Consider the following 72089-nt stretch of genomic DNA (forward strand, 5'->3'; position numbering starts at 1 on the left):
ATATACAGGGAACTATTTTCTGATGTAGTTGAATTCCTGAAAACTTGCATGTGTGTCTGTATCTGTCAAATCAAGTAATATTTTAAGTGTTTTAAAAATCTAAATATAATGCATACTTATTATAGAAAATTTATAAAATGTAGACTTACACTTTGTAAATACACTAAAATCTTAATCAGTAGTTATTTCTGGGAGGTGATATATTGATTTCTTTGTACTTTTTGTATAGAAATGAGACTACTTTGCTGGTGGCTCATGCCTGTAATCTAGCTACTCAGGAGGCAAGATTAAGAAGATCGAGGTTCAAGGCCAGCTGGGGCAAATAGTTCCTGAGACCCTATCTCAAAAGCAGGGATGGTGGAGTGGCTTAAGTGGTAGAGTGCCTGCCTAGCAAGACCCAGTCAGTACCTACCAGTACCACCAAAGAAAAAGGGAAATGAGACCACTTAAGTCAAATCTTATTTTTTGTGTTTCTCTATGTATGTGTATATATGTATTAGTATATATGTATGTCATTGTATATTTCAGTATGTATATTCATAAACATAAATAAATATATAATAGTTCAGTGAACATGTGGACAGATATCTTGGGAGGTTTTTTTTAACATGTTAGCAATGGTTATTTCTGGATGATGGGATTTTTAAAAATTGATTTTATCTTTTATTTTGTGCTAAATTTTCTATATTGAGAATATAATTTTTACAAGAATAAAGCCAGTTTTCATTTTAAGAAAGAAAACTTAAATTACATGATGCATGCAACTTTTTTTGCTGTACTGGGTTTAAACACAGGGCATCATGCTTGCAAAGCAGGTGCTCTACTTGCCTGGGCTGGCCTTGAACTGCAGTGCTCCTGATCTCAGCTTCCCAAGTAGCTAGGATTACAGGCATGAGCCACTGGCTGCAATTCTGTATCTTTTAAAAGGTGCGGTGTATTCTGAGCATTTTCCTATGAAATTGCTTGTTCCTTGGTATATGTGTGTGTGTGTGGAATGAATTGGTACGGAGATTTGAACTCAGAGCCTTGTGCTTACTAAGCAAGCTCTCTACCACTTGAGCCATATTCCCAACCCTGTTTTTGCTATATTTTTTTTGCAATTTTGTTTATGTTGTTGTTTTTGCCAATATTGGCCTCAGATTCCAATCCTTCTCCCATGCCTCCCATGTAGCTGGGATCACAGGCTCATACTATCACTGACTGAGCTTATTTGTTGACTTAGGGTTTCACTAACTTTTGCAAGGCTGGCCTCAAACTGCAGTCCATCTGAACTCTGCCTGCTGAGTAGCTAGTGAACCACCATTCCAGGCTTCAAATTACTGTTTGAAACAGCATTTTTAGGCCTTATATTTTGTCATATGAATATGCCAGAAGTGATTTAATCTTTTCCCCTATTATTTGAACATCTAGATTGGACATAGAGATCCTTTTTAGAAGGAAAATGTACACTTTTAAGGTACTTGAAGCTGTCATTTCTTTTGCAGTATAAATGATCACTTTCATTTTTAAAAGACAATTCACTGTACACATTTTATTTACAGCTTTGTCCACTGTCTTAATATGAATGGGACTTCTTTTCTACTTGCCTTTTTTATTGTTGGTACTGGGGTTTAAACTCAGGGACTGGTACTTGCTAGACAGATGCCCTACAACTTGAGTCACACCTGCAGCCCCTACTTGACAGTTTTAACCAAAACAAAATAACCTAAATCACAAAATGTTAAAATACAGTATGAAGATAAAAAAAACAGACATACTAATTCTAGTTAGGAATGTAATTGTGATGTTATACTTTTAAATCACAATTGTGTTTAGAAATCACACATAGATAATTGATTTAAATGAAATGCATAAATTAGTAGCAAAGCTTTGTAGTTACAAAAATCCAGTACCAAAAATGCACAGTTAATGTTTATTCCACCTTTGTTTCATATTTCTAGATCCTTCACCGGTGTTATATGAGGAAAAAACAAATGAAAAACTGAAATGAGAATCACTGATGTTATCAAGTAGGGAAACAAATTAAAATCTAGCAGCCATCAGCAATAGTACAGAAAAGATAATATAAAAACAAACAAAGAAAATTACTTGAAAACTGTATGCACCATATTCTTTCAAACCAGCAGAATAATGTTCCTGGGTACAATGAAACATAAACAGGATTTTTTTCCCTGTTGAGGTGTAGAAATGCAAGTTATTTTTTTGCATCGTGTGGGTGAGTAAGATGTGTTTGTAATAGTAATTCTAAGCTATTACAGGGTGGTCCAAGAACACTTCTGTGCATTCTTTTTTTGGTTTTTTTTTTGTGGTACTTGGGTTTGAACTCAGTGCCTCCTGCTTGCTAGGCAGGCACACTACCACTTGAGCCATGCTCCCAATCATTTTTTGCTTAGTTATTTTTCCTGATAGAGTCTCATGTGTCTCTGTCTAGAACCAGCCTCAGACCACAATCCTCCCACACATCCCTCCCCACAACTGAGACTTCAAGGTGCATACCACTATGCCTGAGATGGGGTTTTGCTAACTTTTTGTTCAGGCTGTTCTCACATGACCATCCTCTAGATTTCAGCCTCCCAAGTAGCTGGAATTACAGATGTGAGCCACTGCACCTGGCCACATTGATGCATTCTGGGGATAATGTGTACTGTTATTCCTTGATTGGAATAGTGGACACTTGGGCAAAAATTTCTTTTGGTGATACTAGAGTTTGAACTCACAGCTTCATACTTGCTAGGCAGGTGCTCTACCTCTTGAGCCACACTCCCAAGCCCTCTGGAAAATTTTTAAATGAATGCAAAAGTATCAGACAAAGGTGAATGAGACTTCTCTTATATCTTAGCAATATTTAGATGGCATCAAATTTATATACAGTCCACTCTGGTTTAGCTCCCAAATCTCAATTGCTTGATACAGTCTCCTATGAGAATACTAAGAAGGTGTCTTTTTAAATAAACCTATTTTACTCTGAGTAGCTTTGTCTGCATGAGACTGATAAACCAATCATTATCTTTGAAGGTTGTCCTAACCACTAGTATGCCTTCCCTATATGTGGAACAGCATTTGTTTTCATGTTCAGTAGACTACCTTTAGCTCTAATATTAACAAAAGCTCTACATACATCATCACTGTAATTATCAAAAGATTCTCCAATAAAGCAGCAACAGTGTAGTCAAAAGCAATCAAGGTTATTTCATCTCTGCTGTTTCTTCAATGTAAATAGCCATTGTCCTCCCTGTTTATTTTTCTCATCTTCACTTAATGCTATCCTTAAAATGTGAGTAATTACAGCCAACTGGATATGGTTATATAGAGCCCAAAAGTATTCAAACATTATCAAATTTGGAGATCAGTCAAAAGTTTGCATGCAGGTTTTGCTGTTGTCATCTAAAAAAACAACACCAATATAGTGTTCTGGGTTAGAAACTTCCTGATTAGATTCTGTTTCCTCCTCTTCTGCAGGTGGACAACTAGAAAAGTTGGCTTGGTTTCTAGTTCTACATATTAGATGAATCTGATCCCACAATCCAATCACTCTGTAATTCATCATTTTGTGTGTGTGTGTGTGTGTGTGTGTGTGTGTGTGTGTGTGTGTGTGTTGATTGGTAATCAATTTATCATTTTTGGTGTTAGTTGGTTGTTTCTTTGTGACAGGGTCTTGCTATGTAGCCTAGGCTGGCCTTGAACTCTCTCAATCTTCCTTCCTCAGCCTTCTGAATGCTGGGATTATAGACTTGTACCACCATGTCCAGATAGTTAATCCATTGTTTGGTATATTTCTTTTTTTCAGTATTCATTGTTTAATTTTCATAAAGTGAAGGATGGACAGTGTAACTCAATTGGAACATACATTGTCATATTTTGTTCTCACTTTTATTATGCATTATTATCAAGTCTCTAATCATTCAAATGCCACTTATCCAGTTCATAGATAATATTCTGTTGGGTCTTTTGCACTTCCTAACTACTTTTTGAGTCTTTATTTGTTTGTATCTCCACAAAGGGTTGACCAAGGGAGAAATAGGCTAATGTGACATTATGCAGATTTTCCCTGGTATTCTCTTATTTCTGAAGTCTAGTCAATCCTGGGAAAAGCCTAACATAAGGTGGAATTATATTATGAGAGTAATTTAGTTTGGTTTAAAAATAGTCCCAAGAGCTCTTGAGCAGCAAAGTCAATTAAAGACAGCTCCTTCCTAAAACATACCTACCTTCAGTAAGAGTGACTCAGGGAGTCCGAGAACAAACTATAATGGAATGAATTAAAATTCTTGAATTTTCTTTCATAATGCCTTTGGGATTATAATGATCCCTTTTACCTCTAAAGAACTGACTAAAGAACATATTACCTGTTTAAACTGATTAACCTGTTTTAACTGATTAATGAACATATTACCTCTTAAGTAATAAGGGGAAATGGCAGATAATTTTTTTTGGGTAAATCTTAATCCAAGTGGGGAGTAAAATTTAAGCAATATATATTGAAGATAATCTATTTTGTTATAATTTCATTAAGCATATTAAATTTATAGTAATTTAAGAGGATGAATTCCATATAGTTATGTTACCATCTTTGTATACTTTTAAAATAACTTTTTTACTAAAATACATTTTAGAAAATTTAGAAAATAAAAATAAGCAAAGGAAATGGTTATATTATTATCCAGCAATAATCACTGTTAATAGTTTGCAGAATATATGTATATATATGTATATATATATATTTCTTTCTGAGGATTGAACCTAGGTACCACTGAGCTACATCCCCAGCCTAATATCTTTATTACTTATAAATGATATATTTTATTTCAAACATTTTGGAAATTTGCTTTTTTCCCTTAAAAATATATCATGAATATTTCCATTTTATTTAATATTCTTCTACAACTTCATTTTTATGGATGTATAAATTTAGTCATTCTGTTAGTATTTAGATTGTTTCCAATTTTTAAATATTGTATACAACTATTTTTGTACATTTATAGCCAAATCTTTACACATATCAATCATTCCATATACCTTCTAGAATTGGAATTTATACTTCAAGGATTGAATGTTTTAGGACTTTAAATGCATATTAGGTGGTTAGATGTATATTGTTAGATAAGAGATTTTAAATGCATATTTTTAGGTAGGTAGGGAGTGTTAGAGACAATTTAAATTCCAACAGTATGTTTATCTGAACTCCTATCAACTTGTCAACACTGGAGATTAACCTTTTTTTTGTCTTTGCCAATTTGGTAGGCAAAGGATTTTATCTTATTACTGTTTTATTTGACATTACGAACTTTGTTTTTCTTTCCTTAATTGACTAATTCTTTGAATTACTTCTTCATGTCTTTTTCCTCCTTTTCTAGAACAGGATCTCCTTGTATAACACAGGTTGACCTTGCACTCTTGATCTTCCTGCCTCCACCTTTTAAGTACTGGGGTTATAGGCATGTGCCACCATGCACAGCTTTTTTTTCTCGTGGAGATTTTGTATATTAATAATTCCTAAAAGTTCATTGCATGCTTATAGTAGTACTTTTTCTTTTTTAAATTTCTTTTTACTTTTAAATTAGCATACATTAATAATAGGGGATTTCATTGTTATAATGCCACACGTACAGTGTACTTTGAACAAATTCACCCTGTCCATTACATTCCCAGTGTCTTCTTCCTCCTACCCCCTTTTAGTGGGTTTCATTATGCTATTTTCTTATGTATATATGTTCTGTATTTTGATCATCTTCATCCCTCAGTGAATCCCCCAATTACATTCATGAAGATTTTACTTTGATGAAAGCCAATTTTCTGATATTTTTGTGTTTCAGAAAACCATTTATTTGTAAATCTAATGCTGAAAGATAAGAAAAATTTAAATTGCCTTCTGCTATTCTTCTTTAGAAATATTCCTGCATAAACGCTGCTATAATACTGTCATGCAAAGTGTATCCTTTCTTGTCCCATCCTCTTTGTTTTTTACATTTCTATTAGTACATATTTTTGTTATATTTACTGAGCATATTTTTCCTTTTTGTATTTTGCCTTTCAATTATTGTCTTCTTTATTCGTTTTTGGTTTTGCTATGTTGCCTAGGTTAGTCTTGAATTCAACATCCTCTTGCTTCAGTCTCCCAAGTGCTGGGATTGCAGGTATGCACCATCATGCCCAGCTGCTTGTTTATTTTGTTGTTTTTTGTTTTGGGTTTTTTTTTTTTTGAGACAGGATATTTTGCTGTGTAGCTTGCTTACACTTCCCAAGTTCTGAGATTATAGGTTTCCACCACCATATCTGGCCCTGGCTATTTTATTTTGAATTTGTGGCTCTTCTGTGCATGTTTTAATTTTTGTGGTTAATCCATTACATTTTTCTTCATGTTTTTTTTTTCTGTCATGTTGTCACTCTGTAGGATATTTTTAACCAGGGCCTCCCCAGTGCACACTAAGTACTCCACCACTGAGCTATACCCCCAGCCTGAATATTTTTATAATAATAGATTTACATTTTCATAGGTCTTTACAGGTTTGGTTCCTCATACATTATTGTAGATAATTCTTTGTTGAAACTTCATTTTTTTTCTGCAGATGACTACTTTTTGTTCTTTCCTTATTTCTAGGACGGTAACAGCTTTCACATTGTAGATGAACAAGCCTTTGCTAAAGAAGTACTTCCGAAATACTTCAAACATAACAATATATCCAGCTTCATACGACAACTCCACATATGTAAGTACGACTTACTTCTGCAAACATTATTAGAATTTAGTGGTATTTCATTGAAAAAAATCCTTTCATTTATGTAAATATCACTCTGAGTTGAGTGAGAAAACTTACTACAGTCTATTATTAAAACTATTTACTTTGGTTTATTGATTGGGATTCCAAACATAAAATGTTCCTTTCTGGCAAGACCTACTTTCACTCTTTTGAGTTACAGAAACTTAGAACTGAATCATACCTAAGAATATATCAAGCTTAATCCCATTGTATTAGAGCTAAGGAATGGGTCCAAAAGAGATTATGTATATTTGATCCAGGTCATACAGCTAGGCAACTCAAGTCTGGACTCCATTGCTTTGATTAAAAATAGATTAGTTTTTCTCTCTCTCAAGGTCTGACATAGCACAGATGGGAATTGTACTGCTGTCATAAGACCTCTGTTTTTCAACATTATTTTTTGTGTTACCAGCCTAGGAAAATTGAGAGATACATAAAAGTGCACACAAATATGTATATATACATACATATGCATGTATACCCATATATTTATATACATATATATGTAAATTTAGGAATTTACTAAAATTTGTAAATTTTATTTTTACTAAATTTGACTTACATGTTTTCAATTTAGCACTTTGTCATAAATATTTTCCCATATTTAAAATATTTTATCATCTCATAATACCATGAGATCATTTGCACACACTGTTTTAAAGGTGCTTCTGATTTTCTGTTTCTCCCCAACATTTAATAATGGACATCTATTATTCTTATAATGAAAAAAGAAATTTATATGAAATACCTTTGAAATCTTACTTTCAGAACTTCATAATGGTGATAGGAGGTATTATACAATGTATTGCTTCAAATCATCCAGATTTAGAAGTACAGAAACTTTATTGTTACTCATTTTCATTTTAGCCTAACAGAAGCCTTCCTTTCAACCAAGACATAGTGTTACTTTCCTTAACATCCCTTGTCTATTTTCAATCTTGGTTCTCAAATATGGCTTTTATGTACACACAGTTTTTTGAATATCCTACAAGCACAGAAACTTTGTACATTTGTTAATAATGCATATTTTATTTTAAACATCTAATGTATACCAACCAATACTATAGGCATAGCAAATAGTTAAATTTAAAGATAGCTTCATTACCTATCAAACTAATATACTTACCCCATTCTTTCTCTTTCATCTTTCAGTCTAATGTCATTACTATTGAACCGATTTTAGCCTAATTAGAGACATTATCTATTTACCAGTTGATAAGAATAGAAAACCATTTGTCCGCTTATTCATGCCTTCTCAGTGTTTTTAAAACCATTTTTGACTTTTTTAGGTTTAATCAAATTTTATACAATGTGATTAGCGTAAATATACAGTTAATGGGAATTTCAAATAGAAAAAGTACTTTAAATTCTTGCTCTTTCATATTTCATGTTCCTAATTTGTTTTGCCTTTGTATATATATTTTTGTATATGTTGTATATATATTGCCTTTGTAAGAATTTTTGAATTCAGTGTTTTTTATGGCTAATAGCTAGGAAAAAAATACTCTATTGTAAAGATGATAAATAACAGCAAATTACTCCAGGTCAGGGGTAAGAAAATGCATGTGTTCTTGGCACCTTTGTTGAAAAATCATTTATCTGTAGATTCGTGGATTTATGTCTGTATTCTCTATTCCATTCCATTGGTCCATGTGTCTATTTTATGCCAGCTTCATGTTGTTTTAGTTATTAAAGGCCTCTGCCTTTGTTATTTTTGCTCAAGATTGCTTCGGCTATTTGTTATTTATCCTTATTTTCTTAGTGATTATGTAGGAAGTATTAGCAATCTCCTGGGTTTTTTTCCAGTACCCCTCCTTTCTGCTCTCTCATGTGGTATTATAGCCTTTACCCATTCTAATAAATCTTACACATTGCTTATTCTAGTAAGTCATACATTATTGTCTGTTTGGCCTTTTCAAAATACAATCCTGGTTTTGTTACTTTTAAAAAAATCTTAGCTGGTTCCTCCCACAGTACACAAAGTCCCAACTCTTCAATCTGGCCGTCAGATCCTTCTGCAGTTCAACCTTATCTTTTGTTTTCTTTAACTTCTTATCCCACCTAATCTCTCATTCATGGTGTGTGTGCACACATCTTTTTACTACACAGGATAGTTACTGTCTTTACTTGCTTCTCAAATCAACTATAGTGAGGTACACATTTTAAAAAATTTGAATCTTCTACAAACCAATACTTTATAAAATGTAATAAGAATGGATTTTTAATATTTGGATGGCACAATAACGTTGAATTATAAAAGTTTGTAAAGGACTACTCTCAATTTTAATGCTTGTACCATCACCAACTAATAACAAATGGTTTGCAGAACAGCACCAGTCCACTTTGTGTAGCAATGCCATAGACTTTACTATATCAGTTCCTTTCTTCATGCTGTTTCCTTTGTGTGAAATGCCCTTACTCCCCAACTTCATTCCTAGTGTCCACTTATCAGAGTTGTTTATCTTTCAACTCCCAGCTCAAATTTAGCTTCTTCGAGAAGTCTCATATGCTCATATGTCAGAATGAATCTCTACTTTCCACATGTGCCCACAGTATTTCACTTATAAGACAACTACGGGGCTTATCATAGTCCAAATTTTTACTGAGATATAACTAATATACTATAAATTTTCCACTTAAAGTGGACAATTCCTTGGCTTTTAGTATATTCACAGAATTGTGCAACCATAATCATAATCTAATTTTAGAATATTTCTGTCACCCCCAAAAAGAAACCTCATGCTGATTAAGTCATTTCCCATTCTCCCTACCCTAGACAGCTTGACTTTTACTATTTTGTGTGTGTGTGTACTTAAAAAGTTGTGACTTAGATAAATCAGTGGGAGAAGGTTCTTTCTCATCTCTAAAGCAGAACTATGAAGAAGTCTAGAAAGTACAGTGGTTTTATAATAATTATCACACATTTTCTAGTGGTTGAATTATTTGTTGTATAGACAGGTTATAGACAAATTATTTATTTGATATAGATACGTTTCAGAAACCTCTGCCTTAAAAATGCTTTTGGTAAACAGTGGCATTCATTTCTCACAATTTGGTTTCCCTGAGAATTTACAGATGTTAAGAAAACTACGTCTGCTGATGATCATCCATTCTCAAATGTCTTAGCCTTTTCTTCAGTTTTTTTTTCATTTTCTATGTTAAACATGTTAGCAAGAGTTTTAAAATAAAGCAACATATATTAGATTCATCAGATGTCCTGATGCTGGTTTTCTTCCAATGTATTCTGTGGGAGCGTTTTTATTCTTGTGACAAATTAGTTTTCTAGGAAGACAAGTCTGAATTTTCATATTTTGTACGTTTTAATCTAAAAGACACTTGACATATCCCCATCCATTCCAGGCAGAATTTATCGTTCCCTGCTATATGTTTCCAAGGACTAGTTTTAATTATGTTGTGTTATAGTAGTTGTGAATGTGTTTTTGTCCCCTGATAGACTATTACCTTCTTGCAAATAGGAATTTCATATTAATGACTTGTAATATCATCTGGAGCCTAGCCAACTACTTACCCAAGATGAAGTGTTTAGTAAATGATTGTTAAATGGATAATTGATAAGAAAACTTAAAGTTGTAGAGCAGAGTGTTAGCTTATTTGCTTATGAATATATTCCAAATGGAAAGGAAATATATCTTTATTTTAAAGACTTTGGGTTTCAGTAAGAAAAATAAGAACCCTCAAGTGATTAGTTTTATGCTATCTGATAGAGGGTATAGGAAATGGAAAATGAAAGTTAAACTTGTCACCACATGAGGGAGAAATACTTCAGAAATTCCTGAAAGAAGTATGTCCTCTTTAAAAATATGTTCTGGTAACTATCTTTTATTAATTAGCTGTGGACTTGCAGCTGCCTATGTTTAATGTCATTCCTTCAAAAGGAGCCAAGTTTGTGCTCTATTTACCTAAATTGTCTTTTTTTGCCTTTGACATATATGCCAAGAAAACATCATGAATAGTTCTCATTTCAAAGCAAGTAGTAATTTTCCTATACTAGAAAATTCTTGGTACATTTATTCATTATTTGATCATACATATATTCACTTTTAATTGACACACAATTGTATATATTTATGGAGTACAAGATGCTACTTCAATACATGTATATATTGTGCTATGACCACATCAGGGTAATTAGTATATCCATGACATCATTCATGACATTCATCATTTTTTGTAATAATACCATTCAAAATCTTCCCTTCTAGATATTTTGAAATATGCATTATTTTGTTTTAACTAAGACTGAAAGAAAATAGAAAAAAAGAAATATACATTATTATTAAATATGGTTACCATACTGTGTAATAGAACATCAGAATTCATTCCTTCTGTTTAATTAACTTTGTACCCATTTACTAATCTCTCTTTGTCTTTCTAGCCTCTCTACCCTCCCCAGTCTTTGGTAACCACTCTTTTGTTCATTACTTTATGAATCTACTTTCTTAGATTCTACATGATTGGAGTCAGGTGAGTAGGGCTTCCCCTAGGGGGACAAAGGAGACTAGGAGCTGCTTACCTCAGGGCAGGGGGTCATGGAGCTCCACCTCTTGGTTGTGATGGTTTCAAGTTTGCCTCCATTCAGGATTCATTCCCAGTTCCCACCTGCCCTCCACATCCACAGAAGTTTCTAGTTTCACCTTAAGTTGACATCAGTTTCTCCCCCTCCCTTCTGCTTTCACCAGTGGCTCCTGTTCTTGGCTGTTGGGCTCCCAGGAGCTAGGCTAGGGGCCCAGCATGAAGATGGGGAGGAAGCTTTGATAACATTGTGCCTTCAAGACTCAGTTTTCGTGGGCCCTATGCCTGAGATGCTCAGAAAGACTCTGGGGTGCTTCCACCTCCTGTACTATTCCTCCCAAGATACAGCTGGCTCTGGGAGGGAGGTGACCAAGAGAGACCAGGCCATACCCAGGGTCCCTGACTTTGCCCCTTTCCTACTAGAAAGCCCAAGACACCACTAGTCTTGTCCACATGGTCCATTCAGTACCAGGGCCAAGACCCTTACCCTTCACCTGTCCCCACAACATGCAAGCATTCTACTATGTACACTACACCCTAGTCCTCAACAAGCTGCAGTCACCCTTTCTACACTGACCACTTCCCCAAAGACTGGCCTCTGAGCCCCAAGAGCTGCTCCCCAGCACTCTTCTGGGGGTTATGAGACCTGCATCAGTCGGAACCTGTTTTATAAGGGGTTTGTCTCTATAACTTAGTTTCTGTTACCATCTTAGATGGGGAATCGGCTTAGACGGACCACCCCAATCCCCGGCTTTGTCAACATTTGTCAAGAGATTCACAGGAAGGCTTCTTAGTGGCAGGCTCCTACCTGGCACTTGGGTGAGTGGGGCTTTACACAGATGTTAGCAAGGCTCCCCACTCCCCACAATCATATAAGGTCTGCTTTTCCCTCTCTACAGCAGGTCTGGGGGAATGGTTCTCTCACAGTGTTCTCAGATTTTGATCCTTTTAAATTTGAGAGTCATCCCTTTACAGTAGGATAGATGAAGGGTGAAGGGTTTTCACCTTTTGAACCTTTAGGTAATGGAATTAGAGATCTCTTCCACAGCTTTGCAGGAATCCCGGTCACCCTTCTCTGAGTACCTGACTCCTCAAAGGGCGCCTCACCTGACATGTTAGTCCTATTACTTACTCCAGGACAGGATATCAGGGAGCACTTTCTTTCTGACACATCTTTAAGGGCCTCCAGGGTTAGGGAGAACCTTATCACAGATGTTTCTCTCAAAAAGGTTTCTCTTCAACCATTTCATAGGGCAACCATTTCTCCCCTGTCACACAGCCACTTGGCTGGATTTATGAAAAGTGTGTAGTACTATGTGGTATGAAAGGAGATGGGCCTGGCAGGAGAGTATATCTTTTTGTTGTTGTTTGGGTTTTTTGGTGGTACTGGGATTTGAACTCAGGGCCTACAACTTGAGCCACTCCACCAGCCCCTTTTTGTGATGGGTGTTTTCGAGATAGGGTCTTGGGAACTATTTGCCTGGGCTGGCTTTGAACTGTGATCCTTCTGATCTGTGCCACCTGAGTAGCAAGGATTATAGGCATGAGCCACCAGTGCCCAGCTAGGAAAGTGTTTCTTATCTATTTCCCTTCGAAGGTTTCTGGCTATGGAAGAGAGAGGAGCCAAGGAGGTGCATTCTGTCCCTTCTCAAGGCCAAGACCTGGCTGGGTCATCCTCATTTCAGGGAAGCTACAGCTACCAGGTACAACTCTGGTCCAGTCTGTGCAGTTTTGGGACATCCACCACTGTGTGCTGCTGGCTTATCCTGCGGGCAGCCTTGCCACCAGCTGACATGAAAGGCTGAGGTTTAAAATCAGGTTGTGGTTAATCAAAGCTTTCTAGTCTGTTGTCTTGCCATCCCTTGTTGCCCCAGAGAACCCACAAATAGCTCTCACAGACTCAGAGAAATCTAGGGAGGACAACCGCATACAAGCCTTGAGGCTCTGAAGAAATTGATTCTTTGGAGGTCAAGTAGCAACAGTTCTCCCTCCACTGAGGACAGAATTCAAGGAAATGGGCTGCCACTACAGCAAGACTGTGACAGATTTCAGGAAAAAACCTGACCATAAGACTTGAGAATGTGGCAGAGGCCCCTGCTCCATCTCAGAGGCCCCTGGGAGTAGACATCTCCAGCTAGTCTGGGGAAAGGGTGTTTCTGCCTGGCTCAGGATATTAGCCCTGGTGGCTTGGGCTGGAACCTGCTTGGACTTGAAGTTTAATAAACTCCAGGGAGAAACAGGTCTGGACTTTCCCAGGTTCATCTGAACAGTTTCTCCACCTCTGATTCCCTCCAACCAATCTAACAGAAATTTTTGTAGTGGTTTCTCATTTAGTTTTTTTATGCACCCCAAGCTTCAGCCATTAAAAGGGCTTGATATAACCTTTTTATTCCCCATTTAGGGGTTCTTGAAGATATGGGATTCTATGGGTCTCTTCCTCTGACACACACAATTCACCAAAGAAACTCCAGTGCAACAAGCCAGATTTTCCCTTCCTGGTCTCTGTGTCTTATCTCCTCTGTAAAATTAAAAGCTCCTTATCAGTTATTTTTCTCCTCTCTTTGTTTTCTTCCTTTTCCAGTTCTACCCTCCCTTCCTAGTTGAGCTCTGTCTTCAGTATAACTGTTCAGGTTGCTGGGAGAGGGGTGCGCTCTCATATTCTGTGGGAGAGGACACTGGAGCCAGTGTACAGAGGGGATTCCTACACCTACTGGAGGTCACTCTCCCAAGTCAGTGCCACACTGTATTCCTGTCACTTCCCTGACCCTACAGGATTTTGATACAGTTTTTTGGGGTTGTCAAGGGACATATTAGGTCTTTTCCTACAATAAATATGACTTTTATCTATGATTTATAGGCTTTTTCTGCTACAGACTTAAAAGGCCTTTTTTCCCTACATATTTATAGGTACCTATTTATAGGTAAATACATATTTATAGGTACAAATAAATATGTATAAATGCCTATAAATATGTATATATTTATTGGTACCTATAAATATGTATTTACCTATAAATAGGTACCTATAAATATGTAGGGAAAAAAGGCCTTTTAAGTCTAACCCAACAGCTTTCCTCTACTGCCCTATAAGTGATTCCCACCAACAATTTTATAGGGTTTCTCATCACTGATATAAAAGCACTATTTTTCCCAGGGCTCCTTTCTCTCCACTTCTCTACAGTCTGATAGGTTTGCCCTCCTTTTCCCACATGAGTTTTTGGGGATCCAGTGTTCCTCTCAGGAGAGAGGCCCATTCACATGGAGACTGTGACAGCTTCTATGGAGGAGGAGGGATGGGTGGCATCTCCTGTGGAGGAGGAGGGCTATGGCTTTGTCTCCACACTCAGAACACAAGTAGGGCTTTTCTTCCAAAAGGGCTTTGGAGCTCTCTCCCTCCTTGTGACTGCTGTTCTCAGTGGTAGTGGAGGCCTGTCCTTCACCTGCCTGATTTGTGAACAGGGTGCCTGGCTTTGGCAGGGAGTCCTTCGACCTGGGGGACTTTTCTCAGGTATGGGTTTCCTGGTGCCAGAGGAGGGCCAGGTGATCAAGGAAAGAGGTCTCATAGTTGGAGCAGCTGTAGGGTCTCTGGCTCTGAGAGGGCTCCTGAGATGCTCCAGGAGCTTGGAAGAGCTCTTCCCTACCTCTGAACCCCTCTAGGACTTCCCGCCTGCATGGATTTTGTGGTGTTGCAGCAACTCAGAGCTGAGGCCAAAGCTGTTTTTGCACTTGGGGCATTTAAAGAGCTTTCCTCTGAGGAATGACTGGGCCCCACCCCTCCCCCTCTCCCCACCATTCCTGCCCTTGGGAAAAAGAAAGACTTTTTGCTGCTGTGACTGAGCTGATGTTGCAGAAGCACTGTAGGATCCAGGAAGCTTTCTCCACAGTGGGAACAAATGTAGGACTTGGAAGAGGACAGCAGCCCCAGCCTCTGACCAAGACCCTTCTGACCCGAGGGCACTTTAAAGGGCTGCCCCAGGAGAGTTGACTCTGCCTCTAGGGCCCCTGGGTAGGAATTTCCTCCAAAATGGAGCCTCAGGGGGTAGGACTGAGGAAGTTTGGGCGCTGGGTATGTGGTAAGACCACCTGGGTTTTGTAGGGGGTTTTGCCACTGTGGATCCCCTGATGCTGCATGAAGATGCCCTAGTTTTTGAAGCCCTTGCCGCAGACAAGACACTTGTGGGGTTCAGCCCCAGGTGGCAAGGTCAGCAGGGCAGGATTCCCCAGCCCCAGCAGGGTGTCACCCTGTGCTTTTCAGGCTGGGATCTTTCGCCTTTCATGGATTACCCAGTGCTACTCCAGTTCATGGGCCTTCAGGAAGGCCTTGCCGCAGTCTACCTGAAGCTCTTGCTATACTCAGCGCTTGTGGGGCTTCTTGCTCACCCATGTGGATGCGCTAGTGGTGAATGAAGTAGGAGATCACACTGAAGCTCTTACCACACTTGGAGCATTTGTTGAGCCCCTCACTAGTGTGCATATGCTAGTGCCGCAGCCGTGTGGCACTCAGAATGAAGGTCTTGTCACACACCAGACACTTGAAGAGATCCTGGAGCAGGTGATTTCCTTGATGTTTGATGGACATGAAACTGTGGCTGAAGCTCTTGCTGCACTCAAGGCACTCGTAGGACTTTTTACCCACGAGCTGCGCCAGCTCTGAGCTCTGAATGCATCTTGCTGCACTTAGTGCAGCATGGATCTTCTGGTACTTGAGGAGGTTGTGGTTTTAGCCGAAACACTTCCTGCACTCAGGGCACTTGTAGGGCTTCTTGCCTGTGTGAGTGTGCTGGTGCTGCACCAGGTGTGAGCTATGCATGAAGCTCTTGCTGCACTCTGAGCATGTGTTGGGCTGCTCCACCGTGTGGATGCACTGGTGCCATAGCAGCTTTGATCACTGGCTGAAGCTCTTGCCACATTTGTTGCAGAAATAGGGCTTCTCAGCTCCAGGGGGGCTACCCTGCACCAGCTCCCACAGGCTGGGCTCACTAGCGGGGACCACTGTGGAGCTATTCCATGTGGTGAGGGTCCCCCACTGCCCACTGGCTTTACAGGCCTTAGTCCACTCAGATAGGGTACAGATTACCTCTGCATCTGGTGGGGAAGTCAACAGGGATCCAGTGATCCAAGGGGTTGGAGGACCCAGTCAGGTTGGGGAGTCCTGGGGGCTGAGGGTTCCTAACAGGGGCTCTCCATGGGACTCTCTGGTGGGTCCTTGGATTCTGGACTCCTGAGCTGGATCTCAGACCAAGATAATCTCCTCCCCAGAACTTTCCTTCCAAGTGCTCTCTCTTCATTCCTTCTCTCAGCACCTCTGTGAGCCTCATTTGGGCTCTCTTTAGGACCCTTCAGATCCAGGCTCCACAGCACTGTCTAAAGCTCTATCCCAGAGCTCAGAAATATGAAAGTCTGGCTCTGCATCTGGAAACAGCCAGAGGGTGAATCCAGCCTGGAGTTGGGGGAAGATGAGGGGTGTTACTTAGCCCCTGAGTGCTCTGCCTGGGGGTGAGGGCCCAGATGTCCAAGGCTCTGGGGTCCTGGTTACCAGGTGATTCCAGGCTGAGGACCCAGGGACCAGTTCCTCACATTTTCTTTATCCATGGATGGACACTAAGATTAATTCCTTATCTGGGCTATCATGAATAGTGTTGTGATAAGCATAGCAGTTTAGAAATCTCTTCAACATACTGATTTCATTTCCTGTGTATATATTCCCAGTAGTGAGATTGCTGGATCATATGGTAGTTCTATCTTTAATATTTCAAGAAATGTTCATACAGTTTTCCATGATGTACTAATTTACATTCCTACTAACTGTACAAGAGTTCCTTTCCCTATACATCCTTTCTAACACTTGATAATAACCATTCTAATAGGAGTTATATGAAATCTCACTGTGATTTTTATTTGTACTTCCCTGATAATAAGGAATGTTGAACATTTTTTTCATATACCTGTCATTTGTGTCTTCTTTTGAGAAATGTCTGTTTAAGTCTATTGCCCACTTTTCAACTGGATTATTGTTTTCTTTTCTTGTGGTCAAGTTGATTTCCTTACGTATTATGAACTTACTGTTCAGATGTGTAATTTGCAAATATTTTATCCCATTCTCTAGGTTTGTTTTTTCATTCTGTTGATTGTTTTCTTTGCTGTGCTTTTTAGTTTAATAAAATCCCATTTGTCTATTTTTTATTTTGGTGCTTGTGCTTTTGGGTTCATATCCAAAAAGTTCATGTCATAGAGTTTTTCTCCAATTTTTCTTCTAGTAGTTTCATAGTTTGGGGTCTTGTACCTAAGTCTTTAGTCTATTTTGAGTTGACTTTTATATATGCTGATGAAGATTTAGATTCATTCTTTTTTGAGTCGAATTTATTAGGATATATCCATGTACAGGGAAATTAATTGTGACAATTCCAAATAGCCTTATATTGTACATTGATTAGATCACCCCATCATCTCTCCCCCTCGACCCCTGCTTTGCCCTAATTAAAGCAATTGCAAGAGGTTTCTTTGTTCTTGTTCATATAAGTATATGAAATCCATCAACCATATACCCTCACCTTAATCTCCTTCATTCACACTCCACCCTCCCACAAGTACCCCCCCGTACACATACACTGTATCTATTTTACAGTCCTGTCTTTTGTTAATATTTAAGTCGATGTTCAAAGGGATTTCTCAATGTGTCCCTATTGTGCATCTACTTTACTTTGTTCTGTTCAACTCCTTCCATTGCTCTCCCTTACCCTTTTACCTCCCACCCCCCATTTTTAATAGCTTTCAGTACATATCTTCTACCTATAGATGTTATGTTTTACAATACTGTTAATGCTCTATCATTCTCTTTTCCTTTCCCTCCTTTCCTGAGTTCCAGAGTAGTTCCACTATTACAAACATGTTCTACATATGAGTTTGTATATGCTCATGTTCATTTTTGTATATATATTTATCTTTTGGATCTATCTTCTATGTATGAGAGAAAACACGTGGCCTTTGTCTTTCTGAGCCTGGCTTACTTCACTTAACATGATGTCCTCCAGTTGCATCCATTTACTTTCCAATCACATGTCATTGTTCCTTATGGCTGAGCGAAACATTGTGTATATATACCACATTTTCTTGATCAGTTCATCAGTTGTAGGGTATCCGGGTTGTTTCCATAGCTTGGCTATTGTGAATGGTGCTGCGATGAACACTCTTTTGCATGTGGATATCCAATTTACCCACCACCACTTACTGAAGAGACTTTCCCCAATGTGGGTTTTTGCCACCTTTATTAAAGATCATATGGCTGTAGATGTGTGAGTTTATTTCTGAGCTCTCTCTCTCTCTCTTTCATTGGTCAAGATTACTTTGGCAATTTAGGGTCTTTCCGGTCCCATGATTTTTGGATTTTTTTGAATTCCTAAGTATGATGTCATTGGTGTTTTAATAAGAATTGCACTGAATCTGTAGATTCCTTTGGATGCTATTCTTTTGAATGGTAGAGTGCAAAAACAGGGATACTGCCTCTTTTCCCATGGGAAAATATAATTTGGGTGATATTCAAAAATTCAGAATTTGAAAAGGCTTTCTCACTCCTTTAGGCAGTAGAGTAGTGCTTAAAATTATATGCAAGGTAGCTCAAGTGAATGCAGAGAAGATAGAATGGCTTAGGATAAACAGTTGAAACTACTAATAAAAAATGAAAAAGAAAGTAATTCAACTCCTAAAAACTAGAAAAAAATCAAGGAGCTTGGAGTTACAGCTTTCATATATGCCACGCCTCCCCAAAAATCTTTCTTCTTGGCATACTCAATTTGATTGAGTGGAGGGATTTGAAGATTGGATAATGTAGTTTGATTCCTAACTTTTTCCATGGCAAGAACATTTATTTATTGCCCCAACTTAACCAGGAAATAGAAGTTGATTAGGCCTCAAAAAGAAGTAGTCACAGTTTAGCTGGGTATGGTGGTGGATGCCTACAATTCAAGCGTTCAGAAGGTGGAGGCAGGAAGATAGTTTGAAGCCAACCTGGGCTACATAGCGAGACCCTATCTCACTACCCCCCTAAGAAAAACCAATAACAGTAACAAAACAGAAAGTCGTCACTACTTAGATGAATTGATGTATGAATGCCACAGCTTAATATCTCAAAGGAAATAATTATGAATTTGAGATTTCCTTCAGTTATAAATCAGCATAAATTTCTTCCTTAGCAAGGTATGTTGAGATTCCTCATGATAAACACTGAAGAATAAGAAAGAGTTACCATCCTATTACTTGAAATATGCTGATTTTTTTAATTATGAAACTTGGAAAGTTAGGACAGATAATTTGGAGACATCATTCTTAGTCATTCTTCAGACTTCTGTTTTTAATATAAGATGACAAATTCCTTTTTGATACCAACAAAGCAGTTATGAGTGTTATTTCAAGCTCAGGAAGGAGACTTATTATACCAGGTATTGCTTCTGGTCTGTGATGTTATAAACAATGTGATTCATATCCTCATTGGGTCATTTAATAGAACACCGCTCACAAACTTGAATACAGCCAGGTGCCAGTGGCTCACACCTGTAATCCTAGCTACTCAGGATGATAATGGCTCAAAGCCAGCCCATGCAATTAGTTCGAGAGACCCTATCTCAGAAAAAACCCTTCACAAAAAGGGCTGGTGGAGTGGCTCACGGTGTAGGCCCTGAGTTCATATCTCAGTACTGCAAAAAAAAAAACTGGAATAGAATAGATGCTTTCTGATGTCTGTAGCAACCAATGCCTTCCTGAGAGGAGGCAGAAACAATATTTTCATATACATATGCACTTTGGCTAACAGCTACTGATGTAGTTTTTTCTTTTTCTTGCTTTCAATTTGAATCTATGTATCATCTTCTTTTTTTTTGGTGGTACTAGAGTTTGAACTAAGGGCCTTGTACTTGCTAGGCAGGTGCTGTACCACTTGAGCCACTCTACCAGCCCTGTGTATCTTCTTAAATCCAGATTTGTGCATGAGCATAAAAGAATTAGAATGGTTAAGATCTAGTTTCAGCAAATAATTCAAAGTACCTAATTATGCTGCCAATGACTGTAAATGTTTTTAAATTGATATTAAAAATACAAATGTGCTGGTGTTCACCTTTAATTCCAGTTCCTTGGGAGGCTGAGGCAGGAAGATTGTGAGTTCAAGGCCAGCCTAGGTAACATAGAAGGACTCTAGCTACCTGTCTGGATGGATGGATGGATAGATAGATAGATAAGTAGACAGAGACATATATACAATATTTCCAATTTCATTTTATTTTGAATTAACCAAGATGAACTTTTTGTTTTATTTTTTATTTTTTGTTAGCATTCATTAATTGCACATAGTAATGGAGTTCAGTGATATATACATGTGTATATATGTATATGTATATGCATGTGTATATATACATATATATTTCTTATTATTGTTTCTTTGTTTTTTAAGACAGGATCTGGCCTGGCTGGCCTTGAACCTCTAGGCTCAAGCAATCCTCTTGCTTAAGACTCCCAATTGTCCCTCAGTGTGATATTTTTAGCACATGCATAGAGCAGGCACTGATCAAATCAAGGTAATTAACATTTCTCACTTACCATTTTTTTATGTTTGGAGCCTTTGATCTCCTCTCTTCCGTAGCTGCAAAAAAATAGTCATTATGAGTTATAGTCATCCCACTATGCTGTGGAACACCAGATATTATTCTTTCTATCTGTCTTTACTATCCATTTGCCAACCTTTGATCCACACTCTCACAACCCACCTTTTCCAACCTCTTAGTAATCACTATTTATACATTTAAGTCTACGTTTTTTAGCTTTTGTGTATGAGAGAACATTGTAGTATTTGTGTCTGGTTTATTTCACTTAACATAATGCCCTCCAGTTCCATCCATTTTGATGCCAGTGACAGGTTTTCATTCTCCTTTATGGCGGAATAACATTCTATTGTGTATATATACCACATTTCCTTTATCATTCATCTGTCAGTGAACATCTAAGTTGATTCTTTATCTTACATGTTGTGAATACTGTCACAGTAAACGTTGTGTGCAAATATCTTTTAGGTAGGCTAATTTTATTTCCTTTAGACATATACCCAGAAGCAGAATTGCTGGATCATATGATAGATCTATTTCTAGGTTTTTGAAGAATCTCCAAATAGTGATTAAGAATTCTCTTGTGAGTCAATGCCCTGTATAGCTATCCTTATCTCAACCAGCAAAACCCCTTGTTCCTTCCTATTATTGCTTATACTCTCTCTACAACAAAATTAGAGATAAGGGCAAAATAGTTTCTGCTGGGTATTGAGGGGGGGGAGCGGGAGGGGGCGGAGTGGGTGGTAAGGGAGGGGGTGGGGGCAGGGGGGAGAAATGAACCAAGCCTTGTATGCACATATGAATAATAAAAGAAAAATGAAAAAAAAAAAAGTCATCAGGTGGAACCCTCAAAAAAAAAAAAAAAAAGAATTCTCTTATCTCCGTATCCTCAACAGCATGTTATTTTTTTTTTATAATCTCCATTCCTAGTGGAGTGAGGTGATATTACACTGTAGTTTTGATTTGCATTTCCCTGACAACCAGTAGTATTGAGCATTTTCTGTATTTTTGTTGGCCATTTGTATTTCTTTCTTTTGAAAAATGAATGTCTATTAAGATCTTTAGCCCATTTTTAAATTGGGTAGTTGTTTTGTTCTTAGTTATTCAGAAAGAAGTAATCTAGTTTGTCATCTCTCTGAGTTCCTTTGCTTTTCCTCCTTTCTCATACTGCCTTCCTTTTTATTTTTTTCCAAAGGATGAGCAGCACACTAAAAGGAGATGAAACTCAAATCACTAAATTTTGCTTCCACTCAGTAATCCTTGAGATAATGACATATCTCAACATTTGTGGGTGATTGCAGAAATTTGAAGCTATTGGTTAAAACAAAGCTTGAGTATTATACATAAATTTTAACTGTCCTCTACTACCCTAGGTTATCCATAAGTGATTTTCATTAAAAGACTTTCTCAATTTTTAGGAAAATAAAAGTGTTTAGGAAAAAAGTTTTGGGAAACAAAGTGTTTCTCAGTCAAAGTTTCCATAAAAAGTATTATACTTAGAACTCCACAGTCCCACTCACAAAAGCTCAGAACCCTCAGTACCACAGAGCAAGTTATATGAATGTATCTCAGCAACTATTGGAATCTATTATTTTTATATATGTATATTGATTTGTAGTACCCTTATTACAGTTAGAGAGTCTTTTTATAAGTTTTATTTTGTTTTTCATTTTTTTGTATTATTCCTATGTGCATACAAGGCTTGGTTCATTTCTCCCCCCTGCCCCCACCCCCTCCCTTACCACCCACTCTGCCCCCCTCCCCCCCAATACCCAGCAGAAACTATTTTGCCCTTATTTCTAATTTTGTTGTAGAGAGAGTATAAGCAATAATAGGAAGGAACAAGGGTTTTTGCTGGTTGAGATAAGGATAGCTATACAGGGCATTGACTCACATTGATTTCCTGTGCGTGGGTGTTACCTTCTAGGTTAATTCTTTTTGATCTAACCTTTTCTCTAGTACCTGTTCCCCTTTTCCTATTGGCCTCAGTTGCTTTAAGGTATCTGCTTTAGTTTCTCTGCGTTAAGGGCAACAAATGCTAGCTAGTATTTTAGGTGTCTTACCTATCCTCACCCCTTATTGTGTGCTCTCGCTTTTATCATGTGCTCATAGTCCAATCCCCTTGTTGTGTTTTCCCTTGATCTAATGTCCACATATGAGGGAGAACATATGATTTTTGGTCTTTTGGGCCAGGCTACCCTCACTCAGAATGATGTTCTCCAATTCCATCCATTTACCAGCGAATGATAACATTTCGTTCTTCTTCATGGCTGCATAGAATTCCATTGTGTATAGATACCACATTTTCTTACTCCATTCGTCAGTGGTGGGGCATCTTGGCTGTTTCCATAACTTGGCTATTCTGAATAGTGCCGCAATAAACATGGGTGTGCAGGTGCCTCTGGAGTAACCTGTGTCACAGTCTTTTGGGTATATCCCCAAGAGTGGTATTTCTGGATCAAATGGTAGATCGATGTCTAGCTTTTTAAGTAGCCGCCAAATTTTTTTCCAGAGTGGTCTTACTAGTCTACATCCCCACCAACAGTGTAAGAGGGTTCCATTTTCCCCGCATCCTCGCCAACACCTGTTGTTGGTGGTGTTGCTGATGACGGCTATTCTAACAGGGGTGAGGTGGAATCTTAGCGTGGTTTTAATTTGCATTTCCTTTATTGCTAGAGATGGTGAGCATTTTTTCATGTGTTTTCTGGCCATTTGAATTTCTTCTTTTGAGAAAGTTCTGTTTAGTTCACGTGCCCATTTCTTTATTGGTTCATTAGTTTTGGGAGAATTTAGTTTTTTAAGTTCCCTATATATTCTGGTTATCAGTCCTTTGTCTGATGTATAGTTGGCAAATATTTTCTCCCACTCTGTGGGTGTTCTTTTCAGTTTAGAGACCATTTCTTTTGATGAACAGAAGCTTTTTAGTTTTATGAGGTCCCATTTATCTATGCTATCTCTTAGTTGCTGTGCTGCTGGGGTTTCATTGAGAAAGTTCTTACCTATACCTACTAACTCCAGAGTATTTCCTGCTCTTTCTTGTATCAACTTAAGAGTCTGGGGTCTGATATTAAGATCCTTGATCAATTTTGAGTTAATCTTGGTATAGGGTGATATACATGGATCTAGTTTCAGTTTTTTGCAGACTGCTAACCAGTTTTCCCAGCAGTTTTTGTTGAAGAGGCTGCTATTTCTCCATCGTATATTTTTAGCTCCTTTGTCAAAGATAAGTTGCTTATAGTTGTGTGGCTTCATATCTGGATCTTCTATTCTGTTCCACTGGTCTTCATGTCTGTTTTTGTGCCAGTACCATGCTGTTTTTATTGTTATTGCTTTGTAATATAGTTTGAAGTCAGGTATTGTGATACCTCCTGCATTGTTCTTTTGACTGAGTATTGCCTTGGCTATTCGTGGCCTCTTGTGTTTCCATATAAATTTAACAGTAGATTTTTCAATCTCTTTAATGAATGTCATTGGAATTTTGATGGGAATTGCATTAAACATGTAGATTACTTTTGGGAGTATCGACATTTTTACTATGTTGATTCTACCAATCCATGAGCATGGGAGATCTCTCCACTTTCTATAGTCTTCCTCAATCTCTTTCTTCAGAAGTGTATAGTTTTCCTTGTAGAGGTCTTTCACATCTTTTCTTAGGTTTACACTTAGGTATTTGATTTTTTTTGAGGCTATTGTAAATGGAATTGTTTCCATACATTCTTTTTCAGTTTGCTCATTGTTAGTGTATAGAAATGCTAATGATTTTTCTATGTTGATTTTATATCCTGCTACCTTGCTATAGCTATTGATGATGTCTAGAAGCTTCTGAGTAGAGTTTTTTGGGTCTTTAAGGTGTAGGATCATGTTGTCTGCAAATAGGGATATTTTGACAGTTTCTTTACCTATTTGTATTCCTTTTATTCCTTCTTCTTGCCTAATTGCTCTGGCTAGGAATTCCAGTACTATGTTGAATAGGAGTGGAGATAGTGGGCATCCTTGTCTGGTTCCTGATTTTAGAGGGAATGGTTTCAGCTTTTCTCCATTAAGTATAATGCTGGCTGTAGGTTTGTCATATATAGCTTTTATAATGTTGAGGAACTTTCCTTCTATTCCTAGTTTTCTTAGAGCTTTTATCATGAAATGATGTTGGATCTTATCAAAGGCTTTTTCTGCGTCTATTGAGATAATCAAGTGGTTTTTGTCTTTGCTTCTGTTAATGTGGTTTATTACGTTTATTGATTTTCGTATGTTGAACCACCCCTGCATCCCTGGGATGAAGCCTACTTGGTCGTGGTGAATAATCTTTTTGATGTGTTGCTGAATTCGGTTTGCCATTATTTTGTTGAGGATTTTTGCATCAATGTTCATTAAGGAGATTGACCTATAGTTCTCCTTTTTGGAGGTGTCTTTGCCTGGTTTTGGGATAAGTGTAATACTGGCTTCATAAAATTTGTTTAGCAGTTTTCCTACCTTTTCTATTTCATGGAACAGTTTAAGGAGGGTTGGTATCAGTTCTTCTTTAAAGGTCTGATAGAATTCAGCAGAGAATCCATCAGGTCCTGGACTTTTCTTTTTGGGGAGACTCTTGATTGCTGCTTCAATTTCATTTTGTGTTATAGATCTATTCAGGTGCTTAATTTCCTCTTGGTTCAGTTTTGGATGATCATATGTATCTAGAAATCTGTCCATTTCTTTTAGATTTTCAAATTTATTTGAATATAGGTTCTCAAAGTAGTCTCTGATGATTTCCTGGACTTCCATGGTGTTTGTTGTTATCTCCCCTTTTGCATTCCTAATTCTACTAATTTGGGTTTTTTCTCTCCTCATTTTAGTCAGGTTTGCCAGGGGTCTATCGATCTTGTTTATTTTTTCAAAGAACCAACTTTTTGTTTCATTAATTCTTTGTATGGTTTTTTTGGTTTCTATTTCATTGATTTCAGCTCTTATTTTTATTATTTTTCTCCTTCTATTTGTTTTGGGATTTGCTTGTTCTTGTTTTTCTAGGAGTTTGAGATGTATCATTAGGTCATTGATTTGGAATCTTTCAGTCTTTTTAATATATGCACTCATGGCTATAAACTTTCCGCTCAAGACTGCCTTAGCTGTGTCCCATAGGTTCCGGTAGGTTGTGTTTTCATTTTCATTGACTTCTAGGAACTTTTTAATTTCCTCTTTTATTGCATCGATGATCCATTCTTCATTAAGTAATGAGTTATTTAGTTTCTAGCTGTTTGCATGTTTTTTGTCTTTACTTTTGTTGTTGAGTTCTACTTTTACTGCATTGTGGTCAGATAGTATGCTCGGTATTATTTCTATTTTGTTATATTTGCTGAGGCTTGCTTTGTGCCCTAGGATATGATCTATTTTGGAGAAGGTTCCATGGGCTGCTGAGAAGAATGTATATTGTGTAGAGGTTGGATGAAATGTTCTGTGGACATCTAGTAGGTCCATTTGATCTATTGCATATTTTAGATCTTGGATTTCTTTATTGAGTTTTTGTTTGGATGACCTATCTGTTGGTGATAATGGGGTGTTAAAGTCTCCCACAACCACTGTGTTGGCATTTATATATGCTTTTAGGTCTTTCAGGGTATGTTTGATGAAATTGGGTGCATTGACATTGGGTGCGTACAGATTGATGATTATTATTTCCTTTTGGTCTATTTCCCCTTTTATTAGTATGGAATGTCCTTCTTTATCTCATTTGATCAATGTAGGTTTGAAGTCTCCTTTGTCAGAGATAAGTATTGCTACTCCTGCCTGTTTTCGGGGGCCATTGGCTTGGTAAATCTTCTTCCAGCCTTTCATCCTAAGCCTATGCTTATTTCTGTCGGTGAGATGAGTCTCCTGTAAGCAACAAATTATTGGATCTTCTTTTTTAATCCATTTTGTCAAACGGTGTCTTTTGATGGGTGAATTAAGTCCATTAACATTAAGTGTTAGTACTGATAGGTACGTGGTGTTTCCTGTCATTTAGTTGTCTTAGTTGTTTGAAGGTTTGATTGTGTGTACCTAACTTGATGTTACTCTCTACTGTCTTGCTTTTTCTTATCCTGTGGTTTGGTGCTGCCTGCCTTTTCATGGTTAAGTTGGGTGTCACTTTCTGTGTGCAGGATCCCTTGCAGAATCTTTTGTAATGGTGGCTTTGTGGTCACATATTGTTTTAGTTTCTGCTTATCATGGAAGACTTTTATTGCTCCATCTATTTTGAATGATAGCTTTGCTGGGTAGAGTATCCTGGGGTTGAAGTTATTTTCATTCGGTGCCCGGAAGATCTCACCCCACGCTCTTCTTGCTTTTAATGTTTCTGTTGAGAAGTCTGCTGTAATTTTGATGGGTTTACCTTTGTATGTTACTTGTTTTTTCTCTCTTACAGCCTTCAATATTCTTTCCTTAGTTTCTGAACTTGTTGTTTTAATGATGATATGTCGTGGAGTAGTTCTATTTTGATCTGGTCTGTTTGGTGTCCTGGAGGCCTCTTGCATCTGTATGGGAATATCTTTCTCTAGATTTGGGAAATTTTCCATTATTATTTTGTTGAATATATTATGCATTCCCTTCGCTTGTACCTCTTCTCTTTCTTCAATGCCCATGATTCTCAGGTTTGGTCTTTTGATGGAGTCAGTGAGTTCTTGCATTTTCTTTTCACATGTCTTGAGTTGTTTAATTAATAGTTCTTCAGTTTTTCCTTTAATTACCATTTCATCTTCAAGTTCTGAGATTCTGTCTTCTGTTTGTTCTATTCTGCTGGATTGGCCTTCCGTTTTGTTTTGCAGTTCTGTTTTGTTCTTTTTTCTGAGGTTTTCCATATCCTGGCAGTTTTCCACTTTAATGTTGTCTATTTTTGTCCTGAGTTCATTTATCCGTTTATTCATTGTGTTCTCTCTTTCACTTTGGTGTTTATACAGTGCTTCTATGGTTTCCTTTATTTCTTCTTTTGCTTTTTCAAATTCTCTATTTTTGTTGTCTTGGAATTTCTTGAGTGTCTCCTGTACATTTTGGTTGACCCTATCCAGTATCATCTCTATAAAATTCTCATTGAGTACTTGTAGTATGTCTTCTTTTAAATTATTCTTGTGGGCTTCATTGGGTACTTTGGCATAGTTTATCTTCATTTTGTTGGAGTCTGGATCTGAGTTTCTGTTCTCTTCATTCCCCTCTGGTTCCTGTACTAATTTTTTGTTGTGGGGAAACTGGTTTCCCTGTTTTTTCTGTCTTCCCATCATTGTCTTTGGTGTTGTTACTGTCCCTGTACTGTGTGCAATTAAGTATTTTCTAGCTTGTAATAATAACAATGGTACTATTTAGAATGGAAGGGTGAGCTGAGATGGAAAGCAAGAAGTTAAAGAAAAGGGGAAAACAAATATACAGACAAGAGGGAGAAAGCAGAACAAGGTATCAGACAAGAGAGTTTCAAAGGTATAAACAGAGAGTGTTAGTGTACTAATCGACAGTAAGCTGAACAGACATTAGAGAGACAGAGAGAGGATTGAATATCAAAGATAAAAAAATAAAAAATAAGTAAATGAAAGAAATATCTATATATAAAAATGAATTAAAATAAAATGGGAAATAGAAAATTAAAAAAAAAAAACCAAAAAACTTCCAAGTTTATATGCAATGCAGTTTCAGTCTTAATAATTTGGGTGTCCGTCTCAATCTCCAGTCCTGGAGTTGGTGCCTCAGATGTTGTTCTGTAGTTGTCTCATCAAAGGGGATGCATAAAGTAGAACAAAACTACACACTGACACACACACACACACACACCAAAAAAAAAAAGCCCCACCAAGTGTCCCCAGTTCAAATGCAATACAGTTTCAGTAAGTTTTTTGGCTTGCAGGTGTAATTCGGTTGTTCTCTCATCAAAGGTAGGGAGAAAAAGAAAAAAAAGCATCTGGAGACAGTTCTGAGAGTGGTATCTGCAACTGTGGCTTGCCTGCCTGCTGCTCTCAGCCTGTAGCTGGCGTCGTTATTTATGCAGATCTCTGGGGTGAGCTAGCACTCACCTGGTCCCACAGGCTTTGTTTGCTCAGAGTTCTCCTGTGCGGGAGCCTCTGCTACAGGCTTTCCCCTTTCCAAGCACTGGGAAAGGTGACACTGCCCCCGTGTTGTCAGGCCTGCGTGTTTATTTACAGTTCTTGTGGGAGGTGGGTCTTCCCCCCTCTCCTCTGAAGTTTTCCTCCCACTGCCACTTTCAGCAGCTTTCCTGCTCCTGCTTACTGGGCGGTGCTGCTGCTCCTGCCGGCCGCCATGTTTATTTACAGTTCACGTGGGAAGTGGGTCTTCCCTCCTCTCCTGTGGAGTTTTCCTCCCTCCTCCACTCTCACAAGCTTCCCAGCTCCTGGTTGCTGGGCGCACGCCCCGCTCCTGCCAGAGGCTCTCCGGCCTGCCTGGCTTGTTTATTTACAGTCCTGGGAAGGGTTCCCTTCCCCCAATCTTCAGCGCTCAGGGTGCCCCACCCTCTTTCCAGCGTGTCTTAATTGTTCTTATTGCTTATTACTCAGTTTCTCTTTTTTTCCCTGGGTGGAGGTCAGTCTGTCCAGGGGGCTATGCTGCTCTGGCCCAGGCTTGTCTGTGGGAGAACCGTGGTACCACGAAGCTCACCTGGTCCGCGTCTGCCCAAGCCGCATGGGCACTGGCCACTGGCGGCCCTGGGGGCCCTCCTCCTTTCTCTGTTTAACGTGAAGTGGAGATTCTCTGCGCTGGCTGGAGGTGTGGAGGGGTCAAAGTTATGCCTTTTCTCAGTGATTATGCCTGCAAAGTGTGTCTCCAGCGTCTCTCCAAGATTTCACTATAGGAGGGTCGCTTTCTGCTTCCTATCTGTAGCCGCCATCTTGGAATCCCCGTTTTTATAAGTTTTATATAAACAAAGTAAAATAAGGTATTGAGGTCTCAGTTGCAAAGTTTGAAATTAGGCCATTTAAATGCACCAATTTAGTATGTTGTGGTCACCAAATATTTTGAATGTCACTTACACATTGTGATGATTTGCAACTCTGCTATCAGAGTTTAGTCTATTAACTTTGTTTTTATACTTTCACTTTGTTTTTGTTCTTTTTGTTAGATGGTTTCCGAAAGGTGATTGCAATGGATAGTGGAAGGTCTAGCCAGGATAAAGTACCTATGGAATTTCAGCATCCACTCTTCAAAAGGGGAGAAGCCTGCCTTCTGGGAGACATCAAGCGCAAGGTAGAGGTCTGGCGGGGTGGCTCAAGTGGCAGAGTGCCTGGCTAGAAAGCATGAGGCCCTAAGTTCAAACCCTGGTACTTCCAAAAAAAAATAATAAAGCAAGGTAGGAGACGGACCATTTTCCATACCATTTTGGGTGGTAGCCAGTCTTACCTTGATCTAATAAGCATTTTATGGTTTTCTAAGTCTTAGAGTCAAATTACTGAAATTTGCTAACTGTATACTCATTTACTATGTACTTTTCCTCATTCTCTAGAAAGATGACCTTTAGATATCAATTTATCCAAAAACTTACTATCACTTTTCCTGAACTATTGTATTGCCTTTGTATCTCTTTACAATGCATATGGGAATATAACATTTTAGGAAGTAGGCAGAAGAGATTAGGATAAATTATTTTAAATTTTCTTAATGAGCAAAATGCTGCTACTTAACACCCAGAGTTGCTTACAAGTCAAAGCAGAATATATAATAGTAACAGTTTTTTGCTTATGAGAAGTCTATGTATGTTGCTGCTTCAACCTTATATATATATAGATAATGACTGTGTACTAGAAGTTCAAGACTAAAAGCAAATCCAGGAAGACTTAGACTATCACTTAAACTAGTGAATCTCAGTGCATGATTTTTGAACCCCTAGAGATATTGAGACATTTTTGGGGACACCTGTGAGGTCAAAACTGTTTTCATAATAATACCAAGCTATTTTTTTGGGTTTTTTTCTCATTCTTTATTCTATCACAAGTACAGTGGAATATCCTAAGGATATGTATGTCTGATTACATCATCATTCTAATGTTAATATTTAGTGCTTATATTATGGCAACTTTTGAAGAAATTAATATTTAAAATTTTATCAGTTTCAAATTCTAATATGATAAATATTGATAGATATAGCCTATATAAACAAACTTTCTTTGGATTTGAAAAATTAAAGAGTATACTGGGGTCCTAAAACTAAGGAACCACTGGAATAGACCAAATTTGGCTCACATGGCACTCTTTTCATAACACCAAAACATGGCCTTCATTTTAGTTGTGACCTTGGAATGACCTTTTCCATTGAGGTAGAAGGATGAAGGACAAAGCTAAACTAAGGTGAATCAGAATCTAATCCCATAGGAAAAAAAGTCCCACAGATATCTCTTGTTTTCTGAGCACTTTATCTTCTTGGTGTCATTCAGAGTAATATTTAATTTGAGTATAAATAATATTCAATTAAGTTTGAGTAATTTTAATTTGAATTTAACCAAGCATCGTAATTTTTATATCCCATTCATTAGTGCAAGTGACAGTCTTGGTATATTAAAAGAGATACCATATTTTTGTTTTAATTTCTTATGGAAGAAAGCAAACTTCAAATGCTTTTTTCTGCTATTGTGCTGGCTTGATAGCTTTTGAGTTCAGTGGTTTTATGCATGTTTGGGAAATGATACATACCATCCACAGAGGAGATGACCAGGTTATGGCTAAACAGATGACAATCCATTTCTTCATTATCACAAAATCAAAAGAGGTATCTGGTTTACTGCAAATGTAATCACACCCTCTTCTGAATCCTGATAAAATTTATTATCTGTTCTGCTCTTTTGCCATTTATTACATACTGATTTTCATAGATAGTTATTATGTTTAAATATCTAATCTTCTCTCCTGATCTATTAATTACACAAGGGATGTTTCACGGTTCAGCTCATTTCTCAGACACCCTTATAGCAGGTAAAAACATGTTCTGTTCAAAATTGTCACTTTTCAACTTGACGCACCTACAGTCTATAGTTCCTTGCTTGCTAAAACCCAGTGTTATTCACAGAAATGGCATGATGTAAAGCTTCAATGTAGAGTAGTTTATAATGTGATGTGTTGCTTTATTCTGTTAAAGTTTTATTATTCTCTTATCTGGGTTAAATGTTTGAATAAAAAACTTATTGTTTATACTGTTAAAGTCTGGATGAATGATACTTCTATTAAACACAGTGGTAATGCATCTTACAGACAATACTCAAACAGTACAGATCCAGATCATTTGAGGGAGGAGAGGGTGGGGGTGGGGGCAGGGGCAGGGGAGAGAAATGACCCAAACAATGTACGCACATGTGAATAAATGAATAATAATAAAAAGCCTATTCAGTCACCACCTGTCAAAATAATAGCAACACTGTTATTGTAGACATTATTCTTCATTAAACTGTACAAGCCAAGCATGGTGCTTCATTTTATAAAACATCTAGTTCAACATGCTCATATCCAGCAGACTTAAAATGAATCTGCAGTCTACTTTCAATTGTTTTTGACAATTAACCACATTGTGTATTATCCACGAGATAAAAGCTCTTCCCCAACTCTGCTTATAGGCACTCCCAAGAGGATAAAGCTGGGTAATGGTCAGAGCTCAAGTCTAAACAAGATGAGATGTGTGTATGAAGATGCATTTCCAAATTAATGTACTTCCTGTGTGTGTCAAAGTCACATATATATATATTTTTTAGGTTTTCTGTCTTATTACAGCTTCTGGTATACATATTTTATTCTCTGTAGGATATTTTCTTTCTTTTTGGATAGAAACTCTGTTATACTCATCTGTGTACAGTCTCTTTTTTGTTATAATATTTTTGAGGTAGGGCCCTACTATATAGCCCAGGTTAGCCTCAAACTTGTGATTCCCCTGCCTCAGTCTCTGGAGTACTAGAATTATAGGAATGTGCTACCATGGCCAGCTGTACCGTTCTTAATGTGCAAATTTTACTCAAAAATAAATGCTGAATTTAGAAAACATTTATTGCATTTCTACTGTGTATAAGATACTGTTCCAGGAATCAGGGAGAAGGATGGCCAGAGATTATATTTCTAATCTTCTAGAACCTTTCAAATTAGCAGAAGAGATGATAATGTATATAATAACTGTAACATGAGGCATACTTTGTTTAGTGCTATCATAGAGATACATTTGTAGAATTTAATCTACTGTTTTAGATTAATCATTCCTTTTTTCCCTTCCATTAGTGCTCATTATAATGTAGAGTTGATGGCACGAGAAATTTCTAACCAGTTCAACTATACTCTGTTTCCACTTTAGGTGCCAACAGTAAAAACTGAGGATGTCAGAATTTACACTGATAAATTGCAGAGAATGCTGACAGAAACACAAGAGTTAAGAAACAAGCAGAGCAACATGGATGCCAAATTTGCAGAACTGAAAAAGTGGGTGCTAATCAAGAGTTCTAGTGCCTGTTGCCAAGGTTTTAAGGTTGATTGCTTCTGAGCTGAGAAACTGACCTCTTTTTTTCCACAGTACTTTAGTGAGGTTTCTTTTAAGTAAAATCACAGCACTGAATCAAATACTTAATGTTGGACAATTGTTAATGTTCCAGTTCCTCAGGTTATATAACTCTGCCTGACTAGCAAACCACTGTAAAAATCAGAAGTAAAATTATTAGTATTCAAAACAACCATGCAGGTATGAGTGACATAGAAGATAGCAGTTTACATTTCACACTAGAAAAAAAAAAAACAAAAAGATGTTAAATACATATATGTATTCTGTTTAAGTACTCTGACCTACATTTCTGTTTTATTTATATATTCTTTCTTTGGCCTTTTTAAAAGTTTTGTCTATGAAATGGATATTTTTATTTTTCAATGCTTTGTAAGGAATCACAGTGTGGAATATAGCATGCAATGTCTCTATCATTAAGGTCTTTACTCAGGTAATAGTGTTGAAAGGCAAAATTTAAATGGTTAAATACTTGTACAATAATGCCTCTGAGAGAAAATGATAAGCCACTTTTTACCTTAGAGGAGATATGTGTGAATATGTTCCAGCAAATGTTCTTCAGTATTCAAATTAAACTTGAATTTCTCTGCAAATCTTTCAGTGAAGTGCAAATGTACCTTTAATTTCATGATTCTACCATTTGCACTTGTCTTAGTAAATTAAACTTTTCACAACCAGAAAATGAACAGAGAAGAGAGGAAGTGAGACAAATGCGTTTTTTCTTACCTCCTTTTCATCAACATTGAAAATAAGCCAAGATTTTCATTGACATTGACTACACATGGCATTAATTTTAGATATCAGCCTGTTGTTGAATGTTAACTGTAACATACGTATGTATCATGTGGTTGATAATGCTCCAGTGAATTCTAGCTGGTTTTATAGATAAACCAGATCTAAAACTACTGGGAAATAGTGAACTAGGTGTGAACTGAGGTTCCTTCTAGCCAAATATTTATGATATTTTCCTATTGTGGAATTTGGATTATATTACATTGCATTTAAAACTATGTATAAGAAACTTATCTTGTCTTAATGTGATGCCACATGTGTCTTGTCATATTGTTTAGTATAAGTATGGATATGTTAGGATGTAAACCCACTAGCACACAGATTTATCTGTTCTTCTAGCCTTCTATGAAGTATTTTTCTACTCTTGTGACTGTCTACTTTTTTGGGGGGGCAGGTGATGATACTGGGGTTTGAACTCAGGGCCTCACACTTGCTAGGCAGCGCTGTACTGCTTGAACCGCTCCACCAGCCCTCTACTGTGATTGGTATTAAGGAATTTAGCTTAGCATTATTTTGGATTGCAGTGATTCTCATATTCTCAATTCTATATTAAGGCATTAATTCTAATTAAGGCATTCTGCTTTTGAAAATATTAATATGTTGTTTGGGGATATAACTCAGTAGTAGAGTACTTGTCAAGCATATGTAAGGCCATAGGTTGAATCCTGAGCATTGAAAAATATTATTATTGTGATATTTGTGTGGGCCAATTAACTAAAAAGGATTGAAATTTTGAATTTTAAGCCTGAAATATTCAGGGAGGATAATAGGAGTCTAATCTTCATGAGGAACAGTGTGAATATTATTAACTCAATTCAATATTTTTGTATATGTATATTCAAAATTCTACAAAACTATTTCTGTCATGTTTCATTTGGGAAATCTGTTTATTTTGCAGGGAACATGCAGCCCTTTGGCTTGAAATGACCAAACTAAGAAAGAAGTATTGTGAGCAACAAAAGCTCTTAACACAGGTATCAGTTGTCCTTTTTTTTTTTTATTGGTGGTACCAGAGGTTGAACTCAGGGCCTTGCACTTGCTAGGCAGGCACCCTACCACTTGACCATGCCATAAGCCTTCAGTTGTCTTTTAAAAGGTTCTCAGGCTTTTTGTAAATTGCTACTGTTCTATGGCAGTTTTGGCTTAGTCATAAAGTGATTGCAATATAAAATCCTACAAAGGCCAAAAGAAAAGTATATTAAGTTTTAGTTGTGCTTACTAGAATCTCTTACAACGTTTCCTGTTTGACTGTTGATTTCCCTAATTAAGCATGATGTCTTAATTAAGATATTCTATATGATTTTTTTTTCAGATCCTTCAGTTTATCTTGGGTTTGATGAGTGGAAAACACAAAAATCGAAAAAGGTGAATTTATTGACTCCAAGTATTTTCTTAGATACAGAAGCCCTCTTTATTCTCATGTCTTAAAATTTTTCTTTTTCCGAGCTCACTCTTACTTTTTAGGTCAGAATAGCTAGCTATCCAGTGTGTATGAATTCTGTGTGTGACATTAGAATAAAAAGGATACCTACTAAAAAAGCCAAGCCATATCATCAGCTTAGTACATACCATTTTTCTTTTTGTTTTCATATTTCCAAAATAATAACAGACTAACTTGCCATGGCATGATCATGATAGTGCTGCCTCTTGGTTTTAGGTTGCTCCTTTCTATATCCTTAAGGTGGTTCCAGGGGTGCCATTGAGAACTAATGTAGGCCTACTAAGTACCAGTCATTCTTAGGCTTCTAGTCAACTCTAAAAGGTCAAATGGAACTGAATTCCTTCTCTTTTTTTGTGGGACTGGAATTTGAACTCAAGGTTTTGTGCTTGTAAAGCAGGTGTTCTTCTGCTTGAGACACACCCCTAGTCCATTTTTCTCAGGTTATTTTGGATATGGGGGTCTTGTGAACTATTTGCCTGGGCTGGCCTCAAATGGCTGTCCTTCCGATCTCAGCCTCCCAAGTAGTTAGGATTACAGGCGTGAGCCACTGGCACCTGTTTTTGTTGTTGTTTTAATAAGAAATTTCATTTTGTTTTTTATTTTGGTTATTTATGTATTTGGTGCTGGGAATTGAACTTAGGATGTTGCACATGCTAGGCACATGTTATACGACAGAGCTATACCTTCAGTCCCTGGATCCCTTCTTATACCTCCCCTGGGATTCTCCTGAAATAAATTGGAAGATACTCCACAATTCCACCTTGTTAAGGAGTCATGCGACTTCCATATAGGTTCTTTCATAAGAAATTAGCCCAGCCGCAGATAACAAAACCATTTTACCTATGATTTTTGATATGATTAAGAGTCCTAAGCTTCATCTTAACTGGCCTTTTGCAACCTAAAATTGTAGGATTTCTGTGTAAGTCTTTAAAAGAAAGAGTATGTAATTGTAAAATATTCCCTAGTTATATGCCATCTAGTTTTACTTCAGACACAAAGTCCTATGTTATCAGCTTCAATCCTCAGACTGGATTAAGCAACTTAGAACCAATGGATAATAAGTAATGGTAATGTTTATTGACTACTTATATTGTGCTTAGTGCCTTACATGGATTGCATCATTTAATTCTCAGAAAAATCCTATTAGACAGGCTCTGATATTATCATCATTCCATAGATGAGGCAACTGATTGATGGCAAGTTTAACTATATTATTGGAAGCTACATAGATAATATATGATAAAGCCCAAATTCAAATCTGGGTAGTGGAAGTCATTGATACTAGAGCTTTGGTTTCCATTTGAGTGGGTCCTTCTTCCCAGTTTTGAATTTTTGAGTAAATTTTGATTTTAACATAATTAAAATTGGTAAAAAAAATTAAGACTACTACAAAGTACTCCCATATAACCTTTACCCAGATTCTCCAGTTTTAATATTTAAAAAATTATTAGGGCATATTAATTACATAAAATTATGGGTTTCATTGTCATAATTTCACATAAGCAAATAATGTCACCTATTATCCTCTTACCCTCCTCCTGTCCTCTTCCCTAATATTCCCCCTTCTACTTTCATATCATCTTTGTTTATTTCACATATGAAAGAATACATTTGGTACTTATTTTTCTGATTCTGGTTTATTTTGTTTTATATGATCATCTCCAGTTCCAATCCATTTTCCTGCAAACGACAGGTTTAATTCTTCTTTATAGCTGGATAATACTCCATTCTGTATAGAATGTTTTTGTTTATCCATTCATCTGTTGATGGGCACCTAGCCTGGTTCCATATGTTGACTATTTTGAATAGTGATTCTATAGACATGGATATACAGGTATTTCTAAAGTACACTGATTTTTATTTCTTTGGGTGTATATGCAGGAGTAGAATAACTGGATCCTATAGTAGTTCTATTTTTGGTTTCTGCAGGAAGTTCCATACTCGTTTTCGTATGATATGACTGCACTAAGTTACATTCCCACCAAGAATACTTAAGTGATCCTTCTTCCCTGCCCCCATATCCTTGCCAGCATTCATTGTTTTTTGTTTGTTTGTTTGTTGATTATTGCCATTCTGACTGGGGTGAAATGGAATCTCAATGTAGTTTTTACATGCATTTTCCTAATCACTAAACATGTTGGGTATTTCTTTCGTTTTTTCTTCTTCTTTTTTTTTTTTTCTTTGGTACTGGGGGTTAAACTCAGGGTCTCATATTTGATAGGCAAATGCTGTACCACTTGAACACTGTCCCCAGTCTTTTTGCATTTGTTTTGTTTCTCAGATAGGGTCTCCCACTAACTTTGCCCAGGCTGGCCTTGAACCCCAACACTCCTATCTCCACCTCCATAGTAGTTGGGATTATAGGCATTCACCACCATACTCAACAAAGATGTTGAATATTTCTTTGTGTAATTATTGGCCATTGGTATTTCTTTTGAAAAATATTTCTTCTTTTTTTGCCCTTATTGATTGGATTGTTTATTCTTTTGTACATTTTTGGTTATATATTCTGGATATTTAATATCCTGTCCAGAAAATAGCTAGCCAAGTTTTTCTTCTATTCTTTAGGCTGTCTCTTCACTCTAATTGGTTTCCTTTGCTGCACAGAAGCTTTCTAACTTGATGCAATCCCATTTGTCAATTATTGCTGTTATTTCTCAAGCTATTATTTTATTCCTTGCTTATTGTTTTCCTGGAGTCCTATTCAGGAAATCTTTGTCTGAGGCAATATCTTGAAGTGTTTCCTCTATATTTTCTTCTAGTAATTTCAAAATTTTAGGTCTAAGAGTTGATTTTTGTACACTGAGATGTAAGGATATACTTTCAATCTTTTAAACATGATATCCAGTTTTCCTAGTATCATTTGTTCAAAAGCTGAGTGGGTTTATTTCTGATTCCTAGATTGTATTCCATTGGTCAGCATGTCTGTTTTTATGCCATTACCATACTGTTTTTCTGTAGTATATTTTGAAGCCTAGAATTGTGATGCCTCTAACATTGCCTTTCACTCAGAATTGTTTTGGCTATTTGAGGTCTACTGTGCTTCCATATGAATTTTAGGATTCTTTTTCTATTTTTGTAAAGAATGTCATCGGTGTTTTGATGTATAACACATTTGGTATTTTGGCCATATTTTTGACTTTTGAACTAGATTCCCACTATGTAGTCTAGGCTGGCCTTTTAAACCGCTGATTGTCCTTCCTCCACCTGTGAGTGCTGGGATTGCAGGTGTGTGCCACTACACCCAGCTCAGTAGTATAACTATTTTAACAATATTAGTTCTTCCAACCCATGAACATGGAGGTCTTTCCACCTTTAATTTCTTTCTTCAGTGTTTTATAATTTTTCTTGTAGAGGTCTTTCAGCTCCTTGGCTAGGTTTATTCTTAAGTATTTTATCTTTTGAGGACTATTGTAAATGGGATTGTTTTCCTTATTTCTTTCTCAGCAAGTTACTTTTTAGTGTATAGAAAATCTACTGGTTTTGGTGTGTTGATTCTGTATCTTGCTACTTTGCTGAGTTTGTATATAATTTCTAAGAATTTTGGTGGAGTTTTTAGGGTCTTCTAAGTATAAAATCACATCATGTTATCAACAGGGACAATTTATTTTGGTGGGACTGTGGTTTGAACTGAGGGCTTTATGCTCACAAAGTAGGCACCCTACCACTTGAACCACATCTCCAGTCAATTTTGCACTGGTTATTTTGGAGATGGGGTCTCGCAAACTATTTTCCTTGGTTGTCCCTAAACTACCATCCTCCTATCTCAGCCTTTCAAGTAGCTAGGATTGCAAGCATAAGCCACTCATGCCTGGCTCAAACAGGTAACTTTACTCCTTCCTTTCTTATTTGTATCCCTTTTATTTCTTTCTCTTGCCTTATTGCTCTGGTTAGGAATTCAGCTACTATATTGGGAAAGATCAGAAAGAGTAAATACCATGTCTCCTTCTTGATTTTCAGAGAAATACTTCCCATTTTCCCCTCTTTAGTACAATATTGGCTATAGTTTTGTTGTATATAGTCTTTAATTATGTTAAAGTATGATCCTCCTGTAAGTGTAGGGGGTAGGGGGAAGGGGAGGGGGGTGGAGGGGAGAGATGGCCCAAACAATGTATACACATTTGAATAAATATATAAAAATGTTTTAAAGTGTGATCCTTAGTTTCTTCAGGGCTTTTATCATGGATGTTGAGTTTTATCAAAGGCTCTTCCTGCATCAGTTGAAATGATCATATAATTTTTATCTTTGATTCTATATATGTACAGTATTATGTTTATTCATGAATGTTGAATCATCCTTGCATTCCTGGAATGAAACCAATTTGATCATGGTGAATGATCTTTTTTAATATGCTGCTGAATTTAGTCTGCAAGTATTTTATTAAGGACTTTTGCATCTGTATTCAATTCAGAGAAATTGGTCGACAGCTTTTTTGTTGTTGTGTCCTTATTAGGTTTTGGTATCAGTATAATATTGGCTTCATAGAATGAGTTTGGAAGCAGTCCTTCTATTTCTATTGTTTAGAATAGTTTGAGGAGCAATGGTATTAGTTTTTCTTTAAACATCTGCTATAATTCAATAGTGAATCCATCTGGAACTGGGCTTTTCTTTGTTGGGATACTTTTTATTGCCACTTCAATCTCATTCTTTGTTATTGATCGATTCTTTTGTATCTTCTTTATTCAATTTTGGTAAGCCATATGTATCTCAAAATGTATCTGTTTCTTCTAAATCTTCCATTTTATTGTAATGTAGTCTTTATATTCCCTAATGATCTTTGGGACTTCAACTCCAATCTTAACTTATTTGGATCTTCTCTTGCTCGCTCTTTAGGTTAGGTTAGGTTGGCTAAAGGTTTGTCAATGTTGTTTATCTTTTTGAATAACTATTGTTTCATTGATCCTTAGTATTGTTCTTCTGGTCTCTAATTTACTTGTTTTTGCTCTGGTCTTTGTTTCTTTCTGCTGCTTTGGGCTTAGTTGTTTTTCTAAGACCTTGAGGTGCATCATTAGGTTATTTATTTGAGAGCTCTCTGTTTTCTAAATGTTGACACTCATAGCTATAAATTTAATTTATTCAAAGGTTTATAATCCTTACTGGAATGTTTTTGCTGATAGATACATCTTCATTACTTTGATGTTTATTTTTGATGTAATAAGATGTCCTAGCCTCAATTTGTACTTTGCCTGGTTTTTGCTTTTACTCTTTAGCTTTAGCAGGCAATATATATTTAAAATATCCAAACTATTGGGATGTCTTAATTTAAACACTCAGAAGGAAGGTAACATAAAAGGATAATATTCTAAATTGTCAATAATTCTTCTAAGATACCTCTCATTTAAATATGTTGGGTGCTGGGCTGGGGTGTAGCTCAAGTGCTAGAGCACCTGCCTAGCAAGCATGAGGCCCTGAGTTCAAACTCTAGAACTGTAAAAAAAATAAATGTGCTGGGTCCTTTTCTTTTCCTACTTCAATGCTGAGATCCTAAATCACTTATTTCTAATGGGGACCATTCTGACAAAGGATGGCTAAAATTTAGGTTCCATACAACAGAATTGGCTGACCATTTCAACATTAAGTTAAGATAGTTTACTACATTGAATGTGGTTCTCATTGCAGGTCATTACCAGTTATATCTGGAGCTACAGCAGCCAAATGTGCTCGTCAGTATTTCCATATTCCAGAGGAGAAGAAGAAAGAAGCTGTAAGATTCCAAAATAAAAAATGATTGTGGTGGGTGGGTAAAAAAGTAAATTTTCTGTCAGTAAAATCTCCAGTGTCTGTTGCTGTTATTTCTTAAATCATTGTTAAATATTCTCCCTAGGGATCATATCAAATGTGATCTGAACAAGACCAGATCCATACACAGGTATCAACTCTCATTTTCTCTCACTCTCCAATTTAGGTAGAGATATTAAAAGATGGTTATGCGATTATTGAAGACAAATATAAAATTCTCCTTGATAGAACCTTGCCTATTTTGAAAGATGAATCCAAAAGCTTAGTTTCATCTGTGGACCAAGCAAGTAGAGATGATAGGTAAGCAACCTTGTGGGCAAAGTATTGGTAATGAAATACAATATGGTCTGCAGCTATGTTAAAATTTGGGTATGTCCTATTTTTAAGTGAATAAATAATGTTTTTCTTCAGTTACAAAAATACTACTACTGACACCCTGTCAATATATTATGCATTTGTGTTTGTTTATTTCTTAGTGTCAGTAATGGTGTTATCATCCATATTTTGGCCCATTCCTTCTTATGACCACCAAAGCATACTTGCAAAACAGTTTGACCTATATTTTATTAGCACAGAACAAGGCAATAACAGCTTGTCATTAAAATGTCTACAGCAGTATGATTGTTGAAGAAATAAGTTATTAAAAATATGACTCACTTTACATATATATATTTGTACAACAAATTATTATATAAATAATAATATATACATATAAAATCAATGCTTTTGCTTTGTGTATGCAGTAGCCAGTTAAAAATTATGTCTTTTGCAGGAAAATGGATGGAACTGGAGATTATTATGTTGATGAGATAAGCCAAGTTCAGAAAGACAGGTATCACATGTTTTTTCTCATATGTGGAGTGAAGACCTAAAAAAATTGACATGACTATAAAAGGGAGACTAGGGAGTCAGTGAGATGGGGTGAGGAAAAAGAGAAGGCAATTGGGGTTAAATATACTCAAAGTACGTTATATGTATGTATAGACATAGCATAATGGCTGAAAGCATGGTTTAAGTGGTAGAATGCCTGCCTATCAAGCATAAGGCCCTATGTTTAAATCCTAGTACCACTAAAATAAATAAGTAAATAATCACTTAAGTAATAGCATAATGAAACTTACTAAAATCTAAAGAAAAGAAGGAATGAGAGGGAGATAAGAGAGAGTGATAGGTGAATTTGATCATAGTACATTATATACATGTTTGGAAATATCACAATGAAAATCTTTGTACAATTAATTTATTCCATTAAAAAGGAAAAAGTTCCATTGATGAAAACAGCAAAAATTGAAGGGCTGGGGATGTAGCTCACTAGTAGCATGCACAAGGTCCTGGGTTCAATCCTTGGAACCATAAAAATTAAATTAATAAATACTTAAATAGGAATAGGGAGTACCTATTTGAGCAAAAATGGCCTGCAAATTTGAGAGTTTATATACATGCTAAAGAAAATAGGAAAATAAACATGAATGTCATTTTTATTGAAATATAATATTTGTATATGTTTATATGGTACATTATAGCAGTGCATATATCTAGTGTGCAGTAATCAAATCTGAACAAGCATTTCCATCTTTTCAAATGTCAATCATTTCTATGTGTTGGAAACTTTGTACTCTTCTAGTAGTTTTGAGATATATCATAGATTATTTTAACCAACAGTTAATACTGTGCTGTAGAATACCAGGACTAATTCCTTCTTATGTTTTAGTGCTGCCTTATTCAACTTCTTTTTGACTTCTTTCCCCCATCCTTTCCAATTTCTAGTGACTACCATTTCTATCCATTCTTCTACAAGATCAACATTTTAGTTTCCACAAATGAGTGATAATATGAGGTATTTGTCTTTCTGTGTTTGACCTATTTTGCTTAACATAAGGGCCTCCAGTTCTACCCCATTCCCTGAAAGGCACGATTCCATTCATTTCCCATGACTGATTAAATATTCCATTGTGTATATAAAATACATCTTCTTTATCCATTCATCTATTGAAGGATATCTGGGTTGATTCTATGTTTTAGCTACACTGAACAGTGTTGGAATAAACATGAGAGCACAATTATCGTTTTGGTATAATGGTCTCATCTCTTTGGATATATATCAAGCAGTAGAATTACTAGATTAGATGGTAGTTCTATTTTAGATTTTTTGAGAAATCTCCATACTGTTTTCCATAATGGCTATACTAATGTACGTTCCCAGCAATAGTGTATAAGAGTTTTCCTTTTTCTGCATCCTTGCTAGAATTTATTATTTTTTGTCTTTTTGATTAGAGCCATTCTGTCTGGGGTTTTGATTTGCATTTCCCCCTGATGATTAGTAAGATCAAGCATTTCTTTCATACACTTATTGGCCAATTGTATGTCTTCTTTTGAAAAGTATCTAAATAAATACTTTTCCATTTTATTGGATTATTTGTGTGCTTTGATGTGTGTGTATATACATATACATCTACATAGACATGCACATATAACACACATGTGTGTATATGTGTATATATATATATATATATATATATATATATATTTATTTATTTATTTGTTTGCAGTAGGGTAATTAAACCCAGGGCCTCATGCCACACTCTACCAATTGAGCCACACCCCAAATCCTTTTGCTTTTTAGTTGGCTTTTCAGGTAGTGTCTCCTGCTTATTTTACCCAGGCTGGACTCAAACTCCAGATCCTCCTACCTCAGCCTCCCAAGCAGCTGGGACCACAGATATGTGCCACCACATATGGCTTCTTTTTGAGATAGGGTCTCACTAAATTTTTGCCCAGGCATATGTGAAAAAACAAAACAGAGCATGCTAGAAAAACTATACAAGAAAGGGAGAGTAAAAGAAGTAAGGTGAGTAAAAGAGAGTAAAAGAGGTAAGGTGAATATGGCTGATGTACTTCCTACACAAGAATGAATACAGAATCTTTAAACCTGTTGAAATTACCATGAAAAGGAAACTAAGTTAGAAAGTAGAAAAATAGAGGAGATGAACCAATTGTGGTTATAATATATATATATATATACATGGAAATGTCACAAGGAAACTCCATGTATAGCTATCTTAAACAAACAAAAATGTCCTTTTTCCCCAAAACAGAGAATAAGAAGACAAAACAGGTCTTGTCTGAGGGGGCTGGTACAAGCAGGAATGGGAATAATATAAGGAAAGAGTGTAGGAGGGTGAATGTGGTGGAAATATTATTTACACATTTATGTAAATGGAAGAATGAGACCAATTGAAACTATTGCAGGAATGGGGGGGAGGGATAAAGGAGAATGATGGAGGGAGTGAATTCAACTATGATATATTGTAAGAACTTTTTTTTTTCATTTTTCTTTTATTATTCATATGTGCATACAAGGATTGGTTCATTTCTCCCCACTGCCCCCACCCCCTCCCTTACCACCCACTCCGCCCCCTCCCTCTCCCCACCTAATACCCAGCAGAAACTATTTTGCCCTTATTTCTAATTTTGTTGTAGAGAGAGTATAAGCAATAATAGGAAGGAACAAGGGTTTTTGCTAGTTGAGATAAGGATAGCTATACAGGGCATTGACTCACATTGTTTTCCTGTGCTTGGGTGTTACCTTCTAGGTTAATTCTTTTTGATCTAACCTTTTCTCTAGTACCTGTTCCCCTTTTCCTATTGGCCTCAGTTGCTTTAAGGTATCTGCTTTAGTTTCTCTGCGTTAAGGGCAACAAGTGCTAGCTAGTTTTTTAGGTGTCTTACCTATCCTCATCCCTCCCTTGTGTGCTCTTGCTTTTATCATGTGCTCATAGTCCACTCCCCTTGTTGTGTTTGCCCTTGATGTAATGTACACATATGAGGGAGAACATACGATTTTTGGTTTTTTGAGCCAGGCTAACCTCACTCAGAATGATGTTCTCCAATTCCATCCATTTACCAGCGAATGATAACATTTCATTCTTCTTCATGGCTGCATAAAATTCCATTGTGTATAGATACCACATTTTCTTAATCCATTCGTCAGTGTTGGGGCATCTTGGCTGTTTCCATAACTTGGCTGTTGTGAATAGTGCCGCAATAAACATGGATGTGCAGGTGCCTCTGGAGTAACAGTCTTTTGGGTATATCCCCAAGAGTGGTATTGCTGGATCAAATGGGAGATCGATGTCCAGCTTTTTAAGTAGCCTCCAAATTTTTTTCCAGAGTGGTTGTACTAGTCTACATTCCCACCAACAGTGTAAGAGGGTTCCTTTTTCCCTGCATCCTCGCCAACACCTGTTGTTGGTGGTGTTGCTGATGACGGCTATTCTAACAGGGGTGAGGTGGAATCTTAGCGTGGTTTTAATTTGCATTTCCTTTATTGCTAGAGATGGTGAGCATTTTTTCATGTGTTTTCTGGCCATTTGAATTTCTTCTTTTGAGAAAGTTCTGTTTAGTTCACATGCCCATTTCTTTATTGGTTCATTAGTTTTGGGAGAATTTAGTTTTTTAAGTTCCCTGTATATTCTGGTTATCAGTCCTTTGTCTGATGTATAGTTGGCAAATATTTTCTCCCACTCTGTGGGTGTTCTCTTCAGTTTAGAGACCATTTCTTTTGATGAACAGAAGCTTTTTAGTTTTATGAGGTCCCATTTATCTATGCTATCTCTTAGTTGCTGTGCTGCTGGGGTTTCATTGAGAAAGTTCTTACCTATACCTACTAACTCCAGAGTATTTCCTACTCTTTCTTGTATCAACTTAAGAGTTTGGGGTCTGATATTAAGATCCTTGATCCATTTTGAGTTAATCTTGGTATAGGGTGATATACATGGATCTAGTTTCAGTTTTTTGCAGACTGCTAACCAGTTTTCCCAGCAGTTTTTGTTGAAGAGGCTGCTATTTCTCCATCGTATATTTTTAGCTCCTTTGCCAAAGATAAGTTGCTTAGAGTTGTGTGGCTTCATATCTGGATCTTCTATTCTGTTCCACTGGTCTTCATGTCTGTTTTTGTGCCAGTACCATGCTGTTTTTATTGTTATTGCTTTGTAATATAGTTTGAAGTCAGGTATTGTGATACCTCCTGCATTGTTCTTTTGACTGAGTGTTGCCTTGGCTATTCGTGGCCTCTTGTGTTTCCATATAAATTTAACAGTAGATTTTTCAATCTCTTTAATGAATGTCATTGGAATTTTGATGGGAATTGCATTAAACATGTAGATTACTTTTGGGAGTATCGACATTTTTACTATGTTGATTCTACCAATCCATGAGCATGGGAGATCTCTCCACTTTCTATACTCTTCCTCAATCTCTTCCTTCAGAAGTGTATAGTTTTCCTTGTAGAGGTCTTTCACATCTTTTCTTAGGTTTACACCTAGGTATTTGATTTTTTTTGAGGCTATTGTAAATGGAATTGTTTTCATATATTCTTTTTCAGTTTGTTCATTATTAGTGTATAGAAATGCTAATGATTTTTCTATGTTGATTTTATATCCTGCTACCTTGCTATAGCTATTGATGATGTCTAGAAGCTTCTGAGTAGAGTTTTTTGGGTCTTTAAGGTATAGGATCATGTTGTCTGCAAATAGGGATATTTTGACAGTTTCTTTACCTATTTGTATTCCTTTTATTCCTTCTTCTTGCCTAATTGCTCTGGCTAGGAATTCCAGTACTATGTTGAATAGGAGTGGAGATAGTGGGCATCCTTGTCTGGTTCCTGATTTTAGAAGGAATGGTTTTAATTTTTCTCTGTTAAGTATAATGCTGGCTGTAGGTTTGTCATATATAGCTTTTATAATGTTGAGGAACTTTCCTTCTATTCCTAGTTTTCTTAGAGCTTTTATCATGAAATGATGTTGGATCTTATCAAAGGCTTTTTCTGCGTCTATTGAGATAATCAAGTGGTTTTTGTCTTTGCTTCTGTTAATGTGGTTTATTACGTTTATTGATTTTCGTATGTTGAACCACCCCTGCATCCCTGGGATGAAGCCTACTTGGTCGTGGTGAATAATCTTTTTGATGTGTTGCTGAATTCGGTTTGCCATTATTTTGTTGAGGATTTTTGCATCAATGTTCATTAAGGAGATTGGCCTATAGTTCTCCTCTTTGGAGGTGTCTTTGCCTGGTTTTGGGATAAGTGTAATACTGGCTTCATAAAATGTGTTTGGCAGTTTTCCTTCCCTTTCTATTTCATGGAACAGTTTAAGGAGGGTTGGTATCAGTTCTTCTTTAAAGGTCTGATAGAATTCAGCAGAGAATCCATCAGGTCCTGGACTTTTCTTTTTGGGGAGACTCTTGATTGCTGCTTCAATTTCATTTTGTGTTATAGGTCTATTCAGGTGATTAATTTCCTCTTGGTTCAGTTTTGGATGATCATATGTATCTAGAAATCTGTCCATTTCTTTAAGATTTTCAAATTTATTTGAATATATGTTCTCAAAGTAATCTCTGATGATTTCCTGGACTTCCATGGTGTTTGTTGTTATCTCCCCTTTTGCATTCCTAATTCTACTAATTTGGGTTTTTTCTCTCCTCATTTTAGTCAGGTTTGCCAGGGGTCTATCGATCTTGTTTATTTTTTCAAAGAACCAACTTTTTGTTTCATTAATTCTTTGTATGGTTTTTTTGGTTTCTATTTCATTGATTTCAGCTCTTATTTTTATTATTTCTCTCCTTCTATTTGTTTTGGGATTTGCTTGTTCTTGTTTTTCTAGGAGTTTGAGATGTATCATTAGGTCATTGATTTGGGATCTTTCAATCTTTTTAATATATGCACTCATGGCTATAAACTTTCCTCTCAAGACTGCCTTAGCTGTGTCCCATAGGTTCCGGTAGGTTGTGTTTTCATTTTCATTGACTTCCAGGAACTTTTTAATTTCCTCTTTTATTGCATCGATGATCCATTCTTCATTAAGTAATGAGTTATTTAGTTTCCAGCTGTTTGCATGTTTTTTTTCTTTACTTTTGTTGTTGAGTTCTACTTTTACTGCATTGTGATCAGATAGTATGCACAGTATTATTTCTATCTTCTTATATTTGCTGAGGCTTGCTTTGTGCCCTAGGATATGATCTATTTTGGAGAAGGTTCCATGGGCTGCTGAGAAGAATGTATATTGTGTAGAGGTTGGATGAAATGTTCTGTAGACATCTACTAGGTCCACTTGATCTATTGCATATTTTAAATCTTGGATTTCTTTATTGAGTTTTTGTTTGGATGACCTATCTATTGATGATAATGGAGTGTTAAAGTCTCCCACAACCACTGTGTTGGCATTTATATATGCTTTTAGGTCTTTCAGGGTATGTTTGATGAAATTGGGTGCGTTGACATTGGGTGCGTACAGATTGATGATTATTATTTCCTTTTGGTCTATTTCCCTTTTTATTAGTATGGAATGTCCTTCTTTATCTCGTTTGATCAATGTAGGTTTGAAGTCTACTTTGTCAGAGATAAGTATTGCTACTCCTGCTTGTTTTCGGGGGCCATTGGCTTGGTAAATCTTCTTCCAGCCTTTCATCCTAAGCATATGCTTATTTCTGTCGGTGAGATGTGTCTCCTGTAAGCAACAAATTGTTGGATCTTCTTTTTTAATCCATTTTGTCAAACGGTGTCTTTTGATGGGTGAATTAAGTCCATTAACATTAAGCGTTAGTACTGATAGGTATGTGGTGATTCCTGCCATTGAGTTGTCTTAGTTATTTGAAGGTTTGATTGTGTGTACCTAACTTGATGTTACTCTCTACTGTCTTGCTTTTTCTTATCCTGTGGTTTGGTGCTGCCTGCCTTTTCATGGTTAAGTTGGGTGTCACTTTCTGTGTGCAGGATCCCTTGCAGAATCTTTTGTAATGGTGGCTTTGTGGTCACATATTGTTTTAGTTTCTGCTTATCATGGAAGACTTTTATTGCTCCATCTATTTTGAATGATAGCTTTGCTGGGTAGAGTATCCTGGGGTTGAAGTTATTTTCATTCGGTGCCCGGAAGATCTCACCCCACGCTCTTCTTGCTTTTAATGTTTCTGTTGAGAAGTCTGCTGTAATTTTGATGGGTTTACCTTTGTATGTTACTTGTTTTTTCTCTCTTACAGCCTTCAATATTCTTTCCTTAGTTTCTGAACTTGTTGTTTTAATGATGATATGTCTTGGAGTAGTTCTATTTTGATCTGGTCTGTTTGGTGTCCTGGAGGCCTCTTGCATTTGTATGGGAATATCTTTCTCTAGATTTGGGAAATTTTCCGTTATTATTTTGTTGAATATATTACGCATTCCCTTCGCTTGCACCTCTTCTCCTTCTTCGATGCCCATGATTCTCAAGTTTGGTCTTTTGATGGAGTCAGTGAGTTCTTGCATTTTCTTTTCACATGTCTTGAGTTGTTTAATTAATAGTTCTTTGGTTTTTCCTTTAATTACTATTTCATCTTCAAGTTCTGAGATTCTGTCTTCTGTTTGTTCTATTCTGCTGGATTGGCCTTCCATTTTGTTTTGCAGTTCTGTTTCGTTCTTTTTTCTGAGGTTTTCCATATCCTGGCAGTTTTCTTCTTTATTGTTGTCTATTTTTGTCCTGAGTTCATTTATCCATTTATTCATTGTGTTCTCTCTTTCACTTTGGTGTTTATACAGTGATTCTATGGTTTCCTTTATTTCTTCTTTTGCTTTTTCAAATTCTCTATTTTTATTGTCTTGGAATTTCTTGAGTGTCTCCTGTACATTTTGGTTGACCCTATCCAGTATCATCTCTATAAAATTCTCATTGAGTACTTGTAGTATGTCTTCTTTTAAATTATTCTTGTGGGCTTCATTGGGTCCTTTGGCATAGTTTATCTTCATTTTGTTGGAGTCTGGATCTGAGTTTCTGTTCTCTTCATTCCCCTCTGGTTCCTGTACTAATTTTTTGCTGTGGGGAAACTGGTTTCCCTGTTTTTTCTGTCTTCCCATCATTGTCCTTGGTGTTGTTACTGTCCCTGTACTGTGTGTAATTAAGTATTTTCTAGCTTGTAATAATAACAATGGTAATATTTAGAATGGAAGAGTGAGCTGAGATGGAAAGCAAGAAGTTAAAGAAAAGGGGAAAACAAATATACAGACAAGAGGGAGAAAGCAGAACAAGGTATCAGACAAGAGAGTTTCAAAGGTATAAACAGGGAGTGTTAGTGTACTAATCGACAGTAAGCTGAACGGACATTAGAGAGACAGAGAGAGGATTGAAAATCAAAGATAAAAAAAAAATAAGTAAATGGAAGTAATATCTATATATAAAAATGAATTAAAATAAAATGGAAAATAGAATATTTAAAAAAAAAAAACCAAAAAACTTCCAAGTTTATATGCAATGCAGTTTCAGTCTTAATAATTTGGGTGTCCGTCTCAATCTCCAGTCCTGGAGTTGGTGCCTCAGATGTTGTTCTGTAGTTGTCTCATCAAAGGGGATGCATAAAGTAGAACAAAACTACACACTGACACACACACACACACACACACACACACACACACAAAAAAGCCCCACCATGTGTCCCCAGTTCAAATGCAGTACAGTTTCAGTAAGTTTTTCAGCTTGCAGGTGTAATTCGGTTGTTCTCTCATCAAAGGTAGGGAGAAAAAGAAAAAAAAGCGTCTGGAGACAGTTCTGAGAATGGTATCTGCAACTGTGGCTTGCCTGCCTGCTGCTCTCAGCCTGTAGCTGGCAGCGTTATTTATGCAGATCTCTGGGATGAGCTAGCACTCACCTGGTCCCACAGGCTTTGTTTGCTCAGAGTTCTCCTGTGCGGGAGCCTCTGCTACAGGCTTTCCCCTTTCCAAGCACTGGGAAAGGTGACACTGCCCGGCGTTGTCAGGCCTGCGTGTTTATTTACAGTTCATGTGGGAGCCCCTCTCCTCTGAAGTTTTCCTCCCACTGCCACTTTCAGCAGCTTTCCTGCTCCTGCTTACTGGGCGGTGCTGCTGCTCCTGCCGGCCACCATGTTTGTTTACAGTTCACGTGGGCAGTGGGTCTTTCCTCCTCTCACAAGCTTCCCTGCTCCTGGTTGCTGGGCACGCGCCCCGCTCCCGCCAGAGGCTCTCTGGCCCGCCCGTTTATTTACAGTCCCGGGAAGGATTCCCTTCCCCCAATCTTCAGCGCTCAGGGTGCCCCACCCTCTTTCCAGCGTGTCTTAACTGTTCTTATTGCTTATTACTCAGTTTCTCTTTTTTTTTTCCCGGGTGGAGGTCAGTCTGTCCAGGGGGCTATGCTGCTCTGGCCCAGGCTTGTCTGTGGGGCTACCGCGGTACCGCGAAGCTCACCTGGTCCACGTCTTCCCAAGCCATATGGGCGCCGGCCACTGGCGGCCCCAGGGGCCCTCCTCGTTTCTCCATTTAACGTGAAGTGGAGATTCTCTGCATCGGCTGGAGATGTGGAGGGGTCAAAGTTATGCCTTTTCTTGGTGATTATGCCTGCAAAGTGTGTCTCCAGTGTCTCTCCAAGATTTCACTATAGGAGGGTCGCTTTCTTCTTCCTACCTCTAGCCGCCATCTTGGAATCTCTGTAAGAACTTTTGTAAATGTCATAATGTACCCCCAGTATGACAGTAATAAAAATAAATTTAAAAATAATACAAGGGGGAAAAGAATAAAGAGAGCAGAGAAAAAGAAGTCGGTAAATCTTAGACTTTATGGCACCTAGAATGTTGTAATTGTAATAAATGATATTTGAACATCTGCACATTGAACCTTAGAAGCTAAATTAACAACTCAACTTTTCAGGGAAACTATACAGATACTTGACAGTCTTCTAAATGTCAAGTCAGAAAGAATATGGAAAATATGGTTACCTATCAGATTTAATTATTCTAGTGAAAACGAACACATAATTCTATGATAAAATTAACCTCTGCTGTATCTGTACTCTAGTTCAGTGGAAAATTTAGCCTGTGGCCTAGCTTTTTCATCTTTTCTCTGTCACAAGCCTATGTAATTTGGTATATAATAATAGAAACAATCCAAGAATCATTTATCTTCTCTTTATGCTTCCTCCTTTATATAAAAAATAAAAAATTTACTCATTTACTTCTTTCAGAGTTAAAATTGAGCTGACAGAGTTTATTGCCTACACTACATAATTGAAACTTGGGCTATGAGCTATGAATGCTGATTCGTTTGGCACCATTACATTGCTGTATGATTGAGTACATGCTATATACATTTTCTAAGTGATAGATAGATAGATAGATAGATAGACAGATAGATGATAGCAAGCAAGCAAGCTATACATATATGTATGATAGGTACATATATGCACAAATGTATATAAAGATTGGTATATGTGTATATGAAGAACTATGGATATTATATAATAAAATTTGTCCACTTTAATTTTATACTTCAACAATTTTTAATGAATTTACTGAGTTGTTATAATCCTGTATTACAGCTTTTTCATCACCTTAGTAAGATCCTTCATATCCATTTACTAAACCTACTTTCTATTTCTAGAAATTCAACTATTCTGGACGTTTAATATCAATGGAATCACATAAGTAGTCTTCTTTGTGTCTGGCTAATTTCACTTAGATAACTATTTTCAAGGTTCATCTATGTCATTACCATGAATTGGAACTTCAATCATTTTTATTGCTAAATGTTCCATTATATATATATATAAATGTACATATATATATATATATGTATATATTTACTGCTTACTTGCTCATTAGTTAATTGACACTTCATTGTTTTCCAGTTTTTAGTTATGAATAATGCTGCTATGAACCTTCACTGGAAAATCTTTGTGTTTGCATTTCTCTTGGTAGATACCTAAAAATAGAATTTCTGGGAACCAATGGGATTGAATGGAAAATTATGTTTAACTTCTTTATAAACTGCCAAATTGTTTTCCAAAATGGGTATTCCATTTCACATTCATTTCCATCAGCAAGTGTGGGTGTTCTTATTTTCTACATCCTCATGATCATTTGTTATTTTCTGTCCTTATTATAGTCATTCTGGGTGAGATAAGTATTTTTTCATTACATTAAGGTGGTGGAACAGATGGCCTGTTAGAATGTTTAGACACTGTATTGCATAATATATAAACGAAATGAAAGACAAGGTTATCGACACCTTATAAATTATAATTAGGTAACTATTGGATACAGGGCAGCCTTTTTAAATGAGCTCTTACAACATGTTGGGTTAATATTTTCTTGTATTATTTCTCAGAAAAGACTGTAAAGGGTCAAGTCAGGATGTACTTAAAAGTGAAGATTCACTGACCATGGAATTGGATTTGGCCATACCATATTTCCAAGAACTAATAATCAAGAAATCATTTGGACAGGAAACTGAAGATATTTCTTTGGAGTTAGTGTCTTCTCCTCAGGACAGGGATTCAATCTTGATTGAAGACAAATCAGACACTCAGTATAACACTATAGTGAACAGGTATACAATCTATTCCTTTTCTAACCTATGGGTCCTTTACATGCCTTTCAGCAAAATATTTATTCTTTTATTTTTTCATAGTCTGGCACTTGGATAGAGCTAAAGAAAGGCAGGATATAATAATTGCTTTTATAGTCTTTGAAGAATACCTCTGTTCTCTCATGTTCCTTTATGTGAAGCCCAGAAACATAATTTAGAATGTTGATGGGGACTTGGACCCCAAATTTAGGTTGCCTAATTCTATACTATACTAATGGTTATACAGTTGAATATTGCGTTGAGCCTACTTTCACTTTGAAACCTTAACCAGTCAGACGGTTTTAAGGTAAATACTGAATTATGGTCAACACCTGAACAGGTATTTAGCTCTCTGGTGTATAGCTAGTGTTTCTGAGGAAATTTGGATATTAATTTTCAAACACATATTCTTCTGAAGTTAAAAAATTACCTGTTTAAAGACACAGAAAATTACCTGTTAACCCAAAGCATAATATTATAGTGAGGGAAGCAATATATGATTAAGGAAACATTTCCTTTAGGCACCTTCATTCCTACCATTATCATTGTCTTATACTACAGATGCTTTACTCCTTGGTAATATGTTTTGTGTCTCTCCTTCTGTGGTATTCTGAAAATAAGAGCCAAATATTGGTAGTGTAAAATACCCCATCTTATATCCAAAATATGCTCTGAAAGTAGAGTGAAACCTCCTATGTGGCACAGAGCTATAAGGAAATAACTCTTCATTTCCTGAAACTAGGAGGTTATGCATGCTTCAGCAGAAATACTACTAAATTGGAGCTACAAAGGCACTATTGTCAGTAAATCTCTACCCATGAAAACCCTGAGTGGTATGTGGAGGAGGGTTGTCAGCCTGAGTTTTACCTTCATCAGCAGTGCTTACATTTGTATTATTCCCTTCTACTAACCCTGATTTATTGTTCAACTCCAGAGAGACAAAGGTCATGTGTGGGACTTGGTAGACATTTTCACATAAATAGCTTCCTGAGAAACACACCCAAAAGGCAGCCCTATTGTAAGCTTCCTCAGCTTTATCCCAAACTTCAGTTTGAACCCTCAGACCTGTACTAAAAACAACTACTATAAACAATGAAATAATCTTCATCCTTTCAGGACACTGGATCTCCTCAGAACCTTAACTCATCATGGAAAATCTGTTGATTAAGATGATTATTTTGAGTTGCTTTAGCATTGCCTGAGTTGGCCACCAAAGCTGAGTTCAAGTCCTCAGGTTGAGAACTTGATAGAGAACGCTATAGGGAAGACCAAAGGCTCCCTATGGTCATGACATGTAAGAAGTTAATGGTACTTTGCACTCTCAAAGTCAGGTTATATAGTAACAATTGATAATAATACAGGAAGAGGTCCTCAGGGCACCTAATTTTCCTAGTAAATGGCACCATAAAATGAAGTCAAGAGCTTAAAAGCTCCATTGGGTAAAGTCAAAATTTGCAATTTGTTTTCGCTCACCAAAGTGGACAACTGACATATGTCCACTTCCTCAAATCTGTGGGTCTTATCTATTAATGAGTTTCAGACTTAGTGTTGTTCACTGGAAGGAATAATTATTTCAAAGTCAAAGTTTGGAGTATATAGACTCATAAATGGAAAGACCATCGAGGTCGTTTGGATTGACTATCTAAATTGTTGTGGCACCTTGTAGCACTTTTCTGATGGGAGATGGTGATTTATCATCTTTACTTGGCATTAAATGGGGGAAAAAGATACCCTATGGCTATTGATAACTGTACCTGGTTGAAGAGTACTCCCTATTCAGGCTTCCTAGGGAACAGACTATTTTGTTTATTCTGGGCTTCTTCACATTGAAAACTCTGGTATGTTACTTACAAGTAGACTACTCTGAGTTATAACCAATGAATTATGTGCTGAAATCTTCTGAATAACATTAGGCTTTATGGTCTGAAAGTGAAATATCTATAACAGAAAAATGTCATGTGGTTTGTGGTTTCTTGGTTGAGGACCTGCCATAACCTGTGCAATTTATTATGTTTATGGAATTTTCTCAAAGATTGGCTCCTGTATGTTAGGTTACCATTTTTTCCATACACCTTCATTCTACTTGGCAGCAGAGCTTGTTGATTCCCCACCCCTCCATTTTTCATTTAAGGGATGAAATGCACTGTACTGAAGGAAATCTGGTAGAGCTAAAGTCATTGCCGTGTAGGAAGAAAGTGAATTATGACTCTGATCTTGTCAGTGAGGTAAGCCTGTCAATTCATTTGTGAGACTACTGTATTTATACAGACTGTTCCAAAAGGTGAATGATATGTAACAACTGGCACTTACAATATTAGGCCTGGAATTCAAGAACACTTGAGTTCTTACCTTGGCTTTTCCTTTTATTTAGTATATGTGTTTCTCTTGGTTTTCTGAACCAGAAAATGAAAAAGTTGCATCTCTCTTCTTCATAGTAATATCACAATTTATGTCTTATTATGTGGTGGTTTTTCTTTATGTAATCACTTTAAAAAGTCAGTATGAAATAGTATCCCTTTGTGTAGAATTTGATGCTTTGATAATTGTTTTTCATTTACCTAAGTTCCTCTTCTTGTCACATGATCCCTCACTGTTGCATAAAAACCTTTTACCAGCCAGGCACCAGTAGCTCACACTTGTAATCCTAGCTACTTGGGAGGGTAAGATCGGGAGAATTGTGGTTCAAGTCCAGCCTGGGCAAATAGTTTGTGAGACCCCATCTCCAAAATAACCAGAGCAAAATGGATTAGAGGTGTGGCTCCAGTGGTAAAGCGTTTTCTTTGTAAGCGCAAAACCCTGAGTTCAAACTCTAGTCCCACAAAATATGTTTCTCCCCATGGTAACTAAAGATATAGAATTTAAGCTATTATATGTAAAGGACCTTGTTTATAATTCTTTTTTTTTTTTTTGGTTTTTAGTCAGTCAGTTGTGAACTTCCTACTTTGATGACAAACAAAATTGAAACTTCACTCAATATGGATGTCATGTCAGAAACAGACGTAAGATTAATTTTTCCTCTCTGTTATTGCTTTTCACACCATCCAGCTGTGAGGCCCTGTATTATACATTTACTAATAAAGACTGGCATGATTGTAGATTATTAGCAGGAAAACTTTTCAGTTAAGTGAATGATGTAAAATGGATTAAGGCATGCCATCTATATTCTCCTACCTCCCTACTCATATTCTTTCTCATCTGCCTTAATATTAACTAACTACAAAAAAATTACAGCCCAGATTGGTACTTTTACAAGGTTTTTAGAAGACTGGCTAATGAAGTAGAAATTTAGTGAGAACATTTGATAAAGGGAAAATCTGTATATTCAGACTATGACATAGATAAATATCTGAATATTAAATGTGCTACTGTATTGTGAATAGGTAGCCAAATTTCATCTCTACAAGAAATCATGCATTTTGACTGGACTGAGTCAGGTAGTAAATGGCCAAAATTATGACAGGAAATTGTAAGAGGACAAAAAAAACCCAGGGAATCTGGTTTTTTTAAAATTGTCTTTATTAAGCTCTTCCTCAACCTCCTGCGAATAGTAAGGAAATCTGATTCTTAGCAGACGGTTGTCTTTAATAGGGTACTTACAGGTGTCTTTCTCTTAACTTACTAATGTCATATTGTTGCTGCTGCTATTTTAAGACAAAACTAAAGCCCTTCTACTTTCCCATAACTGTTTTTTCCAGTTAGGGAAGATCTCCAGATGGAACTATTATTTTTTGTTGACCAGTTAGTAATGGGGCTAGATCCTGAGGACATTGGTTCTTGCTGTATTGTTTAGCTAGGATGACTTAAAAGAAGTGTTCTTTTCTTTTGGCCAGACATAGTAAGCATGTTTGGGTTTCATCATTCAGGTTCAAACACTCAGGTTCAAATCTAATATTTACTATGTTTGGTTCTATCTTGGCAGATAAATATTGGTCAATACTAGTTCAAGCTAAGGGACAAATGGACTTACATTGTATAGTAATTCAGCTCAATATTATGAATTAATTTTTCTCCCTTCTATCAAAGAGCAGTTAGTAAAGAAAACTGTGACCTTTATAAAACAAAACAATTGGAGATGTCTTCCCTCAATTCTTTTTAACCTCTCAAGAGATAGGCGTTTTTTTAAAGGTGCTGAGGCTTGAACTGAGGGCTTTACCCTAAACCCCTATTCTCAAGATAGTTTTTTTACCTTGAGTATTTAACATCATGATAAAGATTCTAGTGTTTTCTCTTCCTATCTAGAATCTAAGTTTAATGAAAATTGAAGAAGGAGAGAACAGTCCACTTGGAGCCAATGGGAAAAAAGGTATAAAATACTATTTGTAGAGGGAACAAAAGATGTATGTCCTAGTCCCAGCCCCACAACTTGCTATACAGATGACCATTGGCAAATCATTTAACCTCTGTGAACCCAAGTTTACTCTTATGTAAACTAAGGATAATAATAATAGTTCTTATTTCATACATTCTTCTGAATATTAAATAAGTACATGAAAGAGCCCTGATAGCTACTATATAAACTTCAGGGAGAATTATATTATGTTGCTTCTGATTTTAATACAAAACATCAGCGGAATGTGCTATAATGAGTTTGGGGTTTTCACATGATATCCAAAGAAGTTCTTTCTCAGAAAGTAGGTCCTTTGTACTCTAGTAAGTCTAGTCCTCCACGGTTAGCCTTAGATATTATGGGCAGTGTATCCTGCCAACATCTATATTCCAATGGCTAGTGCTGTTCTTAAATCCAAAAACAAATTTTGATGTAATTACATCACATTCTTCTACAAAAACATTAAAAAGATAGAAATAGGAGATATATTAGGAAAGGCTGATATATTAACTTCTAAGACCAGAGGCAATATTATTCATGGTTAAGATAGCCAGTTTGGAGAGTATGACTCAGAGAGTGGGAGGATAACCCTCATTCTGTTCTATGATGCATTTAATAGTGTTAAGACTTGTAAATTATGCTTTGTCTTACTCTTTCTCTTCCCACATCACGTATAACAAAGCATTGTCTCTCCACAGACAAGCAGGTGATACAATACAAGAAAAAAAACCTGCTTTCCCTGTTAGATGATGTGCCGATAAGCGATTTTGCAGAAAGACTTCAACAATCTAATGACCTCCTTTTGGATGATCTGAAGAACCCATCGAATGTTTCACCAGATTTAGGTCACCATGATTATATAACCCTGAATATTTCTTCTCCACAAGAAGGTGTTGCAAATCCCATTGAAAATTTGGTGCCCCAGTTATGTATGGAAACCAGTGGGGAATCCAATGTGCTCCCTTTTTTCTTCCTCAACCCTGCTACCAATTTTTTTGATGAGTACATTGAAATTGAGCCTTCTACTTAAATTTATTTTGAGCCCCACACAATCTAGCTTCCTGTTGGAAAACAGATAGGAACCTTTGACTGTCTGGGATGTTTCCCTTCATCTCTTAACTTCTCTATCTTAAAAATGTGGTTAAATTTGTTGCCTCTTGGTAGCTAAGTAAGGTTTGACAATTGGAATAGAATTCAAACCACACAAAAAAGATAGGAAATACATCAAAGTTAGGAGGGCTAATTTTTTAAAGTTCTAAAACCAACATTCTTATACTACCTTACTTTTGTCCAGAATAGAAATTCATGTTAAATACCACAAAGTGTAGTAGTTTTCTGAATAATTAGCAATTTTATATGGAAAACAAATTATGTCATTTCAAGGCTTCTTAGAACAGTTAAATCTGGTTTGAAAAGCAATGTTTTTTGTTAATACTGAAAAGGATGGCACTAAGTTTTTCCTAGATTTTATTAGTACATTTATTTTATACCTTTTCTACTTTAATCTACTTTTATTATTTATATAATTTTTTATTCTTAAGTAAAATTGGAATTTCAACCAAAATGGTATTTTTATATACTAGTGGTGGTCTATTGCTCTAGCCAAAGGGTTCTCTTTGCTTAGTGTGTTTAATACCACCTAAAACCTTGTGTAAGAATGTATCTCTAGTCAAGTTGTTTCCCAAAGCATAAGGAAACCAAGAAGAAGCTGTTTATTAGAAATTAAGGTGACAGATTCAATTAACCATTTCTCTTCTTTATCTCCCATCTCTGCATCCATCTCTCTAGTTGCTTCAGGTATAGTTTGACATGTATGTAATTCTTTGGTAATCATGCATCAGAAATATTGGTGCTTTTCATTAACATGGAGCAGTTTTCATACAAACTTTCCCCACAGTAGCATTCATATTTATCCAAACAATGGGCAACACAACATATAGGCACTGTATCATCTGTTTTTAGTAGAAGAAGCATTGTAAAACAAGTGCAAGATTTGGGGGTTTAAAACTGAATACAGAAACTATAAGCTAAATTCTTAAAGAGATCAAATTATGCCATTTTCCTATGGTTCTACTCCATCTGCTAAACTACAAATTTACTTATTTTGTGCTTCTTCCATTTCACAAAGTGTCACATGTGCTTCCATACCCTCTCCAATGAAGTCAATTTTCAAGGAAAGAAAGGATTTTGTCATTGTTTTCAACCAGTACATCTTTAAAAAGAATATGCTCACTTCTTAAATAATAGAGTAGTTTAGAGTGAATCTGGCATGCTTCTAAAATTGAAAAAGTTTTGTCACTATAATGTTACTCCACATGTTGCATAAAATTAATAAAGAACCATGCATGCATTTTCTAGTGTCATCTTTGGTGTAAACTGTGCTCTCTGATAAAAAGTAATGCAGCTTCTACACTGCATGTGCATGTAAGTATGAGGATGTGTAAAACCATGTGGATTTGTTTTTGCATTATTTTTTTCACTTCAAAAAATGTACTAGAATGAGTTCTGTCCAGTTGTATGGTTCTATGCAAGGTAAAAACACCACAGAGTCATATGTATCACAATTCAACATAAGCCAAAGTAAGCTGGATTGATAGGTGGTCCTATGATAACCAGACTGTTGAGAGTTCTAAAGAAATAATAAAGGGAAAACTAGAGTTGAGAATGGCATAGCTAGAAAGAGGTTGGTAAAGTAGTCCAAGCTCATAGTTCAGGAGTTTATATTTTAATCTAATCAACAATAGGACGCAACCAAGAATATCTAAGGACTGAAACAAGAACCAGATCTGGCTATGGATTGGACAATTTTATGAATCTAACATTTATAAGTCTACAAAATGTATACTGTTTTCTCGGGGCTTGCAGTCCATACTAAATAATAACATCTTTTGCTGCTAGCCTTACGCAAAGACCAAATGACTGAGGGGTCTTAATGTTTACATAGAGAATATTAAACCTGGGCTTTTCTTTGATCTGGTAAGATTTGTTTTAAACACATCACCACAATGATTTGGATAGCCTGTAGAAGAAAATGAATCACTATGCTGACTGTTATGGCCATCAAAAAATGATCTTGGTAAATCGTCCTAATGCCAAATCACTAAGGATGTTCCATGAACGTGGGTTTTGCTTCTCTCCTCCTCCAAAGAGTCATGGTCCCTTCTCTCACCCCAGGTAACTACCCTAACTGCTCCATGGACGTTCCTATCAGGGCACAGATGTGAGAAAGTATAAAATGTTCCATTGGACAAAACTCAGTTACATAGGAAGCTACATATTCCCCCAAATTAAAAATACCATGTGCAATCTGAAATATATAATTTAATATGTTTTGGTATTAACTCAATTTCTTAATGAAGACTTAGAAGCTATTTATAGCTGCCTCTAGGATTTGAAATTATGAAAGGATTCATCTCATACAATGGAAAACTTTCAAATGATTTAGCTATTTTACTTTCCTTGTACTAAGGGCATTGTCCTTCAAAAAATGAGTATTGATAGATGTGATTTTATTTATATATTTAAATTTTTTTAAATTATTTTTTATTCACATGTGCATACATTATTTGGGTCATTTCTCCCCTCTGCCCCCCTCCCCCACCCTCTCCCCCCTTACCCCTCAGTTCCAAGCAGGTCATGTTCTGCCTTTATCACTAGTTTTGTTGAAGAAAAGAGACAAGCCTAATGAGGACGACAAAGTGTTTTTGCTAGTTGAGTTGAGGATAGCTATACAGAAATATTCCTAGCATTGCTTTCGTGTACACGTGTTATGACCCATGTTGATTCATCTCTAATTGATCTTCACCCTAGTTACTGATTCCCTTTGCATGATAACCTCTGTTGCTTTAAGGTTTCTGTATTAGTTCCTCTGGAGTGGGGACATCAAACACTTTCATGTTTTGGGTTTCCTACCTATTTGTATATCACCGAAATGTGCTCTCCCCTTATCATGTGATCCAAGTCCAACCACATTGCTACATTTGCCCTAGATCTAAAGTCCACATATGAGGGAGAACATATGATTTTTGGTCTTCTGAGCTTGGCTGACCTCACTCAGAATGATGTTCTCTAGTTCCATCCATTTACCTGCAAATGATAAGATTTCATTCTTGTTCATGGCTGAGTAAAATTCCATTGTGTACAAGTACCACATTTTCTTGACCCATTCATCAGTAGTGAGGCATCTTGGTTGTTTCCATAACTTGGCTATTGTGAATAGTGCCGCAATAAGCATGGATGTGCAGGTGCCTCTGGAGTAATCTGTGTTGTATTTCTTTGGGTATATCCCCAGGAGTGTGATTGCTGGATAATATGGCAGGTCTATGTTTAGATTTTTAAGGAGTCTACAAATTTTTTTCCAGAGTGGTTGCACCAGCTTGCATTCCCACCAGCAGTGGATTAGGGTTCTTTTTTCCCCACATCCTCGCCAACACATGTTGGTGGTGGTGTTTTTGATGATGGCTATTCTAATGGGTGAGGTGGAATCTTACTGTGGTTTCGATTTGCATTTCCTTTATGGCTAGAGATGGTGAGCATTTTTTCATGTGTTTTTTGCCATTTGAATTTCTTCTTTTGAGAAAGTTCTATTAAGTTCAGTTGCCCACTTTTTAATTAGTTCATTAATTTTAGGAGAGTTTAGTTTCTTAAGTTCCATGTATATTCTGGTTATCAGTCCCTTGTCTGATGTATAGGTAGCAAATATTTTCTCCCACTCTGTGGGTGGTCTCTTCAGTTTAGAGACCATTTCTTTTGTTGTGCAGAAGCTCTTTAATTATATGAAGTCCCATTTCTCCATCCTTTCTCTTAGTTGCTGGGCTGCTGGGGTTCTATCAAGGAAGTCCTTGCTTATACCTATTAGTTCCAAAGTGTTTCCTACTCCTTCCTTTAGTAACTTCAGAGTTTCAGATCTGATATTTAGGTCCTTGATCCATTTTGAGTTGATACTAGCACAGGGTGATAGACATGGATCTAGTTTCAGTTTCTTGCAGATGGTTAACCACTTTCCCCAGCAACATTTGTTGAAGAGGCTGTCTTTTCTCCATCATATGTTTTTGGCACCTTTGTCAAAAATGAGGTGGGTATAGTTGTGTGGATTCATATCTGGATCTTCTATTCTGTTCCACTGGTCTTCAGGTCTGTTTTTATGCCAGTACCATGCTGTTTTTATTGCTATTGCTTTGTAATATAGTTGGAAGTCAGGTATTGTGATACCTCCAGCATTGCTCTTTTTGCTGAGTATTGCCTTGGCTATTCACAATCTCTTGTGTTTTCAAATGAAACACAAGAGGGTAAATTTTTCAATCGCTGATGAAAGTCATTGGGATTTTGATGTGAATTGCATTAAACAGGTAGATTGCTTTTGGTAGTATAACCATTTTACAATGTTGATTCTACCAATCCCTGAGCACGGGAGATCTTTCCATCTTCTGTAATCTTCCTTGAACTCTTTCTTCAGGAGTTTGTAGTTCTCCTTATAGAGTTCATTCACAACTTTTGTTAAATAAACTCCTAGTTATTTTATTTTTTTTGAGGCTATTGTGAATGGAATTGTTTTCTTATATTCCTTCTCAGTTTGTTCATTGTTGGTGTATGATTTTGTAGGTTGATTTTGTATCCTGCCACCTTACTGTAGCTGTTTATGGTGTGTAAGAGGTTTTTGGGTGGAATTTTTTGGGTCTTTAAGATATAGGATCATATCATCTGCAAATAAGGATATTTTGACAGTTTCTTTACCTATTTGTATTCCTTTCATTTCTTCTTCTTGCCTAATTGCTCTGGCTAAGTTTTCCTGTACTATGTTGAATAGGAGTGGGGATAGTGGGCACCCTTGTCTTGTTCCTGATTTGGGGGAATGGTTTCAGTTTTTCACTGTTAAGTATGATGTTGGCTGTAGTTTGTCATAAATAGCCTTTACAATGTTGAGGTACATTCCTTCTATTCCTAGTTTTCTTAGAGCTTTTATCATGAAGTGGTGTTGGATCTTGTTGAAGGCATTTTCTGCATCTATTGAGATGATGAAGTGGTTTTTGTCTTTGCTTCTATTGATGTGCTGTATTACATTTATAGATTTGTGTATGTTGAACCACCCCTGTATCCCTAGAATGAAGCCAATTTGGTCATGGTGTATGATCCTTCTGATGTGTTGTTGGATTTGGTTTGCCATTATTTTATTAAGGATTTTTGCATCAATATTCATTAAGGAAATTGGCTTGTAATTCTCCTTTTTGGAGGTGCCTTTGTCTGGTTTTGGGATGAGAGTTAAATTGGCTTCATAGAATGAGTTAGGCAGTGTTCTTTCCCTTTCTATTTTGTGTAACAGTTTAAGGAGAGTTGGTATTACTTCTTCTTTAAACGTCTGATAGAATTCAGCAGTGAATCCATCAGGTCCTGGACTTTTCTTTTTTGGGAGACTCTTGATTGCTGCTTCAATTTCTTTTTGTTATAGATCTATTCAGGTGATTGATATGTTCTTGGTTGTAGGTTGTAGGTGGTTGTAGGTTTCTAGGAATCTGTCCATTTGCTCAAGATTTTCAAATATATTAGAGTATAGGCTCTCAAAGTAGTCTCTGATGATTTCCTGGATTTCCGTGGTGTTTGTTGTTATCTACCCTTTTGCGTTTTTGATTTTACTGATTTGGGTTTTTTCTCTACTCATTTTAGTCAGGTTTGCCAGGGGTCTGTCAATCTTATTTATTTTTTCAAAGAACCAGCTTTCTGTTTCATTGATTCTTTGTATGTTTCTTTTTGTTTCTATTTCATTGATTTCGGCCCTTATCTTAATTATTTCTTTCCTTCTGCTTGTTTTGGGATTTGCTTGTCTTGTTTTTCTAGGAGTTTGTGTTGTAGAATTTGGTCATTGATTTGAGATCTTTCTGTCCTTTTAATATATGCACTTATGCCTATAAACTTTCCTCTTAGGACTGCTTTGGCTGTGTCCCATAGGTTCTGGTAGGTCATGTTTTCATTTTCATTAACTTCCAGGAACCTTTTAATTTCCTCTTTTATTTCATCAATGACCCATTCATCATTGAGCAATATGTGTTCAGCTTCCAATTCTTTACATGTTTTTTACTGCTGTTTTTGTTGTTGATTTCTAGTTTTAATGCATTGTGGTCAGATAGAATGCATGAGTTATTTCTATTTTCTTATGATTGCTGAGGCTTGCTTTGTGCCCTAAGATATGATCAATTTTTGAGAAGGTTCCATGGGCTGCTGAGAAGAATGTGTATTGTGCAAAAGTTGGATGAAATATTCTGTAGACATCAGCTAGGTCCATTTGATCTATGGTGTGGTTTAGTTCTAGAATTTCTTTCTTGATTTTTTGTTTGGGTGACCTATCTATTGGTGATAGGGGAGTATTAAGGTCTCCCACTATCACTGTGTTGGAGTTTATATATGTTTTTAGGTCCTTCAGAGTATGTTTGATGAAATTGGGTGTATTGACATTGGGTGCATGTAGGTTGATAATTGTTATTTCCTTTTGTTATATTTCCCCTTTTATTAGTATGGAGTGTCCTCCTTTATCTCATTTGATCAATGTAGGTTTGAAGTCTACTTTGTCCAAGGTAAGTATGGCTACTCCTGCCTGTTTTCGGGGACCATTGGCTTGGTAAATCTTCTTCCAGCCTTTCACTCTCAGCCAGTGCTTATTTCTGTCGATGAGGTGTGTCTCCTGTAGGCAGCCGATTGTTGGATCTTCCTTTTTAATCCAGTTTGCCAGTTGGTGTCTTTTGATGGGGGAATTTAGTCCATTAACATTCAGTGTTTGTATGGATAAGTATGTGGTGATCCCATCATGTAGTTGTCTTTGTTGATTAAGAGTTTGATTATGTGTAGCTGAAATAATGTTACTCTTTACTTTCTTGCCTTTTCTTCTCTGGTGTTTTGGTGTTGCCTGCCCTTTAATGGTTTTGTTTGCTTTCATTATCTGTGTGCAGGATTCCTTGGAGAATCTTTTGTAGTGGTGGCTTGGTGGTCATATATTGTTTTAATTTCTGCTTATCATGGAAGACTTTTATTGTTCCATCTATTTTGAGTGATAGTTTTGCTAGGTAAAGTATCCTAGGATTATAGTTATTTTCATTCAGTGCTTAGAAGATCTCTCACCCCATGCTCTTCTTGCTTTTAATGTTTCTGTTAAGAAGTCTGCTGTGATTTTGATGGGTTTACCTTTGTATGTTATTTGTTTTTTCTTTCTTACAGGCTTCAATATTCTTTCCCTAGTTTCTGAACTTGTTGTTTTAATGATGATATGCCGTGGGGTAGTTCTATTTTGATCTGGTCTGTCTGGTGTTCTGGAGGCTTCCTGTACCTGAATTGGCACAGTTTTCTCTAGATTTGGGAAATTTTCTGTTATTATTTTGTTGAATATATTATGCTGAGATTCTGTCTTCTGTTTGTTCTATTCTGCTGGAATAGCCTTCCATTTTGTTTTGTATTTCTGTTTCATTCTCTCTTTTTTTGACGTTTTCCATATCACGGGCTACTTCTTCTTTAATATTGTCAATTTTTGCCCTTAATTTATTTATCTCTCTGCTTATGGTTATCTTTGTTTCAGTTTGGTGTTTGTTTAGTGCTTCTACTATTTCTTTTATTTGCTTCTGTGTTTTCTGATATTCTTGAGTTTTGTCATCTTGTAATTTCTTGAGTGCCTCCTGTATGTTTTGCTTGACCGTGTCTAGTAGCATCTCTATGAAATTCTCACTAATTACTAATTACTTTCTTTTTTCAGGGTGGTCTTGTGTTCTTTGTTGGGTTCCTTGGTATAGTTTATCTTTGTTTTGTTGGAGTCTGGATCTGGGTATCTGTTTTCTTCATTTTGCTCTAAATCCTGTACTACTTTATTTTTTGGGGAAGAATGGTTTCCATCCCTTTTTCTTCTTCCCATATTTCTGCTGGGTACCATTTCTGTCCCTGGACTATGTGTAATTTGGTATTAGCTGGGTTACAATGTTAATAATAACAAAATAGTTAGAGAAGGTTAAAAAAGAGAAAGAGAAGGGAAGGTAAAAGGAAGAAAGAAGAGAGAAAAAAAAGGGAAAGAAATAATGGAAAAAGAAATGGGAGAGGTGGTGGGTGATCAAATAGCAAACCAGGCTGGCAAGTTCTTAAAGAAGGGAGAGAAAAAAATCACCAGTTCTGGAACAGTAGGATTGGCAGGCTTAATTGTTTTTAGTTCTTTAGTGTCCAGTCCAGTCTGTAAGTGTCTCTTAGGCACGCTTGGAGCCCTCTAGTGGCAGCTGAGCAGGAGCCTGGTGGAGCAGTTATCTGGGAAGCCTGTAGAGCTGGGCTGGCTCTGCACAGGAAGCAGGGTTCCTGGCAGGCTGGTGGGTGCAGCTGTCTCACATCAGGATGGTGCCTCTCCCAGCAGGGTGGGGCTCCAGTTGTTCCACATGGAGCTGGAGCCAGGCAGGGCCTGATGGGTGGGGTGAGTTCTGGTCATCCCACATGTGGCTGGAGCTTAGCAGGGTGGACTCAGGGGGAGGGGTGGGTATCCCAGCGAGCTGTGGGACCCGCTCCAGGCTAGGTTCCAGTGCAAACTGGTGGCTGGGATCCCAGTGGTTATGGGTCAGCGGCACAGCCAAGGGGCGGGTATTCCGGCATGGTGTGGCCAGCATGGCTGAGGGACGGGTATCCTGCCATGTGTGGGTCTAGAACATAGCTGTGGCCTGGCACTGCCAGAGGGGTGGAGAGCCTGGCAGAATGGAGTAGCAGCTCTGCAGACCTCAGTCAGGTGTGTCTCCAGCTTCTCTGTAGGATCTCTGGGTCAGCTCATGAGATCTGTGGCTCTGTCTCCATCGCCATCTTGGTTCCGATCTGATAGATGAGATTTTAGAACAGTGGAGGAAAATCTCCCTTCTTCAAGTACTGTTTCCCTTTTTCAAGTTCCAAATTCCAAGATGTTAGACAAAGATAAGTCTTTCCTGAATATTTGACTTTTGTGCTATTGCCAGTGACAGAGTATAATGAACAAAGTAGTAAAACTCATCAATTAAAAAGGTGGCAAACCACAATTTGCTTTTCTGTTCTGCTGAATACTTTTATTTAACATATAATTATTGAGCACCTATTTTGTACCAAGAACTAAGGAGAAAGAATAAGCCAGGGTTCCAGCTCTCATGTATCTTCATCTCTTAGGGAAGTCATATTCATTATATAAATATGTAATTGTGTTAAGTTAAAAGAAAAAATGGGAAGGGAGATTTATTTTGTCCATGCCTCTTAACTACACTGTAAGAGCAGGAATTTCATCTTGCCTTCTCCATGTCATTGATGCTTAGAACATAGTGGTGCCTCAATATGTGTTTGTTAAATGACTTCATAATAAGTCACAATTTCATAGTACTTGGGCAAAATTACCATTCTTGGAGCAAAGAATTTCCTCTACTTATGATGAAATTTATAAGGGGGATGCTCTGTTTGGATCATTCCATTTAGAACCAAGAACCATACCAGAGACAAGTGCTTGATAAAAAGCAAGAGTGTATTCCACTTCTTTTGGAGAGCCTGAACCTTTCCTATTTAATTTTAGAAGCTATCTACAGGCTGGGTATGACAGTGCATCTTTGTTTTTATGATCAAAATGTTACTAACCATTTCAAGTTCTTTTTTGTCATCCATTACTTTTCTATTTCTTTAAAAAAAACTGTTCCTATTTCTCCCACATGGCTGCACTGATACACAAAAGTGGAAATTCTATTTAAATTTTGCTAAAAGTGTCTTAGTCTAGTGGTTTTTATCTTTGCCTGATAAACACAGTTACTGCTTGTTTTTTTAACATATACATATTCCAAGAAAATGAATTGCTTAAAATTTTAAGTTACATTGGTTTCCATAAAGTAAGTAAATCACAGAAGGAATAATCAGGAAAGAATACCAGAGAATCCACTAATATAATGTTAGACTCTTGCATACCTACTGGGGTGGGAGGCCATTTGGTATCTCTTGTATAATTCCAGGATCTCCCTTTATCTTTTATCTCATTTAGGCACTTTCCCAAATTATTAGAATTCTTCCCATGGATATAGACCACTAACTCTACATTTTGATTACATGCTCATAAAACAGGGTACTGTTTCCCAGAATATTACTTCTTTTTTTTTTAATTTTTATTTTTTTATTATTCATATGTGCATACAATGCTTGGGTCACTTCTCCACCCTGCCCCCACCCTCTCCCTTACCACCCACACCGTACCCTCCCTCTCCGCCCAACCACCTCGATGCCCGGCAGAAACTATTTTGCCCTTATCTCTAATTTTTTTAAGAGAGAGTATAAGCAATAATAGGACAGAACAAGGGTTTTTGCTAGTTGAGATAAGGATAGCTATATGGGGAGTTGACTCACATTGATTTCCTGTGCATGTGTGTTACCTTCTAGGTTAATTCTTTTTGATCTAACCTTTTCTGTAGTTCCTGGTCCCCTTCTCCTATTGGCCTCAGTTGCTTTTAAGGTATCTGCTTTAGTTTCTCTGCGTTATGGGCAACAAATGCTAGCTAATTTTTTAGGTGTCTTACCTATCCTCATATCTCCCTTATGTGCACTTGCTTTTATCTTGTGATCAAAGTTCAATCCCCTTGTTGTGTTTTCCCTTGATCTAATGTCCGCATATGAGGGAGAACATACGAGTTTTGGTCTTTTGGGCCAGGCTAACCTCACTCAGAATGATGTTCTCCAATTCCATCCATTTACCAGCAAATGATAACATTTCGTTCTTCTTCATGGCTGCATAAAATTCCATTGTGTATAGATACAACATTTTCTTGATCCATTCATCAGTAGTGGGGCATCTTAGCTGTTTCCATAACTTGGCTATTGTGAATAGTGCTGCAATAAACATGGGTGTGCAGGTGCCTCTGGAGTAACCTGTGTCACAATCTTTTGGGTATATCCCATGGAGTGCTATTGCTGGATCAAATGGTAGATGAATGTTTAGCTTTTTAAGTAGCCTCCAAATTTTTTTCCAGAGTGGTTGTACTAGTTTACATTCCCACCAACAGTGTAAGAGGGTTCCTTTTTCCCTGCATCCTCGCCAACACCTGTTGGTGGTGTTGCTAATGATGGTTATTCTAACAGGGGTGAGGTGGAATCCTAGTGTGCTTTTAATTTGCATTTCCTTTATTGCTAGAGATGGTGAGCATTTTTTCATGTGTTTTTTGGCCATTTGAATTTCTTCTTTTGAGAAAGTTCTGTTTAGTTCACTTGCCCATTTCTTTATTGGTTCATTAGTTTTGGGAGAATTTAGTTTTTTAAGTTCCCTATATATTCTGGTTATCAGTCCTTTGTCTGATATGTAGCTGGCAAATATTTTCTCCGACTCTGCGGGTGTTCTCTTCAGCTTTTTGGTTTTATGAAGTCCCATTTATCTATACTATCTCTTAGTTGCTGTGCTGCTGGGGTTCCATTGAGGCTATTGTAAATGGAATTGTTTTCATGTATTCTTTTTCAGTTTGTTCATTATTAGTGTATGGAAATGCTAATGATTTTTCTATGTTGATTTTATATCCTGCTACCTTGCTGTAGCTATTGATGGTGTCTAGGAGCTTCTGAGTAGAGTTTTTTGGATCTTTAAGGTATAGAATCATGTCGTCTGCAAATAGGGATATTTTGACAGTTTCTTTACCTATTTGTATTCCTTTTATTCCTTCTTCTTGCCTAATTGCTCTGGCTAGGAATTCCAGTACTATGTTGAATAGGAGTGGAGATAGTGGGCATCCTTGTCTGGTTCCTGATTTTAGAGGGAATGGTTTCAGTTTTTCTCCATTAAGTATAATGCTGGCTGTAGGTTTGTCATATATAGCTTTTATAATGTTGAGGTACTTTCCTTTTATTCCTAGTTTTCTTAGAGCTTTTATCATGAAATGGTGTTGGATCTTATCAAAGGCTTTTTCTGCATCTATTGAGATGATCAAGTGGTTTTTATTTTGCTTCTGTTAATGTGGTTTATTACGTTTATTGATTTTCATATGTTGAACCACCCCTGCATTCCTGGGATGAAGTCTACTTGGTTGTGGTGAATAATCTTTTTGATGTGTTGTTGAATTCAGTTTGCCATTATTTTGTTGAGAATTTTTGCATCAATGTTCATTAAGGAGATTGGCCTATAGTTCTCCTTTTTGGAGGTGTCTTTGCCTGGTTTTGGGATAAGTGTAATACTGGCTTCATAAAATGTGTTAGGCAGTTTTCCTTCCCTTTCTATTTCATGGAACAGTTTAAGGAGGGTTGGTATCAGTTCTTCTTTAAAGGTCTGGTAGAATTCAGCAGAGAATCCATCAGGTCCTGAACTTTTCTTTTTGGGGAGACTCTTGATTGCTGCTTCAATTTCATTTTGTGTTATAGATCTATTCAGGTGATTAATTTCCTCTTGGTTCAGTTTTGGATGACCATATGTACCTAGAAATCTGTCCATTTCTTTAAGATTTCAAATTTATTTGAATATATGTTCTCAAAGTAGTCTCTGATGATTTCCTGGACCTCCATGGAGTTTGTTGTTATCTCCCCTTTTGTATTCCTGATTCTACTAATTTGGGTTTTTTCTCTCCTCATTTTCGTCAGGTTTGCCAGGGGTCTATCGATCTTGTTTATTTTTTCAAAGAACCAACTTTTTGTTTCATTAAATCTTTGTACGGATTTTTGGTTTCTATTTCATTGATTTCAGCTCTTATTTTTATTATTTCTCTCCTATTTGTTTTGGGATTTGCTTGTTCGTGTTTTTCTAGAAGTTTGAGATGTATCATTAGGTCATTGATTTGGGATCTTTCAGTCTTTTTAATATATGCACTCATGGCTGTAAGCTTTCATCTCAGGACTACCTTTGCTGTGTCCCATAGGTTCCGGTAGGTTGTGTTTTTGTTTTCATTGACTTCCAGGAACTTTTTAATTTCCTCTTGTATTTCATCAATGATCCATTGTTCATTAAGTAATGAGTTATTCAGTTTCCAGCTGTTTGCATGTTTTTTGTCTTTACTTTTGTTGTTAAGTTCTAATTTTATTGCATTGTTATCAGATAGAATGCATGGTATAATTTCTATTTTCTCATATTTTCTGAGGCTTGCTTTGTGCCCTAGGATATGATCTAT

At 36.8% G+C, this 72089-nt stretch overlaps 1 protein-coding gene and 1 pseudogene across 1 annotated transcript; one reads left to right on the forward strand and one right to left on the reverse strand.

Moving 5' to 3' along the window:
* Positions 1-2928: 2928 nt before the first annotated feature.
* LOC109680114 (eukaryotic translation initiation factor 4E pseudogene) lies at positions 2929-3544 on the reverse strand (annotated as a pseudogene).
* Positions 3545-3818: 274 nt separating this feature from the next.
* On the forward strand, positions 3819-59046 carry LOC141419468 (heat shock factor protein 3-like). The gene is made up of 13 exons (XM_074062267.1): positions 3819-3827; positions 6599-6707; positions 29940-30064; positions 33141-33265; positions 35029-35104; positions 35443-35495; positions 41192-41276; positions 41478-41611; positions 53445-53666; positions 55816-55909; positions 56603-56683; positions 57924-57987; positions 58710-59046. Exons 1-13 carry the CDS (start codon positions 3819-3821, stop codon positions 59039-59041), a joined length of 1509 nt encoding a protein of 502 aa, XP_073918368.1. The 3' UTR covers positions 59042-59046.
* Positions 59047-72089: the final 13043 nt, after the last annotated feature.

This window comes from Castor canadensis, chromosome X, assembly GCF_047511655.1.
Source record: "Castor canadensis chromosome X, mCasCan1.hap1v2, whole genome shotgun sequence".
Classification (NCBI taxonomy): Eukaryota; Metazoa; Chordata; class Mammalia; order Rodentia; family Castoridae; genus Castor; species Castor canadensis.

Coding starts and splice junctions, on each gene's coding strand:
- LOC141419468 (XM_074062267.1), top strand. Junction 6,708..29,939: donor CATACGACAACTCCACATAT/GTAAGTACGACT, acceptor TCTTTTTGTTAG/ATGGTTTCCGAAAGGTGATT. Junction 41,612..53,444: donor CAAGCAAGTAGAGATGATAG/GTAAGCAACCTT, acceptor ATTATTTCTCAG/AAAAGACTGTAAAGGGTCAA.